This window comes from Mustelus asterias, unplaced genomic scaffold (genome assembly GCF_964213995.1).
Source record: "Mustelus asterias unplaced genomic scaffold, sMusAst1.hap1.1 HAP1_SCAFFOLD_35, whole genome shotgun sequence".
Lineage (NCBI taxonomy): Eukaryota > Metazoa > Chordata > Chondrichthyes > Carcharhiniformes > Triakidae > Mustelus > Mustelus asterias.
Genome location: NW_027590117.1, coordinates 115,557 through 187,243, shown reverse-complemented (window position 1 = coordinate 187,243; position 71,687 = coordinate 115,557). Strand labels below are relative to the sequence as shown.

Genomic DNA, 71,687 nt, shown 5'->3' with positions numbered 1-71,687 from the left:
GGACTACTACATTCTCCTTTCCTTTTCTATGATTGGTATAACTTGTCTGCATGGCATACAAGAAACAATATTTTTCACAAGATATTAATACAGGTAACAACAATAAATTAAACCAAAAATCAAATAAAATCAAACTTAAGGCTGGAAAGTGGGCACACTGTTTGGGGGGCACACTGTTGCCTCAGTGCGCCAGCGACCCGGGTTCAATTCCAGCCTCAGGTGACTGTCTGTGTGCAGTTTGCATGTTCTTGCTGTGTCCTCGTCGTTTTCCTTTGGGTGCTGCTGTTTCCCCCCAAACTCCAAATATGTGTGCCTTAGGTTGATTGGCCATGTTATAATTGTCCCTTCGTGTCAGGGGGACAAGCAAGGTAAATACATGGGGTTACGGGGATAGGAACTGGGTGGGTTGTTCTCTCTGCAGGCTTGTTGGGCGAAACGGCCTCCTTCTGCACTGCGGGGATTATATGATTCTTCTTTGAAATTGTTGCATTACTTTGAGATTGTAATCTCTGTCCCAATTTTGTACATTTCTTGGAATTTTACGCACATTTGTAGTTTCAGCACGAGTGCATTTATCTCAGCCTCATCCCAGCAACTCCTTTGTCATTTAATGTCTCCTGCCCTCAACGATGCTTTGAAGCCAGAAGAGAAATATTCATGCTAAATTCAGTAATAAGTATCGACCACGAATGAGTTAATATTCTGACACAGTATTTTTGAGGCAGCGCAAGATCACACAAATGCTATAATTTTTACCTTATGTAAGGTTGATATGGACAGAATGAGCGGTAAGTTGAACTTGTTAAATTGCCACAGGTGCCAACAGGCAAACACAAACAATCGGAGACACAGAAAGAAACATATGGAACAATATGTATCTAATACAATCGGAAAGGATGGAAACTTCACCTGATCAATTCATGGTGATTCTGGGAACGAAATTCCATGTTTTAAACCAGTGGTTAAGAAGCAATGTTGATTTTTGTCCAAATAATGATGAACTATGTCTTTAACGTGGTGCTGTTTCCATGTGCTGATACTCTCGTCCCTCTCGACGGTACATGTCACAGGGAGGACGCTGCTTTCCAAAAAAACATGGTGACTTATTGCAGGGTGTCCGGTAGATCAGACACACTGCAGCTAATATGGATAAACTATTTCTGTGAAATCATTGATCGTATCTGCTTCCACCACCATCATAGAGAACGAGATTGATCCATTACTCTTCTGGCTGAGTGATGTTGCCCTCTTTTTAGGTCAAACCAAATAAACAAACTCAAATTAAGTCAGGACAAAGTAAAAGGGGCAGCTCCCCAAAAAGGAGGGGGAACAGCCCGAACAGAAATCAAAGTACAAAGGAAACTTAAAAACATCAAATTAAAATGTGATTATTAGGGTCGATAATGCACCCCAACCCCTGCGGTGCCCAGCGGGCGCGGAAGGCGTCAACCCCGCCCGTGGACACCGCATGCTCTCTCTCCAGGGACACCTGGCCGCGAACGTAGCCGCGGTAGAGGGGCAGACAGTCAGGATGGACGGCCCCCTCGATCGCCCGCTGCCTGGACCGGTAAATGGCGCGTTTCGCCAGGCCCAGGAGCAGGTTCACGAGGAGGTCGCCATCCCGACCCTCCCCTCTCCGCACCGGGTGTCCATAGATCAGGAGCGTGGGACTGAAGTGCAAACAAAACATCAATAAAAGGTTCTTTCGGAAAACATAAAGGGAGTGCAGCCTAAGACACACAACATAGACATGGTCCACGGACTCCACAAGGCCGCAGAAAGGGCAGTCTTCAGAGCCCGTGAACCAGTGAATCCAACGGTTGTGCGGAACTGCTGCATGCATCACCCTCCACTCAGGTCCCCGACGGAATTGGGGGGAAAATTGGCGACTTTGTACGTGCCTGAAAGAAACATTTCCAACCATAATCGCTGCGAGCAGGGTTCGAACCTGCGCGGGGAAACCCCACTGGATTTCGAATCCAACGCCTTAACCACTCGGCCACCGCAGCTGCTTATTTGCTGCATTAATGTAACCACCTCAGTAACGTGCATATATTAACTTCATCAGTACCAGGATTGGACAGAGCACAGTGTGTGAGCTGAAATTTGTTCCTGAACTTTTACTTTGTATCTTTGTCTCTGAATTCAGTTATGAGGCCAGTGATTTATTTATTTTTTCTATTTAACTAATTTTTCAGTGAAAACTAATTACCTCCGAAGAGAAAATGAAAACAAAAGTATCTCTATTACTGGCGAATGTTGCGTTCGCCCTGTTTTGTTCACTCGTTTTAAAATACAAGAGGCCGCTGATAAGGTTCTAAATAAATTATCAATGCGATAGCCGGGCATCGAACCCATATCACCTGCGTGGAAAGCAGCTAACCCCACCACTATACCACCATCGCTCGCGCTGCGTCAGCAACCGTTATTCGCGTTAGTTATAATTACGGAACTACCTTCGTTGCTGATTTCATCAGGCACCAGGTGTGCCCGTCGGAAACTGAAATTGGCTTGTCTCGTTTTCGCCACCTTTTTACTATTGTTTCATACTGGGAATTCATTGATCAATTTTGAGGCCTGTTCTTTCATTGAACAAAGTGTCCACTCAAAGTTAATTGAAGCTGAATTTTCCATTAGAAAGATCGTGATGGTGAGGATTTTTAGTGAATTTCATTTTAAGAGTGCTCAGCTACTGTTATGACTTGCGATAACTAATTAAAGACATCAGAACCGTGATGGCCAGGAACTGACCCTAGATCAAATGCTCGCACAGTCACCACTCCACCACCATCGCTCACCTGGTTCTGCCACCCACTCTGTAAGAAAGTTCAGCTCTGACAGTGAATCTGGTTTCCTCCAGGTCCAATCGGAGGATGGTCAGAAACTGTCTGTCACTGTCAGAAACTGCATTATCAGCGAGTGCGGGATGATCATTTAACTGGCTGTTACTGGTTGTTGTGGTTGTGATTTACTGTTACCTGTCAGTGCAAGAACAACACATAAAACTATACAAACACTTAGTTGAAGAAAGGACTTCTCTTGTGGCACTGGGAGCATTTGCATAATGGATGTCTGGTTCTGTTCAGTTTGACGGCAGTCACTTTGATTCTTGTATTTATTTTCCCACGATACCCTTTCCCTTTCGCGACGTGTCGTGTTTATTTGCTCGTTTGCCTAAATGTTGAACTGAAACCAATTGGAATTGGCCTATTATTTCAGCAAGATGCACTTTCTACTCTGAGCGCTCTTTGTTGCAGTAGGAGCGCTGCAGCTGCGGATCTGTGGCGCAAAGAGTGGCATGTAGGACTTCTCATCATTGTTTTATTTAATTTGATTTGATTTATTATTGTCACATGTATTAATATACAGTGAAAAAGTATTTTTTCTTGTGCGCTGTAGAAACAAAGCATACCGTTCATAGAGAAGGAAATATGAGACTGCAGAATGTAGTGTTACAATCATAGCTAGGGTGTCGAGAAAGATCAACGTAATGCAAGGGAGGTCCATTCAGAGGCAGCAGGGCAGAAGCTGTTCTTCAGTCGGTTGGTAGGTGACCCCAGGCTGTTGTATCTTTTTCCCGATGGAAGAAGGTGGAAGAGAGAATGTTGTCTGGTGAGATATTCAGATGCTGTGGGTCAGAATCTCATCGAAGTCGGCTTTTTAGGTAAAGTTTGAAGAAATTAGGAACGGTTGTGTCAATGCTCTCAGAGAAGTGAAACTGCCGCCTCGAACTTCATGAGAATCCCTGCAGGGCAGAAGGAGAACATTCGGTCCATCGGGCCTGCACCGACAACAATCCCACCCAGCCTGTATCCTCGTAACCCTACATATTTACCGTGCTAATCCCTCTGACACTAAGGGACTATTTCGCATGGCCAATCCTGCGAATACGGTGCTAATTTTCATGGCTGAGCTGCCTATTCCAGAAAGACAAAATCTCCCAAATGAAGCTGGCGTCTGCTTTGGAGCGTCTGAAACCTCAGGTTTCCCTGGTGGCAAACTCCTCTCCAAAACTGGTGTCCTGATTTTAATCGAGTTTCTCATCTGATTAGAAATATGGGAATGTGGAATTGTTCTGGACTATTCACCCCTCAAGCCTGTGTATCCAAACTTCATCTTGGTTCTGTGAAGCTCAAAACACTGAACGAATCATTAGTTCACCGGCAATAAGGATACAGAACAAATGCACCACCGACGAGGATGGGATTCGAACCCACGCGTGCAGAGCACAATGGATTAGCAGCCTTAACCACTCGGCCATAAAATGGTCACTCCGCAATCCATTTTTAGTGTTTTAACTTCCGGAAGAAAGAACATATTTCTCCCGCAGGAAAATGTTGCCTTTCTGCTTTCTCGTTAATCTTGATTCGCTGTTACTTTTCCATTTGATGTAAATTCAGAGAAAGTAAAGAGAGGGGCAGTTTACCTCTCTGGTCCCTGTTTGGTTTTGAATTCATCGAACATGACCCTAATGTAAAAAGTAGCAGCTGCTGCGAGTTTGTGGCGCAATGGGAGAGCGTCTAACTTCAGAGTAAAGAGCTGCGTGTTCGAATCACGGAGCTTTTCTGCGTTGGTCTTTGGATTTTGGTTGTTTCCAATTGTTCCTGAAATGATACAACTGTGATAGAATTGAAATTTGAGGGATGCTTCCGTTTCGCATGCTCAGTTTACTTTTTTGCACACTTTCATATTTGAACAATGTGTCAGAGATATGATTCGTCCATTGTTTGTAAAATTAAAGCAAGGTCCACAGTCCCAGTTGTATCTGGGAGGCAGCAATGGGGAGAGCTGACCGGTGGTGATTTAACCAGAGGAGTCACATCTCAGGCGAGGAGCAAGGCTGAGAAGGTGGGGCCTTAATGAACAATCTCAACCGATACTGGAATTGATCCCGCGCTGCTGGCTGAATAAACTGTTTCGCCAACTGAGACAAATACGCTGTGCGACTCGTTAATGAAAATCAAGAAGGTGAAGCAAATGAACTGCAAAGAAAACCCTGATTTGCTTTTGGGCAGCAGCAGAATACTTCTTTTTGATGGAGTGATTACATGATAGCAGAGGATGCTTTTGATCCATCGACCTCTGGGTTATGGGCCCAGCACGCTTCCGCTGCGCCACTCTGCTTCCTTGAACTGAGCAGCTTGATAGGTGACCTCAGAGGGCAGCTTAGAGTCAACCACATTGCTGTTGGTCGGGGGCCACATGTCGGTCCAGACCAGGTAAAAAAAAAAGCATTTCTTAAAGGACATTAGTGAACCAGCTGTGTTATTTTATGAAAATCGATTCGTGGTCATTGGACTTTTAATTCCAGATGTTTTTATTGATGTCAAATTTCACCAACTGCCATGGCGGTGTGAGTGTGTGTGTGTGTGAGAGAGAGAGAGAGAAAGAGAGAGAGATTCTCACATAGTCAGCCTGTTTGTGAGTATGGATTAATCCTTTATATTCCCTCATAAACACTGTGATCCCTTGGTCTTTGTGAATTCCTCAGATACACTTGTACCACTGAGACTCTGGTGTGCAGGTGGAGGGTGGGTTGAGGTTTGAAGGCAATGCTGCAGGGTGCTCAGTGTGAAAACAGCCGATTTTAAAGTACGTGCGTCGGAAAGTGAAGGGTGAACTTGTCTGTGTGAACATCACAGAAAAGCTCTGTCTGGTGCTGCGTCCAAGAGACAACTTTTGGGTTGTCAGTAAATTAACTCCTGTAATGAAGGCACAAAATCTGAAACAGGAAATGCTGGAAATATTCAGCAGCTCCGAAAGCAGCTGTGGAGAAATATTCCTGTCGCCAGTATGAAAGCCTCCAATAGCATAGTTCACGTTACTCAGACCTCTCAATCTTAGCACCTTCTTGCAAGGAACCCGTAGGGCGGGAATTAGGTCTTTGTTGACTTGAGCAAATAGAACAATGCACAAGCCTAGTAAACAGGAGATCTCAGTTTCAAATCCCAGCGAGAGCCTTGAGTCCTTTCAAGTGATCAGTGCAATTGTGCAAGTCGCAATGTCCCATCCTTGCTCGTCGATATTGTCTTTACCTTTACAGTGGATGATCTACAAAGATGAAACAAAAACATATTTCGAGACTGCCCACAAATATAGTCTACTATTTATTTACTCGATCAGGTATTTTCATCATCTTGCAGAAAAAAATAATCTGCAATAAAGCCAATGCTGTAAATTCTACAAATACAACTTTTCATTTTTTTTTCTCAGGGAATTTTTAACACAGTCGAATGGCCTTACAATCATACAATCCCAACAGTGCTGAAGGAGACCATTCTGCCCATCGAGTCTGTACCAACTCTCCAACAGAGAATTGCACACAGACCTATCCCCGCGTCGCCACGCATCCACCCCGCTAATCTACCTATACAAACACCTTCGGGATCAAGGGGCAATCTAGCATGGCCAATCCACCCAACTTGCTCATCTTTGGACTGTGGGAGTAAACAGGAGCACTTGGTTTCCTGAGATACCTTGCCTGGGTGAATGCAGCTTGAACAGCACTACAGAAGTTGAGCACCATCCAGGACAAATCATCCCACTTCATTCGCTTCCCACGCATAAAAATTCACTCCCTCCACTACAGCAGTGCGCACCATCGACACGATGCACTGCAGCAGCTCAGCAAGGCTCCTTTGCCAGCAGCTTCCAAACCAATAGGGCGGCGCGGTAGCACAGTGGTTAGCACTGCTGCTCCAGGGTCCTGGGTTCGATTCCCGGCTTGGGTCACTGTCTGTGTGGAGTTTGCACATTCTCCTCGTGTCTGCGTGGGTTTCCTCCGGGTGCTCCGGTTTCCTCCCACAGTCCAAAGATGTGCGGGTTAGGTTGATTGGCCGTGCTAAAATTGCCCCTTAGTGTCCTGGGATGTGTGGATTAGCGGGAAAGATATGGGGGTAGGGCCTGGGTGGGATTGTGGTCGGTGCAGACTCGATGGGCCGAATGGCCTCTTTCTGTACTGTAGGGCTTCTATGATTCAATGAGTACGACAGCCTGGAAGGACAAGCGCAGCAGACACACCAGAATAACACCACCAGGTTGCAGGGCACTGATATTCATTTATTGATTGTTGTTCTTGTGTGTGTTCTTTAATCCTCTTTATCTTCCAAAAGAAGTGAAATATCTAATTGCAAAAGATGCTACTATTTCTAACCCAACCAGCGAACGCTGTATCAAACTTAAAGAAAGCCCCTGGGGTTTGTGATTTATTCTCGAGTTAGCGGTTTCCCTGGGAGCCGAGGCAACAGAAACAGCGTGGAGAGTTGGCAGAGCAGGAAATGTCGGTGCCGAAGCTGAATCACATCATTGAAGCACCTAACTGTTTGCCACTAATCTGACCCAAAACCCGACGCTGGTGGGTCTCGAAACCACAACCTTCGAATGGCCAACTTGCTATCATGTAGAAGTCCAACGTGCCACAGAGCTGCGTGACGAAACTTTACTTTATTTGTCCATATATGGATTTTTGACAACGTAGAAACGATTCGTATTTTCACCAATCTCGTAATTAAAACGCCAAGAACTGTTCAGAGGATCTTCATTGATTGCAACTCGTGTTGGAACATCTTATGTCTGTTGAGACAGTTGTGGAAATACACACCTTTATACAGGAAATGTGTCCATCACAGAATGATCCTCCCTCTCTCTCTTCCTCATTCTCCTGTACAGCTTGGAGTCAAATCTCGCAGGCTTGATAGTCGGGAGACACGTTCTACTCTACCTGTCACAGGGCTGATCAGAACCTGTTCCCTATTCCAGTAAAACATCTGCACAGAACACAACGCAAAGCTGGAAGTTGGAAATCTGAAACAAAAACAGAAAATGCCGGAAGTGCTCAGCGGATGAGGCAAAATATTTGATTAATGGAGATTTCTGGAAAACAAACTCCTGAAGCACAGCACAGCTGCACAGTTTAAAGTTTCCTTTCATCCACAATGGATGGGCCGTTCTATGATTTGAATAATCCAAATTGACAATGCGCATCGTTATTCTAGTGGCCACAGCCTGAAAACCACTCCAGGCATTGATGTCGACCTTGGATTTTAAATTTGTAAATCCATTCTCTATCTTTTAAAGCTGCAATTGAAACTGTATCTATAACCCATTCAGTTCTTTGTGATTGAGAAGGAGAATTGAAGATACATTTGGATAATTTTCCTTTTGACTGAATTTGTACAGAAGCATAAAGGCGGGCATCACACACAGCACTTCATGAAACTCACCCGCTAAAAGCTGACAGTGTTTAATCAAGGGATGGTTCTATTTATTCATTTATTATTAATGGAGAATAGAAAAGTTGGAACTGTATGCAATCTGGGCAATATAACTGAGCAAAGTAAAACACAATGGGGACTGGGCACGATAAGCCTCCCATGGGCAAAAGACAAAGTGGAGGTGCGACGTTGACTGCCTTGTGAGACGGAGCAGGGAAATGTTGTCGGATGAAGATACATAGGAAAGTGGGAGTGCTAAATGTTTAATGATCATTGTAGGCTGGAGGCTGGATATTCAATTCTTACTATCTTAAGCAACAGTGATTCAAAATGCCACTTCGTTCAAAATATAATGCCAACCGGCACTAATACATTCCGTAAAAAGCATAGCCTTACTGATTTATACAATTTAAATGATTTAATTTCATTACAGAAGAAAGCAGCGTACTGGTAGATTTCAAAAAGATACGGCCAACAGATTTAGTATTTCTAAATTCCTCCGTCCCGGGTTCAATATAATGTGAACAATTCTTGTCTGTTGTGTCCCTCTCTGATGTCTGAACTTCAGTCTACCAGAGTGTGCTGACATCCACTGTCCGCAATACAGAACTGTAGTAGCGCGGAAAAAAATGCACATTAACTGTCGCTGTTGACCGACATGTAGTTGGTCAAAGAAGACAGAGGGGAGCAGTGGAAAGTGGCGTTCCTCAGGGATCAGTGTTGTGACCTTTGCTGTTTGTAATATATATAAATGATTTGGAGGAAAATGTAACTGGTTTGATTAGTAAGTTTGCGGACGACACAAAGGTTGGTGGATTTGCGGAGAGCGATGAGGACAATCAGAGGATACAGCAGGATATAGATCAGTTGGAGACGTGGGCGGAGAGATGGCAGATGGAGTTTAATCCGGACAAATGTGAGGTAATGCATTTTGGAATGTCTAATACAGATAGGAAATATACAGTAAATGTCAGAACCCTTATGAGTATTGATAGACAAAAGGATCAGGTACATAGGTCACTGAAAGTAGCAATGCAGGTGGAGAAGGTAGTCAAGAAGGCATACAGCATGCTTACCTTCATCAGCCGGGGCATTGAGTTTAAAAATTGGCAAGTCATGTTGCAGCTTTATGGAACCTTAGTTAGGCCGCACTTGTTCAATTCTGGTCACCATACTACCAGAAGGATGTGGAGGCTTTGGAGAGGATACAGAAAAGATTTACCAGGATGTTACCTTGTATGGAGGGCATTAGCTATGAGGAGAGGTTGGAGAAACTTGGTTTGTTCTCACTAGAACGACGGAGGTTGAGGGATGACCTGATAGAAGTCTACAAGATTATGAGAGGCATGGATAGATTGGATAGTCAGAAGCTTTTTCTCAGGGTGGGACAGTCAATTACTACGGGGCACATGTTTAAGATGCGAGGGGCAAGGTTTAAAGGAGATGCACGAGGCAGATTTTTTACACAGAGAGTAGTGGGTGCCGGGAACTCATTGCCGAGGGAGGTAGTGGAACCGGATATGGTAGTGACTTTTAAGGGGCGTCTTGACAAATACATGAATAGGATGGGCATAGAGGGATATGGTCCGCGGAAGGGTAGGGGGTTTTGGTTCAGTCGGGCAGCATGGTCGGTGCAGGCTTGGAGGGCTGAAGGGCCTCTTCCTGTGCTGTAATTTTCTTTGTTCTTTGTTCTATAACTTCGAATTTGGTATTACCTGAAGCATTTGAATCGACTAGCACAGATGTACTAAAGGGCAATCGAGGTAATGAGACGTTGGAGAATGAATTTCAGAGGTAAGCAGATGATGTTCCGTTGAAGATTTTGAATAGAGGACCGTGTGGAATCATATACTAATTAGAACAAAAGGCCCAGTTTCAATGAGGTATCTTCCGGGTAGAAAATGTACAGATTTGCAAAGTTTCTCAGATAGAGAGAGAGCGATACAGAATGAGTCCAACCTCATCCATATAGAATCTTAGAATGGATACAACAGAGAGAGGGAGAGCATTCGGCCCTTTGCCTGCATGCTGGGCTGTACAAGAACATCTCAGCTCATCCCTTTCCAAGTCCTTGCCGCAAAACCCTGGAAATCCTTTCACTTCAGGTGCTGATCCCATTCTCCCTTGACAACCCGGATTTGATGCTGCCTCGACCAACCCCCCAGGCAGTGCATTCCAGGTTCTAAACACTCAGCACATTAAAAACCATCCTTCTCTCCTCTGGCAATGGGAACAATATTTCTTCATCTCTTCTTAGACTGCACCCACCAACCCACCACCTCCACCATCTCGAAGGACAGCAGCAGTAAATACATGGGAACACCAGCACTGCAAACTCCCCCTCAAGGCACTCACCGTCCTGACTTGGAAATACATTGCGGCTCCTTCACTGTCGCAGTGGCAAAATCCTGAAAGACTGTTTGGCTAACAGCACTGTGGCTGTACCGACACCTCAGGGACTGCAGCAGTTTAATAAAGCAGCAAACCACCACCTTCTTAAGGTCAGTTAGAGATTGGCAATGAATGCTGGCCTCTTCAGTGATGCCCTCTCGAAATGAATAAAACAAAAAAAAAACTCGCAACTACAACTGGAGACAGACAGATACAGAACAAATCTCACTCACGCGCCTGTGTTGGATACAATATGAATCCGCAAATCACATTCACTAACAGAGGGTAAAATGCAGTCGAAATTGGGCGATCGTTATCCAGTTGCAGTTTAACCAGTATTTTATACAAGAACAGAAAACATCTTCACACAACATGCGACATTTTAACCCAATATGGAACATCATGAGACCAGATAATTAACTTTCTGCCGAACAGAAAACATCTTCACGGAGAATATTTTCACACAACAGAGAACACGTTTACAGAGCAGGGCATATATTAACAAAGCATTTTTTTAAAAATTACACAAGATGGACCGTATTTATACAATCAGAAAGACATTGACAGCATCAGGGAAGCATTTTGCACAACAGCAGAAAACACCTCTCAACAACAGAGAGCACAGTTACACAGGAGGAAATATATTTGCAAACATGTATTTGCAACAGAAAAATCCTTGAAATATAGTGATAGATTCCGTGTCATGCGGTTTCCCATCACCTTTGTCTGTCATTATATGTCCAGACAATTTAGCTTCCTGCTATTGTGTGTTTTTCTCTGTTGTATTCTGGGTGTGATGCAGGGGCTGAGCCGACTGACACTGGAACTAGTATTAAACGATAAAGGGGCGAAAATCTGCCTGACTACATTGATAGACAGACAGCCTTTGGCGTAGCAGAGTGGCGCAGCGGAAGCGTGCTGGGCCCATAACCCAGAAGTCGATGGATCGAAACCATCCTCTGCTATTCCTATTATCACTGATAATGCAACGACTCGACAACAACGTTGGTGACTTTTCGGTGCAGGATGCAGACAGGTCTTTACATCGGCTTCTCTTTTCCCCAAAAAACCTCGATCTGCAGTGAATCACTTTTATATGCAAGAGTTTTACACTAAACAGCGAAAATCTTAACACAACATACAAAAATTTACTGACAGAAACATCTTCACGGAGAATCTTCTTACACAATAGAGAACACGTTTGCAGAGCAGGGGACATATTAAAAGAACAGAAAAAAAACATTTACACAGCCGGAAACACATTTACAACAACAGGGGAGCATTTTGCGCAACAGCAAAAATCATCTCTCAACAACAATTGAGACAGTTACATGGGTAAGATGGGTCTGTAGGGATATGGGGCAAACATGAGCAATGGGAATAGCTCGGTGGTAAAAAAACTCGACGGCATGGACAAGTTGGGCCGATGGGGCTGTTTCCATGCTGTAAACCTCTCAGTCATAGAGCACAGCAGGAAAAAGAGTGAAATACTTTGCACAACAACAGTGAACATCTTTGAACAACAGAGAGCACAGTTACATAGCAGGAATTATATTTACAAACATATTTACACGAGAAAACGCATTTAAAACATCAGTGATCAATTCCGTGACCGTCCATACAGGTAGAACATAGAACATAGAACATTACAGCGCAGAACAGGCCCTTCGGCCCACGATGTTGCACCGACCAGTTAAAAAAAAAACTGTGACCCTCCAACCTAAACCAATTTCTTTTCGTCCAGGTGTACAAACAAACTCTTTTGCTGTTTTTGTGCGTGTATTTCTCTGTCCCTTCAGTCTTGGTGCTATGCAGTGGAAGTTTGTGTCCAGACTGAGCCTCCTGACACTGGTGCTGGTGTTAAACTACAACGTGGAAGTTAATATCTGACTGGCTACATTGAAACGCAGCGGAGATGGGGAGGAGAGGGAGGGGGAGAGGGAGGGGGAGGTGGAGAGGGGGGAGGGAGGAGGGGGAAGGGGGACGGGGAGGGGGGAAGGGGAAGAGGAAGGGGGAGAGGGAGGGGGAGGGGAAGAGGGAGAGGGAGAGGGAGAGGGAGGGGGAGGGGGAGAGGGAGAGGGAGTGGGTGGGGGAGGGGGATGGGGAGAGGGAGGGGGAGGGGGAGGAGGACAGGGAGGGGGAGGGGAGGGGGACAGGGAGGGGAGGGGAGGGGGAGGGAAGGAGGGAGGGAGGGAGGGAGGGGGAGGAGGGGGAGGAGGGAGGGGGAGGAGGGAGGGGGAGGAGGGAGGGGGAGGAGTGAGGGGGAGCAGGGGGAGGGGCGGGGGCGGGGGGGTGGGGGTAGGTGAAGCTGGACTTGACGTAGCAGAAGTGGGGCAGTTGAAGCGTGCTGGGCCCATAGCTCAGAGGTCGATGGATCAAAACCATTCTCTGCTACTTCCTATTAGCAATGATAACAAAACCACTTGACTACAATTCTGCAACATTTACGTGGAATATGCAGACAGGTATCTGCAATGGCTCCTCTTTTCTTTTATAAGCCCCAAACCAGTTTGGTATGCACACAAGGTGTAGACACTGTGAACATGCACCAGGATCTATTAGTGACAGAGGTAATGGTGCACAGGGCACAATTTCAGAACTTGTGGATAATGTGAAACTTGGAAGCATTGTGAACTGTGAGAAGGATAGTGTGAAACTTCAAAAAGGACATGGACAAGTTGACGGAATGAGTGGACAATTTATAGATGAAATTCAACGCTGAGAATTGTGAAGTGATTCATTCTGGTTAGAAAATTACAGAGAGACAATGAAAAGTAAAAGGAAAACAGTTCCAAAGTATCTAATCAATTTCATTAGTGAGTTTCTCAGTCCTACAACTCTAAATGAGGTGCAACAGTACAACTCTAAAATAATAGCAAATTACTGCGGATGCTGTCATCTGAAACAAAAGAGAAAATACTGGAAAACCTCTGCCGGTCTGGCAGCATTTGTAAGGAGTGAAATGAGCTAATGTTTCGAGTCCAGATGACCCTTTTTTGTTCAAGGTTATCTGGATTGGTTTACTGCCAACTGTTAACTTCCTTAAAGTCAATAATAATCCATTCAAAATATCAGCATGTGTGCTTTACAATCATAATTACTCGGTTGAATCAATTACTGCATCTCACATTGCTTCTTGTTAGCTCATAAATGTATTTAAAAGTCATTTAACTGAACGCTGCTAGTTTTATCAATGCCTTAATGTCGACTGGTTTAAAAATCTTACCACCCCATCAGGGGTTCCACTTACAGGTATTAAAAGTTATGAGACGTCTGGACAGAGTGGATAGGGACAAACTGTTCCCATCCGTAGATTGATCGTGGCACGGTAGCACAGTGGTTAGCACTGCTGCTTCACAGCTCCAGGATCCCGGGTTCGATTCCCGGCTCGGGTCACTGTCTGTGTAGAGTTTGCACATTCTCCTCGTGTCTGCGTGGGTTTCCTCCGGGTGCTCCGGTTTCCTCCCACAGTCCAAAGATGTGCGAGTTAGGTTAATTGGCCAGGTTAAAAAAATTGTCCCTTCGAGTCCTGGGATGCGTAGGTTAGAGGGATTAGTGGGTAAAATATGTGGGGGTAGGGCCTGGGTGGGATTGTGGTCGGTGCAGACTCGATGGGCCGAATGGCCTCCTTCTGCACTGTAGAGTTTCTATGATCTATGATGAAGAATGAGAGGGAACAGATTGAATGAACATCATGAGCAAAGGAAGGAATAGGAACACGAGGAAAACATTTTTCACACAGTGAGTGTTTAAAGTGTGGAATGCACTGCTGGAGAATGTGGTGGATACAGATTCAATTGAAACGTCCTCAGGGAATTAGACTGTTGTCCGAAAAGGAAGAATGTGCAGGATTACAGGGAGAAGTCGGAGATGTTGATTTTCTGTCACAACTCCTCACATCATTTCTCATTCATCTCTCATCACTGAATCGAGTGCGAACTGTTCTCTTGTCTTTGCTAAACAAGGAGAAGTGCAGCAATGATTAAATGACAAGACAGTTGGTGGCCTAAGTCGAATGGGAGAGTTAAAAAATTACAAATATGTTTCTACAAGGAGGTGAGGATGGCAGAGAGACGGAATTTGAAATAAAACAGAAAATGCTAGAAACCTCAGCAGGTCTGGCAGCATCCATCGGGAGAGAAACAGAGTTAATGCTTCCAGTGCCTATGACTCTTCTTCAGAGCTGAGGAGGGGTTGAAATGTGACGGATTTAATATGTTGAGGAGAATTCGGAGCACAATCTGGATTATTCATTAAAGCAATCACAAAAGCAAATGGCATGTTTGTTTTTATTGCAAGTTAATTGGAGTAGATGAAGAAAAGTGTCTTGCTACAATTGTACAGGAGTTTATGGAGACCACATTTGCAATGCTGTGAACAGCTATGGTATCCACATTTGAGAAAATATAAGCTTGCATTAGAGGCGGTACAGAGAAGGTTCACTGGATTGCCCCCCGGAATGAAGAGGTTGTTCCATGTTGAAAGGCTGAGTGAATTAGGCTGAGAGATCCTAGAGCTCAGAACAATGTGTAGATGCTGAGTGAACGCTTCCATTGCTGTCCTCTGGGCAGACGAGTGGCAGATAAAGTAAAAGTACAGAAAAGTAAAGTTAAAGGAAAGTTTATTAGTCACAAGTAAGGCTTACATTAACATTGCAATGAAGTTACTGTGAAATTCCCCAATTTGCCACAGTCGGGCACCTGTGCGGGTCAATCACCTAACTAGATGAAGTTCAATGCTGAGAAGTGTGAGTTGATTCATTTTCAGATTGTGGAGAAATAAATGGAGAAACTCTTAAGGAAATGCAGGAAAAAAGGGATCTCGGTTTCTAAGTACAAAAGTCATTAAAGGTGGCTGAGCATGTTGGGAGAGCAGTTAAGAAAGCAAATGGCATCCTACATGTTATTGGAGGATCAAATCGACGAATAAGAAGATCATGTTGAGCTTTTAAATACACTAGACAGGTCTCACCTGGAGCACTGAGTCCAGTGCTGGGCACCACACTTGTCGAAGTTTGGAGGGAGTGCAAAGGATATTCACATGAATGATTCCATTGATAAAGGTTTGTAGCAATGAAGATCGATTGAGAAGTTGGGTATTTTTCCTGACGGGAAGAAGCCTGTGAGGACCTGTAGAGGGACAGGTAGCATTGAGGAAGCAGGTGTGCTGCAGAAGGATTTGTATAGGCTGGGAGAGTGGGCAGAGAAGTGGCAGATGGAATACAATGTGGAAAAGTGTGAGGTTATGCAGTTTGGAAGGAGGAATGGAGGCGTAGATTATTTTCTAAATTGTGAAATGCTCAGGAACTCAGAAGCACAAACGGACTTGGGAGTCCATGTTCAAGATTCTCTTAAGGCAAACGTGCAGGTTCAGTCGGCAGTTAGGAAGGGAAATGCAATGTCGAGAGGGTCAGAATACAAGAGCACGGATGTACTTCTAAGGCTGGCAAAGGCTCTGGTCAGACCCCATTTGGAGTAATGTGAGCAGTTTGGGCCCCTTATCTAAGGAAGGATGTGCTGGCCTTGGAAAAGGTCCAGAGGAGGTTCACAAGAATGATCCATGGAATGAAGAGCTTGTTGTATGAAGAATGGTTGAGGACTCTGGGTCTGTACTCGTTGGAATTCACAAGGATGAGTGGGATCTTATTGAAGCTTAGAGGACATTGCGAGGCCTGGATAGAGTGGACACAGAGAGGATTTTTCCACTGGTAGGAAAAACTAGAACCAGAGGGCACAACCCCAGACTAAAGGGACGATCCTTTAAAACAGAGGAGGAGGAATTTCTTCAGCGAGAGAGTGGCGAATCTGTGGAAATCTTTGCCGCAAAAGGCTGTGGAGGCCAGGTCACTGAGTGTTTCTAAGACACAGATGGATAGATTCGTGATGAATAAGGGGATTAGGGGTTATGGGGAAAAGACAAGAGAATGGGAATGAGAAAAATGGTAGAGCAGTCTCGATGGGCTGAGTGGCCTCATTCTGTTCCTATGTCTTATGGTCTTTTGGAAGAGAAAGAAGGGTGGCTTTCGCACTGCTGCTGCAGAATGACAGGGAGTCGGGTTCAATTCAGGCCTTGAGTGACTTACGTATTTTCCACATTTTCTCTGTGTCCACGTGGCTTTCCTCCGGGTGCTCTGGTTTCCCCCCACACTCCATTGATAGGGTAAGTGGATTTACCATGCTAAATTTACCCTTATGTCTCCCAGTATGTTTAGATTAGGAGGGTTAACAGGGTAAATATGTGAGGTTATGTGGACAGGTCAGAGAATCAGTGCAGACTCAATGGGCCGAATGGCCATCTTTTGCAATGTAGGGATTCACTGATAGAGATTTTCATGTTCCAGTCATGAGTTCATCAAGAACGAGGAGAAAATTTCAAAGTAAGTGTAAAAACTGCAACGATTCAGAGCCTAATTTACACATCTTTGGAAATTAAAGGAACGTTTAACATGGCCAATACACCTAACCTGCACATCTTTGAACCATGGAAGTGAACCAGAGCACCCAGACGAAACTCATGGGGGAGAATGTGCAAAATCTGCACCGTCAGCAAAGGCCAGGACTAAACCCGGGTCTCTGGGGCTATGAGGCGGGAGAGTGGGATTGGACAGCGTGCAATTTTCAATACGGGAGTGTAGACTTGATATGCCAAATGGGCTGTTACTGCTTTGTAAAGATTCTGTGGTTTGGGAATCTAAAACATAATCCTATTGCATGGAGCAGCAGGCTTGAGGGGCCATGTAGTCCACTTCTGATGCGATTTATTGTGCTGCTGTGTCCAGAAAGCTGCAAATTGAGTTCTCATCATTAAATCTGAATTTACTCCAAATACCGTTGGTGTATCAACTCAGTGCGCAGTGACAAACACTGACCCGTGGTTCAACGATGTCTCAATTTTAATATTCTTATCCGTGTTTCCAAACCCCTCCATGTCCTCAGCTCTTCCTCCCTTTCATCACCTCCAGCCTAACAATCCTCTGAGATATCTGAGCTCCTCTGATTCTGCCCTCGTGAGCATCCCTGATTTGGTTCACTCTGTAAGAAGTCTCACAACACCAGGTTAAAGTCCAACAGGTTTATTTGGTAGCAAATACCATAAGCTTCGTCAGATCTGACGAAGGAGCAGTGCTCCGAAAGCTTATGGTATTTGCTACCAAATAAACCTGTTGGACTTTAACCTGGTGTTTTAAGACTGCTTACTGTGTTCACCCCAGTCCAACGCCGGCATCTCCACATCTTGGTTCACTCCACCAGTGATGATCGCACTTTCAGCTCTCTGGATCGCAGCTCTGGAATTCCCTCTCTAAACGCCGCTGCTTCTTGCTTGCCTTCCTCCCAGTTCTTTTTTGTCACCTGTTCCCTTCATTTATTTCCTCCTTCCTTTCCCGCGGGGTTCAGCTTTTGCATCCTCTGACTTTACGCAGTCCTTTTGCCGCTTTAACTGCCATCAAAGAATTATAATTGAACAACCATAATTCTGTGAGCGGTTCCACTTCAAGGATTATTTCGGCCACAAATTCTTTGATTTCTCATTGGTTTCAGCTCCGGATCGAATTGAATGACGCAATGTCGCTGGGCTGGGAGTGACGCTGCACGAGTCGCGCACGAGCGGCACATTCCGATTGGACAGTGCGTTACGATTGGCTCGAGAAGATGTCCATCACATTGGGGGGGTGCGTTGTTAGCAACGCGGTCTCCGATTGGGTACAATTAGAGCGTCATTTTCAATGACTCGAACTCCTGACTATGGAGATCACGGATTGGATAAAGCAGCTGTCACTCAGTGGGCGCAGAGCGGCCATTGGAGAACCGCGATGCGGCAATTTCCGATTGGTTTTCCCAGCTGCCGGTCACAGGCCGTTGGCGGGGATTTACCCCGGGCCCATCAGACACCGCGCGGAGCGGCAGCAAATGTCCCGTCAGTGGCTTCAGTCCCCGGGCCCTGATCCTGAGCCCGCGGCGGAGCTCCGGATGGGGGCAGGGTTTCGGCAGCGGGAATCCCGTCCTGCCTGGCTGTGAATAGGGCGGCACCGTGGTTAGGGACCCTAGTTCGATTACGGTTTGGGTCACTGACTGTGCGGAGTCTGCACGTTCTCCCCGTGGGTTTCCTCCGGTTTCCTCCCACAGTTCAAAGATGTGTGGGTTCGGTGGATTGGCCGTGCTAAATTGCCCCTGAGTGTCCGGGAGACCAGCTAGGGTAAATGCATGGGGTTATGGAGATAGGACCTGGGTGGGATTGTGGTTGGTGCAGACTCGATGGGCGGAATGACCGCCTTCTACGCTGTAGGATTCCATAAATCCGCAGCTCAGGGTTTCCAATGGCAGCTTCCTGTGTAAACATGTCACGCTGCAGTTCCCCAGTCTCAGCAGTGGCGGCACTGCAAACTCCCTGGAGTCAGGCCAATCAGCACAGAGACTGGGATCTTCCTGTGCTCTATGTGTGGGGCTCAGTGCCATTCCGGGTTAGAGCAACTCACTTTGCAGAGGCCACGGTTAGATCCTGGAATCATCCTGTGCTCTGTTTTGGGGGTGGGGCTTGGTTCCTCTGACTGAATCTCCCTTCTTGTTTGGTTCTAATTATAGCCTCTCTCTCTCTTATCGTCAGTCTGGGTGTTCCTGACTGAGCAGAATGGCCTGATCTCACCACACACATTGAGATGGAGGAGCTGCCGCTTGAGGTGCAGATGATTGAGAACTCCAGCCTTCTCTACACTTGTTTACTGAGGCCCAGCCCTTCATTCATCATTAGTTTTCCCAGGATGTCAGGTACATTAACATCTTCATCTGCTGTGCACACTGACCCGACAGTGGGAAGGTATTGGAGCAGGATAGTGCAGTCAACCATGTCAAAGGTGTGGACAGGTTGAGAAGGATAAGGAGGGATAGTTTAGCTGGGTAAGACTGCATTTACCCTGTTCTGATCTTTTCTTTCTGGCTATATGCAAAATATCACCTGCAATGATTTCCTGCCACTGCCACCCTTAATCAATGTCAGGACTGGAATTTGAAACCAGGCCTCGAGAGGAGACTGTGTGACCTGAACGCAGCAGCTTCGACGACTCGGCCGTCCTGACACAGACTATTTATTTCACTCCTCTGCCACTTTATGGTTCCCCACTTTTAATTCCCAGTCTCGATCTCTCAGGAGCTTATGTTCACTTTAGCCTCTCTCTTGTTATATATTTAAAGCAACTCTTTCTGATTCTTTTTATATTACTTGTTCGTTTACGTTTGTCGTTCATCTTCTCCCACGTTAGTATTTTTTTGGTCATCATTTGTTGGTTTTAGAAACTTTCCCAATGCTCAGTCTTATCACGAATATATGAAACATCCTATGTTCTTCTTTCAGTTTAATGCAATCTTAACTTCCTCGGTTAACCATGGTTGATTTATTCCCTTTCAGAATCCTTGTTCATCACTGGTATATATCTTTGTTGTGAGTCACTATCTGTGTGGAGTCTGCACGTTCCCTCCGTGTCTGTGTCTGTTTCCTCTGGGTACTCCAGTTCCTCCCGCAGTCTGAAAGACGCGCTGGTTCGGTGCATTGGTCATGCTAAATTCTCCCTCAGTTATTTTCACAATAACTTCATTGCAGTGTTAATGTAAACCTACTTGTGACACTAATAAACAAACTTTAACCTTTACCAATTAAAAACATTATGAGCGACCCTGTCGAAAGTATTCTGAAATTCTAAATAAACAACATTCACCGGTTCTTCCTGGTCAACTCTACGAGTTACATCCTCAAAGAACTTCAGTAGTTTTATCAAGCATGATTTCCCTTTTGTAAATCCATGCTGACTTTATCTGATCATAACACTGCTTTCCAAACGCTTGGTAATGGGCTCGAGCAGCTGCGCTACGACTGACGTTCGGCTGACTGGTCATTGGTTCCCTCTTTCCTCTCTACCTCTGTTTTTGAATACAGGGTTTAGATTAGTTACCTCTCTATCCCTTGAAGGTAGTGACTCTGGCTGGGTTCAGTTCGACACTCACTGGTTCCTCTCTCTCTCTCCTGAAGGTGCTGTCTCTGGCTGGGATCTGTTCAGACACTGGAAATCTGCAATAAAAGCAGAAAAGAAAGCTCAGCAGATTGGGCAGCATCTGTTTACAGAGAGAAACAGAGTCAGTTTTTCAGGTTTGTGACCTTTCATCGGAACTTGAAAACATAGAAACTCGGAACAGGAGTCGGCCATTCAACCCTTCGTGTCTGTTCCATCATTCAATGTGATCATGGCTGATCCTCTATCTCAATTCCATATTCTGTTTTTCCCAATACCCCTTGATGCCATTAAAATCTTTAAAAAATCTCTCTCTCCTTCTTGAAGCTATGCAGTGACTTGGTCTTCACAGCTTCTTTGGTCGAGAATTCCATAGGTTCACCTCCTCTGAGTGAAGAAATTTCCCCTCATCTCATTCCTAAATGGTGTACCCCGTATCCTAAGACTGAGCCCCATTGTTTTACATTCAAAGAACAAGGAACATTACAGCACAGTAACAGGCCCTTCAGCCCTCCAAGCCTGCACCGACCATGCTGCCTGACTGAACTAAAACCCTCTACCCTTCCGGGGACCATATCCCTCTATTCCCATCCTATTCATGTATTTGTCAAGACGCCCCTTAAAACTCACTGCCGTATCCACTTCCACTACCTCCCCTGGCAACGAGTTCCAGGCACCCACTACTCTCTGTGTAAAACATCTGCCTCATACATCTTCTTTAAACCTTGCCCCTGGCACCTTCAACCTGTGCCCCCTAGTAATTGACTCTTCCACCCTGGGAAAAAGCTTCTGACTATCCACTCTGTCCATGCCTCTCATAATCTTGTAGATGTCTATCAGGTCGCCCCTCATCCTCCGTCGTTCCAGTGAGAACAAACCAAGTTTCTCCAACCTCTCTTCATAGTTAATGCCCTCCATACCAGGCAACATCCTGGTAAATCTTTTCTGTACCCTCTCCAAAGCCTCTACATCCTTCTGGTAGTGTGGCGACCAGAATTGAACACTATGTTCCAAGTGCGTCCTAACTAAGGTTCGATAAAGCTGCAACATGACTTGCCAACTTTTAAACTCAATGCCCCGGCCGATGAAGGCAAGCATGCCGTATGCCTTCTTGACTACCTTCTCCGCCTGCATTGCCACTTTCAGTGACCTGTATACCTGGACACCCAGATCTTTTTGCCTATCAATACTCTTAAGTGTTCTGCCATTTACTGTATATTTCCTATCTGTATTAGACCTTCCAAAATGCATTACCTCACATTTGTCCGGATTAAACTCCATGTGCCATCTCTCTGCCCAAGTCTCCAACTGATCTACATCCTGCTGTATCCTCTGATGGTCCTCACCGCTATCTGCAAATCCATCAACCTTTGTGTCGTCTGCAAACTTACTAATCAAGCCAGTTACATTTTCCTCCAAATCATTTATATATATTACTAACAGCAAAGATTCCAGCACTGATCCCTGAGGAACGCCACTTGTCACAGCCCTCCATTCAGAAACACACCGTTCCACTGCTACCCTCTGTTTTCTGTGACCAAGCCAGTTTTGTATCCACGTAGCCAGCTCACATCTGATCCCATGCAACTTCACCTTCTGCACGTGTCTGCCATGAGGGACCTTGTCAAAGGCCTTACTGAAGTCCAAGTATACAACATCCACTGCCCTACCCTGATCAATCATCTTTGTTACTTCCTCGAAAAACTCGATCAAGTTCGTGAGACACATCCTCCCTGCTTGCTATCCTTCTTAAATAAAGGAACAACATTGGCTATTCTCCAATCCTCTGGGACCTCCCCTGTAAGAGTTTTAACAACACCAGGTTAAAGTCCAACAGGTTTATTTGGTAGAAAATGCCATTTGCTACCAGATAAACCTGTTGGACTTTAACCTGGTGTTGTTAAAACTCTGACTGTGTTTACCTCAGTCCAACACCGGCATCTCCACATCATGACGTCCCCTGTTGCCAGTGAGGATACAAAGATTTCCCTCATGTCCCCAGCAATTTCCTCCCTTGCCTCTCTCAGTATTTTGGGGTATACCCCATCAGGCCCTAGGGACTTGTCTACCTTAATGTTTCTCAAGAACCTCAATACCTGCTCCTTTTTGATATCAACATGGCTCAAACTATCTACACATCCTTTCCCAGACTCATCACCCACCAAGTCCTTATCTTTGGTGAATACTGATGCAAAGTACTCATTTAATATCTCACCCATTTGCTCTGGTTCCACGCATAGATTCCCTCCCTTGTCCTTGAGTGGGCCCACCCTCTCCCTGGCTACCCTCTTGCTCTTGACATATGTGTAAAAAGCCTTGGGATTTTCCTTAATCCTGCTGGCCAATGCTTTTTCGTGACCCCTTTTAGCCCTCCTTACTCCTTGCTTAAGTTTCTTTCTACTTTCCTTGTATTCTACACTTGCTTCGTGTGTTCCCGGCCTCCTAGCTTTGACAAATGCTTCCTTTTTATCTTTGACTCGGCTCACAATATCTCTCGTTATCCAAGGTTCCCAAAACTTGCCATACTTATCCTTCATCCTTACAGGAATGTGCTGGTCCTGAATCCCTATCAACTTACATTTGAAAGCCTCCCACATGCCAGATGATTCTGTGAGGGGCATTGACACGCTAGGAAAATTTAAGACTTATCTAGATAGCCACATGAACATGGATATTCTCCTCATACTAACCTGATGAACAAAGAACAATACAGCACAGCAACAGACCCTTCGGCCCTCCAAGCCTGCCCCGATCATGTGTTCCTAACTAGACCATAGAAATATGAACAGACTGGGAATAGAGGGATACAAATGGATGGTCTAGTTAGGAACACATGATCGGGGCAGGCTTGGAGGGCCGAAGGGTCTGTTGCTGTGCTGTATTGTTCTTTGTTCATCAGGTGAGTATGAGGAGAATATCGCAGCTGTACTCCGGGAGGACACATCAGAGGGCTCATACAGCGAGGCAATATGGGTAGAGCTCAGGAATAGGAAAGGTGTAGTCATAATGTTGGGTGTTTACTGTTGGCCACCCAACGTGATGATTTACCAGATGTGTCTCACGAACTTGATCGAGTTTTTCGAGGAAGTAACAAAGATGATTGATCAGGGTAGGTGAATACTGATGCAAAGTACTCATTTAATATCTCACCCATTTGCTCTGGTTCCACGCATAGATTCTATGATTCTATGATTCAGATGTTGATTTGCCCTCAAACATCTTCCCCCAATCTACATTCTTCTGTTCCTGCCTAATATTGTTGTAACTAGTCTTCCCCCAATTTAGCACCTTAACTTGAGGATGACACTTATCTTTATCCACCAGTACCTTAAAGCTTACTGGATTGTGGTCACTGTTCCCGAACTGCTCCCCGACTGAAACATCAACCACCTGGCTTGGCTCATTCCTCAATACCAGGTCCAGTATGGCCCCTTCCCTAGTTGGACTATCTACATATTGTTTCAAGAAGCCCTCCTGGATGCCCCTCACAAACTCTGCCCCATCCACGCCCCTAGCATTAAGTGAGTCCCAATCAATATAGGGGAAGTTAAAATCTCCCACCACAACAACCCTGTTACTTTTATACCTTGCCAAAATCTGCCGACATATCTGTTCCTCTATCTCCCGCTGGCGTTGGGTGGCCAACAGTAAACACCCAACATTATGACTACACCTTTCCTATTCCTGAGCTCTACCCATATTGCCTCGCTGTATGAGCCCTCTGATGTGTCCTCCCGGAGTACAGCTGCGATATTCTCCTCATACTCACCTGATGAACAAAGAACAATACAGCACAGCAACAGACCCTTCGGCCCTCCAAGCCTGCCCCGATCATGTGTTCCTAACTAGACCATCCATTTGTATCCCTCTATTCCCAGTCTGTTCATATTTCTATGGTCTAGTTAGGAACACATGATCGGGGCAGGCTTGGAGGGCCGAAGGGTCTGTTGCTGTGCTGTATTGTTCTTTGTTCATCAGGTGAGTATGAGGAGAATATCCATGTTCATGTGGCTATCTAGATAAGTCTTAAATTATCCTAGCGTGTCTGCCTCAACCACCTTGCTTGGCAGTGCATTCCAGGCCCCCACCACCCTCTGTGTAAAATACGTCCCCCGCATATCTGTATTGAACCTTGCCCCCCTTGAAACTTGTGACCCCTTGTGTTTGTCATTTCTAACCTGGGAAAAAGCTTCCAACTGTTCACCCTATCTATGCCCTTCATAATTTTATAAACCTCTATTAGGTCGCCCCTCAACCTCCGTCTTTCCAGGGAGAACAACCCTAGTTTACTCAATCTCACCTCATATCTAATAATCTCCATACCAGGCAACGTCCTGGTAAACCTTTTCTGCACTCTCTCCAAAGCCTCCACGTCCTTCTGGTAGTGTGGCGACCAGAACTGGACGCAGTATTCCAAATGTGGCCTAACCAACGTTCTTTATAACTGCAACATCATATGCCAACTTTTATACTCTATGCCCCGTCCAATAAAGGCAAGCATGCCATATGCCTTCTTCACCACCTTTTCCACCTGTGCTGCCACCTTTAAGGATCTGTGGACTTGCACACCCAGATCCCTCTGCTCCTGATGGGTCTGCCATTTATTGTATAGCTCCCCACTGCATTAGATCTACCAAAATGCATCACTTCTCATTTATCTGGATTAAAGTCCATCTGCCATTTCTCCGTCCAATTTTCCAGCAGGACCCCGAGGGTGGTAGTCTCAGGATTGCTGCCTGAGCCACATGCCAGTGAAGGCAGGAGTGGGATGCTTGGGCGGATGAACACGTGGCTCAGGAACTGGTGCAGGGGGCAGGGTTTCCAGTTCTTGGATCATTGGGACCTCTTCTGGGGCAGGTGGGACCTGTACAAGAGAGACGGGTTACACCTAAACTACAAGGGGACCAATATACTTGCAGGGAGATTTGCTAGTGTTATTGGGGAGCGTTTAAACTAGATTTGCTGGGGGGTGGGAACCAGAGTGCCAGAGCAGATAGTGGAGCAGGGGTAAAAAGACAGGTTAGTTCAAGCAAAATCACAAATGGAAGGGTAGAGTGTGGTGGAAATAATTTTTTGAGGGAGGTGTGTCTATTTCAATGCCAGGAGTATTGTAGGGAAGGCAGATGAGCTGAAGGCATGGATAGACACGTGGAAATATGACATTATAGCTATTAGTGAAACTTGGCTACAGGAGGGGCAGGACTGGCAGCTCAATGTTCCAGGGTTCCAATGTTTCAGGCGGGATAGAGGCAGAGGGATAAAAGGTGGGGGGGTGGCATTGTTGGTCAGGGAAAATGTTACAGCGGTACTCAGGCAGGATAGATTAGGGAGCTTGTCTACAGAGGCCCTATGGCTGGAGCTGAGAAACAGGAAAGGTATGACCACATTAATGGGCTTGTATTATAGACCACCCAATAGTCAGCGAGAATTGGAGGAGCAAATCAGCGGAGAGATAGCTGACAACTGCAAGAAACACAAAGTTGTGATAGTAGGGGATTTTAATTTTCCACATATAGATTGGGGCTCGCATACTGTTAAAGGTTTAGACGGGGTAGAGTTTGTAAAATGTGTTCAGGAGAATTTTCTACATCAGTATATAGAGGTGCCAACTAGAGAGGATGCGATATTGGATCTCCTATTGGGAAATGAGTTAGGGCAGGTGATGGATGTGAGTGTGAGGGAACACTTTGGATCCAGTGATCATAATGCCATTAGTTTCAACCTGATCGTGGATAAGGATAGATCTGGTCCTCGAGTTGAAGTTCTGAACTGGAAAAAGGCCAAATTTGATGAAATGAGAAGGGATCTGGGAAGTGTGGATTGGCACAGGCTGTTCTCTGGTAAGGATGTAAATGGAACGTGGGAGGACTTCAAAGGAGAAATTTTGAGAGTGCAGAGTTTGTATGTTCCTGTCAGGATTAAAGGCAAAGTAAATAGGAATAAGGAACCTTGGTTCTCGAGGGAGATTGTCACACTGATTAAGAGGAAGAGAGAGTTGTATGAAATGTACAGGCAGCAAGGAACACATCAGATGCTCGAGGAGTATAAAAAGTGCAAGAAGCTACTTAAGAGGGAAATCAGGAGGGCTGAAAGAAGACATGAGGTTGCTTTGGCAGACAGAGTGAAGGAAAATCCAAAGAGCTTCTATAGGTATGTTAGGAGCAAAAGGATAGTGAGGGATAAAATTGGTCCTCTTGAAGACCAGAGTGGTAGACTGTGTATGGAACCAAAAGAGATGGGGGAGATACTAAATGGTTTTTTTGCATCCGTATTTACTGAGGAAACGGGCATGGAGTCTACGGAAATAGGGCAAACTGGTAGGGAGGCCATGGAACCTTTACAGATTAAAGGAGAGGAGGTGCTCGCTGTCTTGAGGCAAATCAGAGTGGATAAATCCCCAGGACCGGACAGGGTATTCCCACGGACCTTGAGGGAAGCTAGTGTTGAACTTGCAGGGGCCCTGGCAGACATATTTAAAATGTCAGTATTCACCGGGGAGGTGCCGGATAATTGGAGGGTGGCTCATGTTGTTCCGTTGTTTAAAAAAGGTTCCAAAAGAAATCCGGGAAATTATCGGCCAGTAAGTTTGACGTCGGTGGTGGACAAGTTATTGGAAGGTGTGATAAGGGATAGGATCTACAAATATTTGGATAGACAGGGACTTATTAGGGAGAGTCAACATGGCTTTGTGCGTGGTAGGTCATGTTTGACCAATCTATTCGAGTTTTTCGAGGAGGTTACCAGGAAAGTGGATGAAGGGAAGGCGGTGGATGTTGTCGACCTGGATTTCAGCAAGGCCTTTGACATGGTCCCTCATAGGAGGTTAGTTCGGAAGGTTCAGTCGCTGGGTATACATGGGGAGGTAGTAAATTGGATAAGACACTGGCTCAATGGAAGAAGCCAGAGAGTGGTTGTGGAGGATTGCTTCTCTGAGTGGAGGCCTGTGACGAGTGGTGTGCCGCAGGGATCGGTGTTGGGTCCATTGTTGTTTGTCATCTATATCAATGATCTGGATGATAATGTGGTAAATTGGATCAGCAAGTTTGCTGATGATACAAAGATTGGAGGTGTAGTGGACAGTGAGGAAGGTTTTCAAAGCTTGCAGAGGGATTTGGACCAACTAGAAAAATGGGCTGAGAAATGGCAAATGGAATTTAACGCAGACAAGTGTGAGATATTGCACTTTGGAAGGACAAACCAAAGAAGAACGTACAGGGTAAATGGTAGACTCTGAAGAGTGCAGTTGAACAGAGGGATCTGGGAATACAGGTACAGAATTCCCTAAAAGTGACGTCACAGGTGGATAGGGTCGTAAAGAGTGCCTTTGGTACATTGGCCTTTATAAATCGGAGTATCGAGTCTAATAGTTGGAGTGTTATGGTAAGGTTACATAAGGCATTGGTGAGGCCGAATTTGGAGTATTGTGTACAGTTTTGGTCACCTAGTTACAGGAAGGATGTAAATAAGATTGAAAGAGTGCAGAGAAGGTTCACAAGGATGTTGCCGGGACTTGAGAAGCTGAGTTACAGAGAGAGATTGAATAGGTTGGGACTTTATTCCCTGGAGCGTAGAAGATTGAGGGGAGATTTGATAGAGGTGTATAAGATTTTGATGGGTATAGAGAGAGTGAATGCAAGCAGGCTTTTTCCGCTGAGGCTGGGGGAGAAAAAAACCAGAGGGCATGGGTTAAGGGTGAAAGGAGAAAAGTTTAAAGGGAATATTAGGGGGGGCTTCTTCACGCAGAGAGTGGTGGGAGTGTGGAATGAGCTGCCGGATAAAGTGGTAAATGCGGCGTCACTTTTAACATTTAAGAAAAACTTGGACGGGTTCATGGATGAGAGGGGTGTGGAGGGATATGGTCCAAGTGCAGGTCAGTGGGACTAGGCATAAAATGGTTCGGCACAGACAAGAAGGGCCAAAAGGCCTGTTTCTGAGCTGTAATTTTTCTATGGTTCTATCTATATCCTGCTGTATTCTCTGACAATGTTCATCACTATCCGCAACTCCAGCAGTCTTTGTGTCGTCCGCAAACTTACTTATCAGACCAGCTACATCTTCCAAATCATTTATATATATCACAAACAGCAGAGGTCCCAGTACAGAGCCCTGCGCAACACCACTAGGCACAAACCTCCAATCAGAAAAAGACCCCTCCACTGCTACCCTCTGTCTTCTATGGCCAAGTCAGTTCTGTACCCATCTCGCTAGTTCACCTTTGATCCCGTGAGATTTAATCTTTTGCACCAGTCTGCCATGAGGGACCTTGTCAAATGCTTTACTAAAATCCATGTCGACGACATCCACGGCCCTTCCCTTGTCTATCATTTTTGTCACCTCCTCAAAAAACTCAACCAAATTTGTGAGGCATGACCTCCCTCATACAAAACCATGTTGTCTATCGCTAATGTGTATAGATTCTATCTCTAAGAATCTTCTCCAACAATTTCCCTACCACGGATGTCAAGCTCACTGGCCTATAATTACCCCGGTTATCCTTGCTACCCTTCTTAAATAACAGGACCATATTTGCTATCCTCCAATCCTCTGGGACCTCACCTGTGTCCAATGAAGAAACAAAGATTTCTGTTAGAGGCCCAGCAATTTCATCTCTTGTCTCTCTCACTAATCTAGGACAGATGCCATCTGGCCCTGGGGATTTGTCTACCTTTATGCTTCCTAAAACACCTCACACTTCCTCCCTTGTAATTGCGATTTGTTCTAACGGGTCTACAGATCCCTCTGAGACACTACCAATCAACGTGTCCGTCTTCTTTGTGAATACTGATGCAAAGTATTCATTTAGGATCTCACCTACTTCCTTGGGTTCGAAGCATAATTCCCTTCCTTTGTTCTTGAGAGGTCCGACTCTTTCTCTGACAACCCTCTTGTTCCTCACATATGTATAAAATGCCTTGGGATTCTCCTTAATGAAGGTGCAGCGCTCCGAACCTAGTGGCTTGTGCTAACAAATAAACCTGTTTGACTTTAACCTGGTGTTGTGAGACTTCTTACTGTGTTTATCCCAGTCCAACGCCGGCATCTCCACATCATATTCTCCTTAACCAGTAGTGCAACTCCCCCACCCCTTTTACATCCCCCTCTATCCCGCCTGAAACATCTGTATCCTGGAATGTTAAGCTGCCAATCCTGTCCTTCCCTTAACCAAGTCTCTGTAATGGCAACAACATCGTATTTCCTAGTACTAATCCAAGCTCTAAGTTCTTCTGCCTTACCTGTAACACTTCTCGCATTGAAACAGATGCACTTCAGTCCACCAGATCCTCTTTGATTATAAATCCCACCCTGCCTGCTGTTTCTCTGGGTCTTACTGGTCCTACTCTCTGGTTCTCCTTCAGCTAATACACCTTTGCTTTGGTTCCCACCCCCCTGCTAAACTAGTTTAAATCCTTCCATGTGACATTGGCAAACCTCCCGGCCAGAATATTTGTGCCCTCCCAGTTTAGATGCAACCCGTCCTTCTTGTACAGGTCCCATCTGCCCCGAAAGAGACTCCAATCGTCCAGATATCTGAAACCCTCCCTCCCTGTTTAGCCACATGTTGAGCTGCACTATCTTTCTATTCCTAGCCTCACTGGCATGTGGCACAGGGAGTAATCCTGTGATTACAACCCTAGAGATCCTGCTTTTTAACTTTCTACCTAACTCCCTAAACTGCTGCTGCAGGACCTCATCACTCCTCTTACCTCTGTCGTTAGTACCAATATGTACCACGACCTCTGGCTGTTCACCCTCTCCCTTCAGAATGCTTTCTGTCTGTTCAGTGACATCCTGGACCCTGGCACCAGGGAGGCAACATACCATCCTGGAGTCTCTTTCACGTCCACAGAAACGCCTATTTACACCCCTAACTATAGAATCCCCTATAGCTATTGTTCTAGTGCTCTTTGTCCCTCCCTGCTTAACAACAGCCATGGTGCCACTGCTTTGGCTGCTGCTGCTGTGATTCCGTGATAGCCCATCTCCCCCAACAGTATCCACAACAGTATACTTGTTAGCGAGGGGGATGACCACAGGGGATTCCTGCACTGACTGCCTGCCCCTTCTGGCGGTCACCCATCCATCTGCCTGCACCTTGGGTGTGACCACGTCTCTAAAGCTCCTATCTATGATGCTTTCCGCCTCCTTCCTGCTCCTAAGAGCATCCAACTGCTGCTCCAACCTATCCATGCGGTCTGAAAGGAGCTGCAATTGGGTGCACTTCCTGCAGACATAGTTGGCCGAGATGCTGGAAGCCCTGGATCTCCCACATCCCACAAGTGCAACACTTAACCCCACCAACCGACATTTCGAGCACCAATTAAATTATTTGAGAAAATTTATAAAACTCTTACCTTCACTTTTACCTTCCCACGGTGGCCTTTTTTTTGATTAGAGGAGGGAGCAAGGGAAACACTAATGTAGTGTTTCGGGTTTACCGTTCCTTGACACCAGATCTTCAGCTTCCCACTTGTTGGTAAATGTTGCTCGTCCGACTTCTCCCAGAATGCACCAGTGAAGTCCCTCAGCCGCCTCGACCGGATGCTCTAACTCCTGTTTATCACTGGAGGTGATCTTCCGCTTTCCACTTCTTGGTAAATATTGTGGGTTCCCCAACCACGGAAAACATCCTTTTTGCATGTAGTCTGTCCAGCCCTGTTAGAATTTTATATGTTTTAATCAGATCTCATCTGATCCTTTCCTTTCTGTTTTTCACACCAAAGTGTATAACTTCATATTTAGCCACGTTGTGCTGCATCTGCCGGGTGGTGGTGGATGGAAAATTTTCGGATTGGAGGCAGGTTGCTAGCGGAGTGCCGCAGGGATCAGTGCTTGGTCCTCTGCTCTTTGTGATTTTTATTAATGACTTAGAGGAGGGGGCTGAAGGGTGGATCAGCGAATTTGCTGATGACACCAAGATTGGTGGAGTAGTGGATGAGGTGGAGGGCTGTTGTAGGCTGCAAGGAGACATAGATAGGATGCAAAGCTGGGCTGAAAAATGGCAAATGGAGTTTAACCCTGATAAATGTGAGGTGATTCATTTTGGTAGGACTAATTTAAATGTGGATTACAGGGTCAAAGGTAGGGTTCTGAAGACTGTGGAGGAACAGAGAGATCTTGGGGTTCATATCCACAGATCTCTAAAGGTTGCCACTCAAGTGGATAGAGCTGTGAAGAAGGCCTATAGTGTGTTAGCTTTTATTAACAGGGGGTTGGAGTTTAAGAGCAGTGGGGTTATGCTGCAACTGTACAGGACCTTGGTGAGACCACATTTGGAATATTGTGTGCAGTTCTGGTCACCTCACTATAGGAAGGATGTGGAAGTGCTGGAAAGAGTGCAGAGGAGATTTACCAGGATGCTGCCTGGTTTGGAGGGTAGGTCTTATGAGGAAAGGTTGAGGGAGCTCGGGCTGTTCTCTCTGGAGCGGAGGAGGCTGAGGGGAGACTTAATAGAGGTTTATAAAATGATGAAGGGGATAGATAGAGTGAACGTTCAAAGACTGTTTCCTCGGGTGGATGGAGCTATTACAAGGGGGCATAACTATAGGGTTCGTGGTGGGAGATACAGGAAGGATATCAGAGGTAGGTTCTTTACGCAGAGAGTGGTTGGGGTGTGGAATGGACTGCCTGCAGTGATAGTGGAGTCAGATACTTTAGGAACATTTAAGCGGTTATTGGATAGGCACATGGAGCACACCAGGATGATAGGGAGTGGGATAGCTTGATCTTGGTTTCAGATAAAGCTCGGCACAACATCGTGGGCCGAAGGGCCTGTTCTGTGCTGTACTGTTCTATGTTCTATGCCATGTGTTTGCGCACTCACTCAAGTTGTCCAAATCACCTTGAAGCCTCCTTGCATCCTCCTCACAACTCTCAATTCCGCCCAGTTTTGTGTTGTCAGCAAACGTGGAAATGTTATGTTTGGTTCCCTCATCCAGGTCGTACACGTGAATATGCGCTGAAAAATGGGATTAGAATAGATAGATGCTGATGGCCAGTACATACACGAGCGGCTGAATGGCCTATTTCTGTGCTGTAAAATTCGATGACTCTCTGACCTCTTAAAGAAGTCATTCATTTGAGAACTCCTGAGATAATGATTGGTTCGATAGAAATAAAGATCTCTTGTCTTTTCTCTGGTGTCTTACTCTTTGCTCCTTGCTTCCTGACAGGAATCTCCAAACTGGGGGAATTGTGGATCCTGGTGACATCACCCTGTTGGGGATGAAGCTATTGTCACAGAGTCCTGTGTTGTCAATGTACCGACCCGTTACCATAGTTACCCAGTTTCACTGGATGTTGGCAGAATGTTTACCATCGGTTTGGTGGTCGACCTGTCAGCTGTTCATATGGAATACAGATGCTGTGAGTGAGCATTGTCCACCTCCCACTTACAGCAATGACAGTGACAACCTGCATCATTTCCTATTGGGACTAGAGTCATCGTCATAGAGTGACAGAGATTTACAGCTGGAAACAGGCCCTTCGGCCCAACTCGTCCATGCTGCCCAGATTTTGCCATTAAACTAGTCCAGGTGCCTGTGTTTGCCCCATATCCCTCGATACCAATCTTACCCATGTAACTATCTAAATGCTTTTTAAAAGGCAAAATTGTAACCACCTCTACTACTACCTCTGGCAGCTCGTTCCAGACACTCCCCACCGTCTGTGCAAAAATTGCCCCTCTGGACCCTTTCGTGTTTCTCTCCTCTCAACTTAAACCTATGCCCTCCACTTTTAAACTTCCCGATCTTTGAGAAAAGATATTGACTATCGAGCTGATCTATAGCCCTCATTATTTTATAGACCTCTATAAGATCACCCCTAAGCCTCCTGCACTCCAGAGATAAAGTCCCAGCCTCTCCTTATAACTCAAACCATTAAGTCCCGGTAGCATCCGAGTAAATCTTTTTTGCACTCTTTCAAATTTAATAATATTCTTTCTCTAATAGGGTGACCAGAACTGCACACGGTATTCCGAGTGTGGCCTTACCAATGTCTTGTGCAACTTCAACATGACGTACAAAATCCGATATGAGGATAAATGGGCCAATACATTGCATTGCCATTCCTTCAGTTGTTAATGAAGTGAAAAAGCCGGTGTTTAATGAAAAGCCCCAGGTGGAAATCTGCTCGAATATAACAACACTGCAAAATCCTCAATTATTGTTGTTTCTGCTCAACCAGCCCTGGAAGCCCCGATTGGTCTGAAGTTGGAGGTGAAGAGGAGCCAAATCTCAACAACTTGCTGACAGACATCAAAATTCAGCTGCTTTGGAGCAAGGCGATCCTCGAACAGACCCTGGAACATCACCGCTGCTGGAGAACAGAGATTGAGTGAACAAGGCCGGATTCTCGAGTGGTCAAAATGGGACCTCAATCATTGATGGAGTCTCCTACTCCAGTTCTCACTCCATCTGACATTGTTGGACGGTTTGAAGTGGAGGAAATTAGTCAGGATGGAAGTGGTGACGAGATTCACAGTCACTCCGTTAGCTTAGAGACCATTTTTAAGGCAATCTGTGCAGCGACTCCACTCTGGAGTGGATATCAGATCAGCCCACCAGATGGAAGGAGACCTAGAGCACAGACGAGGCCATTGAGCCCCAATACTTTCTTAAATGCTCCGTTGTGCAGTTCAAAAACTAGAAGTCTGGGATTCGAGCCACGTTACGCAGGTGACTGGGAAAAGCACCATCGGATTAATCAGACCACTTGCCCATACCGGAAAGACTAAAAGCCCAGCACAGGGACGTCAACATGTATTTTCACTTTTAATGTTTCTTCTTTACTCTAAATAACTTACTGTGTTTGTATAATTATCATAAATGTTTCACATTAAAACAAATACTCAGAATATTTAGCATTGCTGGAGAAGTGTAACTGGGAACAATGCCCTGTTCATTCAGTTTGGGGAACACTTCCTGACAGAGGAAGACTGGGACATGACAACTTCTCCTTATCAGCTCCTTCCAATTCCCTCCACAATTCTGAACATCTCTATCAAATCTCGTCTCAATCTTCTCTTCACTAAAGACCCAAATTCTCCAATCTACCGATGTAACTGAACTTCCTCATCCCTGGACTCACGCCCAGAGATTTATTACACCCTTGCTAATGCATTCACACCCTTTCTAAACTCTGCTGTCCAGATCAGAGTGCAATACTCCAATTGAGGCCAAACCAGGGTTTCATACAGGTTTCCCACAACTTGCTTCCTCTTGTTCGCTATGCCCCGATGTATAAAGCTCACAATCCCAAATGCCTTAGTAACCACACTCTCAACCTGCCACCTAAACAGCAATTATTAGTGTCACATTTGACCACAGGTCCCTTGTTCCTGCATGCATTTACAATTGTATCATTTATTTTCTCTTGTCTCTCCCTTTTCTTCCCACTGAAATAAATCATTTCACACTTCTCTGCTTTAAATTGGTCTTGTTTGGCCAATCCACAAGCTGTCTAAGAAACTGAGAGCTTCAACACTACCTCCTCACTGTTCACAATGCTGCCATGTATTATGTAATTACCACAGTTTGAATGTGTGCTCTGTACAGCATTGCCGATGTCTCTAATATATGTATGAGGAAGAGCAGAATTCCTAACACCAACTCTCCTGGAATCCCACTTTAACCGACCTCCAATCCAAACAAAAACATTTCCCACTGCTGTGTTTCCTGTCACTCAATCAGTTTCCTATCCATTTTGCTGCTGTCCCTTTTATTCTATCAGCTCCAAATGTTACCACAAGTTTGCTGTGTGCCCCTTTATTTATAAAATGCTTTTTGCCAGTCCATGTTCACATTAACCACATTAGCCTCATCAACCTTTTCTGTTACCCTCATGAAAATCTCGAGCAAGTTAAATATGATTCCCCTTTAATAATTATGTGTGTGTTTTCCTTAATTCATGCACATTAGCACAAGTGAGTGTTAGTTTTATCTGCAGTTATTATTTGGAGAATATTCCACGTTGCTGAGGTTAAACTGATTGGATTTAGTTGGCTTATCCTCACAGCCTTTTCTGAAGATGTGTGTTTACCATTTGCAATTCTCCAGTCCTCTGGCACCACACATATAACTAGCAAGGATAGGAAACTTTTGGCCAATGCCTCTGCAATTTCCACCCTTATTTCCCTCTATCCATGGATCCGTCTCTTCCAGTCACAAGAACACAGGAAATAAGAGCAGACATTGGCCACATGGCTCATCAATAATGTTCCTCCATTCAAGGGCAGCATGATGGCACAGTGGATAGCACTGCTGCCTCACAGCATCAGGGAACTGGGTTCAATTGCAGTCCCAGTTCACTGTGTGAGGTTTGCATATTCTCCCCTTGTCTGCGGGGGTTAGGTTGATTGGCCATGCTAAATTGACTCTTAGTGTCAGGGGATTAGCTGGGTAAATATGTGCGGTTACGGGAATAGGGCTTGATGGGTTGAATGGCCTCATTCTGCACTGTAGGGATTGTATGATTCAATACAATGATGATTTATGTATCTTTATTGCCATACAGTGCGAAGCACAGAGGCACAGCATTAAAACAAGAACAGCAACAGCATCAGACAATACAAAGATAGAAATCATACATATTTCTGACAAGTTTTCCAAAAGTCACTACATTTTCAGCATTCACCATCAAAATCAGGTAAAGCATTTGAAATATCAACACTTCTATGTGGGGAAAACAAATTGTGAATATCGTCGCATGAACCAAATTTCTGTACTTTATACTGATGCCCACCCAAAATACAGTAGATGCGAATAAAGATCTTTTGAAGCTTAGGTAATAAGGCCATGTATCAATTTATAATATTGAACTAAACCATAAATCAGCCTTCTCTAAAGATTGCAATTCAAGAATCCTTAATCCTTCATCAGGTATTCCCCTCATGCCTTCCATTTTCCTGGTTACATATCTTTGCTGAATATCTCTTTGAATGTGTGGGTTCCAAAGTATGGGTGCAGTCTCCAGATGTGGGCATACCAGCTTCTTATAGAGTTTCAGATCTTGGGTTCAACTCCAGTTTACTCCTCACTCCATTGATTCCCGAAGAAACCAAAATTTGTCTAAGCCTTAACTGCAATAGAATCCCTCCAGTGCAGATAGAGGCCATTTGGCCCATTGAGTCTGCACCGACTCTCTGAGACACCATCCCACCCAGAACCTGGCTCAGTAACCCCACATATTTATCCTGCTAATCCCCTTAACTGATACATTTGGGAAACAAAGGGTACCTTAACAAGGTACCGCAAGATAGGTTGTTGCATGAGGTTAAATCTCATGGGATCCAGGGTGAGGTATCTGAATGAATACAAACTTGGCTTCTTGACAGAAGCCAGAGGGTGGTTGTAGAGGATTGTTTTTCAAACTGGAGTCCCGTAACCAGCGGTGTGCCTCAGGGATCAGTGCTGGGTCCACTGTTATTTGTCATTTATATTAATGATTTGGATGAGAATATAGGAGGCATGGTTAGTAAGTGCGTAGATGACACCAAGATTTGTGGCACAGTGGACAGTGAGGAAAGTTATCTCCAATTGTAAAGGGACCTTGATCAATTGGGCCAGTGGGCTGACGAATGGCAGGCGGAGTTTAATTCAAACAAATGCACGGTGATGCATTTTGGTCGATTGAATCAGGGCAGACTTACCAAGTTAATGGCAGAACATTGGGGAGAGATGCAGAACAAAGAGATCCAGGGGTACATGTTCATAGCTCCTTGAAAGTGGAGTCACAGGTGGACAGAGTGGTGAAGAAGGCATTTGGCATGCTTGGTTTCATCGGTCAGAACATTGAATACAGGAGTTGGGACGTCCTGTTGAAGTCATACAAGACATTGGTAAGGCCACATTTGGAATACTGTCTACAGTTCTGGTCACTATTATAGAAAGGATATCATTAAACTCGAAAGCATGCAGAAAAGATTTACTCGGATGCTACCGGGACTTGATGGTTTGAGTTTTAAGGCGAGGCTGGATAGACTGGAAATTTTTTCTCTGGACGTAGGAGGCTGAGGGGTGATCTTATAGAGATCTATAAAATAATGAGGGGCACAGATCAGCTAGAATAGTCAATATCTTTTCCCAAAGGTTGGGGAGTCGAAAGCTGGAGGGCACAGGTTTAAGGTGAGAGGGGAGAGATACAAAAGTGTCCAGAGGGACATTTTTTTTACACAGAGGGTGGTGAGTGTCTGGAACAAGCTGCCAGAGGTAGTAGTAGAGGTGGGTACAATTTTGTCTTTCAGAATGCATTTCGACAGTTACATGGGTAAGATAGGCATAGAGGGATATGGGCCAAACGCAGGGATATGGGCCAAATGCAGGCAAATGGGATTAGTTTAGTGGTTTAAAAAAAAAAGACGGCATGGACAAGTTGGGCCGAAGGGCCTATATGCTGTAAACCTCTCTGACTCGGAACCCATTCGGCCGATCTTGTCCATGCCAGCCCGAGGCCCCCCTTTCCAAGCTCACTTTCCTGCACCCGGCCCGGAGCCATGCAGCTGAAAGCATGATGGCGATCGAAAGACTTCATACCAAAAAATCAGCAGGTTTTTTTGGGTTGTCTGAAATAGCGGAAGTAAACACTTCACAACCATAACCGCTGCGAGCGGGGCTCGAACCTGCGCGGGGAAACACCATTGGATTTCAAGTCCAACGCCTTAACCACTCGGCCATCACAGCTGCGGATTTCTCTAAATAATGTCACCTCAGTAATGTTCATATTAACTTCTATCAAGTACCGGGATTGTGCAGAGCAAAGTGTATGAGCTAAAATGTGTTCCTCTACCGTTACTTTGTATCTTTGTCTCTAACGGAGAACTCATTTGATGTCAGAGACTTGTTTTCCTATTTCAATATTTTTTCATGAGAAACGAATTACGTCCGAATAGGAAAAAATAAAAACTGATACGTCTATTTTAATTCACTATTGTCAAATGTTGCGTTCGCCCTGTTTTTGTCCACTCGGTTTAAAACGATATTCGCGGATAAGGTTCTAAAACAAATTATAAATGCGATGGCTGGGAATCGAACGCTGGTCAACTGCTTGGAAGGTAACTATGCTCACCACTATACCACCATCGCTCACTCCGCTCAAGGAATCGTTATTTTAATCAGTTGTAATTACGGAACTACCTGAGTTGCTGATTTCATCACGCACCAGGTGTGTCCATAGCACAGTTTGTAAACTGAACTTGGCTTGTCTCTCCCAGTCACCACTCCACCACCATCGTTCACCTGACTGTGCCACTCCCTCAGTAAGAAAGTCCAGCTCTGACAATGAATCTGGTTCCCTCCAGGCCCAATCGGAGGATTGTCAGAAACTGTGTGTCGCTGTTAGAAACTCCATTATCAGCGAATGGGGGATTATTATTTAACTCGCTGTCACTGGTTGTTGAGGTTGTGATTTATTGTTACCTGTCAGTGCAGGAGAAACAAATAAAACAGGAAATCTAAAGACTCCAAGAGCAGATAATTTGTATTTTCATGGTGAACAAACACAGTGATCTCTGCAATCACTGTAATAACTGGGGGGAAAAAACATATATGATTGGCTCTGGCCACGGAATCTGGTTAACAGATGTGGTCCTACACCACATGGACTGCAACGGTTCCAGAAGGCAGCTCATCACCACCTTCCCAAGGGCAATTAGGGATGGGCAATAAATGCTGACCCAGACAGCGACACTCACATTCCATGAATGAATTCAAAGACAATCTGTGGAGAGCCGGCTTCAGAGTGTTTAACAGTTACTGAGGTGAAAAACTAACTCACCCCCTGGAACCCGGAGCAAAGGCCGGAAGGAGGGGAAATTCCGTCCTAGGACCTTACAGTTGGTGAAAGTTTTGTCCTGTGAATGTGCAGATGTGAATATTGTGGAAGAGAGAGTGTATGAAAGGTGCGGGCGGGTCAGACGAATCCAACTGTGTTTGTGTGTCTGTTCTGATCATGAGATCTCCGAGTCTCTCTTGTGTAAAATAAAACAATTTTTCAATCAAAGATTCCCGCTAAACCCGCTGCTGAGCCCCAAAGTTAGATTTCAAAGCAATTGTTTCGCTAAATTGAAGATTTCAGTGGAAAAGTAGAGAACATGTCAGCTATCGCGTGTGAGAGCCCCATCAGTGCAGCAGTAAAACGGGTTTCAGTGGAAAATGGAGTCCACAGTTCGAGTGAAACCTTTTCAACAGCAAACATTCGTGTGTCAGAGACATGAAGGGTGTGAGCTGGATCTCTGGAGAGGCGGAATTTCATTGCAATGGGAGAGTTTGTGAGGAGAGAGAAACACAGAGAGGCTGGAGGAGCCGGGAGCTGACAGCAGCTTGTCTCTGCTCCGTCCGCTCTCTGCCTTTATGTTGCTCTGTGCCGCCACCACTGGGTTCATTTCGGATCCAGTTCTGACTCTCACACAGATTTTCCACACACTCTCGGATATGACTGAAACTGCAGCCGCCGAAACGGCTCCTCCAGCCGCTCCCGCTCAAGTGAAGTCTCCCAGGAAGAAGAAGGCGGCTCCCCGACCTGCGGCAGCCGGTCCCAAGTTAGGCGAGCAGATCCTCAATGTTGTGGCGGGTTGCAGCGATCGCAATGGGATGTCCCTGGCCGCGATAAAGAAAGCTTTGGCTGGCAGCGGAGTGGATGTGGGGAAGCGCGTCTCCCAGATCAGGTTAACGATCAAGAGGAAGGTGGAGACAGGGTCTCTGATGCAGATAAAGGGACAGGGCGCCTCCGGCTCCTTCAAACTCGCTAAGAAGGAAAGCCCGGGGAAAATGGGAAAGAAGGCGAAGAAACCAGCAGCCAACAAACCTTTAGTAAAGAAAACAGCGGCCAAGAAGGTGACAACAAAGAAAGCAGCAGCTAAGAAACCCGCAGCCAAGAAACTCGCAGCAAAGAAAACTCCAGTGAAGAAATCAACAGTGAAGAAAACAAGCAGCAAGAAGGCGGCAACTCCAAAAAAGGCGGTGAAGAAAGCAGCCCTGAAGAAAAAGTCTCCTGTGAAGAAGGTGACGGGCGGAAAGTCTGTCAAAAAAGCGACTAAATCGAAGGCCAAACCCAAAGTGAAAGCAGCAAAAGCGAAGAAAGCGTCAGGAAAGAAGTGAAACAACCCGAGCAAATTGTAAACCTCTGAACCCAAAGGCTCTTCTCAGAGCCATCCACATCTCTCAGGAAAGAGCTGATCCCGCAAGAAAATGATTCCTGTCCCGCGGCCCGGCTCGTTCTCAATAGAGATCATTTCAAATTCAGACTAAAGCAAAACACAGCAGAGGCTGAATTTCATTTGAATTTGACATTTGTTCAATCGCCACTTTCTCTCATAATAAAGATGTCTGGTAGATTCAGTGTGAGACAGTAACACTGGCGGCAAAATACCGCATTGCAGCCTAATTTTTAATCGAATCCCTGCAGTGCAGAAGGAGGCCAATCGTCCCATCGAGTCTGAACCGACCTCAATCCCACCCAGTCCGGATCCCCATTACCCTATTTATTGACCGGACACTCCGGTGCAATTTAGCATAGCCAATCAACCTGACAGGCACTTTGGTGTGCGGGAGGAAACCGGAGCACCCGGAGGAAGCCCGGGGAGAATGTGCAAACTCCACACAGACAATGACCTCAGCCGGGAATCGAACCCAGGTGCCTGGCGCTCTGAGACGGCAATTCTTAGCCAAAAATCAATGTCAGGAGTGGGATTTGAACCCACGTCTCCAGAGGAGACTGCGACCTGAACGCAGCGCCTTAGACCGCTCGGCCATCCTGACTCCCTGAATTTTAACACAGGAGATTGCCCCAAACAGCTTCAATAAAGTGTTTGCAAACAGCGAGAAGCAGATGTGTGTGAGGATGTTCCGGAGGAAGATTCTTGCTCTCGAATCGACTGTGTTTTGGTCGGAATATTACTGACTGGGAATTATTACGGGACCAGGTTTAAAAACACAAAAGAACAAAGTCACGACCCGAAACGTTAACTCTGTCTCTCTCTCTCTTCACAAAAGTTGCCGAAGCTGCTAATTAGTTGCAGCATTTTCTGTTTTGATTCCATATTTCAAAGCTCCGGGTTTGTAGAAACTCTTGTGTGTGAAGGGCGGCTCTGGAAGGGTTTGTGTGGGGAGCTGTGTTTCGCTTCCATTGTTAATAAACGGGTTGAAATTGGCGGTTGCAGAAACTAGAGGTGGAGCTGAAAGATCAGGGGCCGTTCTGTGTGTGTGTGTGTCAGTCCGGCTCTCTCCTCCCTCCCGCTCTGTGTTTAATCTTCACTCTGTCTCCTCCCCTCTCTGCTCTCACTCCGCCTTCCTCAGTCAGGTCGGGGCGGGCTGTATAAAAGGAGCCTGAAAGATTTCCTCTCATATTGTGCAGAGATCTGAGTGAAGAATCATCATGTCTGGCAGAGGGAAAGGGGGCAAAGGACTGGGTAAAGGCGGCGCAAAGCGGCACCGCAAATTGCTTCGTGATAATATCCAGGGCATCACCAAGCCAGCAATCCGCCGCCTGGCTCGCCGTGGCGGTGTCAAGCGGATCTCGGGTTTGATCTATGAGGAGACTCGCGGGGTGCTGAAGGTTTTCCTGGAGAATGTGATCAGGGATGAGGTCACCTACACTGAACACGCCAAGCGCAAGACGGTCACTGCCATGGATGTGGTGTACGCTCTGAAACGCCAGGGCCGCACTCTCTATGGATTCGGCGGCTGAACAACTGGAACCTTCCTACCGAACACACAACAAAGGCTCTTTTCAGAGCCACTCACCGCTTCACAGAGAGAGCATTGACCAGGGGACGGGGGCTGGGATAGGCTGTTCAGTGTTTGAGATGCATGTTTGTTTTGTTTAGGTTACAGTGCGGGAATCACCGAATTTAACATTTCATTTGGAGCAGTCATGCGGATTGTTTTTGAAATTTTTAAGTGGATTGTCGAAGCAGCCCCCAGTCGACATGTGCCCTCAGTGAAACGCCACATCACTCCTGTTTAATCACCCAGTGTTTGGATAGAGTTTATCAAAGCTTTCTCTGGAATAGCGGAGTTTAGTAGCAGCAGCCGGTGAATCATTCACTGGAACCAGTCCCAGTTGTGATGCTATTTGCCCCCAGACGGTTGTTTCCTGCACTGAAACGGACAGGCTTTGTGAAACTGATCAGTTTCCGCTCAGTCATTCACAAACCCGCAATTCCCGCAGTTTGAGCCGCTCCAACCACAGCCTGCTTCTGATTGCCCGTCCTCTTCGTATTCGCAGCTCTGAACCAATCGCAGAGCATCGAATGTGAACATTGAGCCAATCATTGGCTTCAACTGTCAACCAGCAGAAATTTTGAATTGGGGGAAATGCCGCCAATTTCAGCGCGGGAAAGGGAATTGAGACAAATTCTTAACTTATTAAAAATAGATTCTCAATTAATCTTCTGCTGTAAGATTATTTTACAAAGAGGTTTCATTTGTGAACATTTGTCCGCCGCGGGCAGCAAACGGCTCTATTCAGTAATGTCAAACGGGACAAATATGAAGTCACTCTCTGTAACAAACAACAGACTCAACCCCTTTCACACCGGCTTCAGGGAGACACAGAGAAGCGACTGATTTCTGATCCTTTCCCCCGAAAACGGCAGCGAATGTTACAAGCGACAGGGGAGGGGAAATCTGAATGGGCTGGAGAGGAAAGGGACAGGGATCGAGTGGAACAGCGGGAGATTCTGGGAATGAACAGCCCAGAGAGCGGGAAAAGGGTCTGAAGCACTAAGTGGGGGGAGATAGACTTCAAATCTTCAATGTTTCTGGGAATTATCTTATTCAGGACGGAATGAAGACTTATTTTATACAAACGGTTATTTCCTGCACAGAAAATGGCCCAATTTCTGAAAGGGGCGGTTAACAAAACAACTGAACCAATCAGAACCTGAGTTATAGACATTAATTCGCTGGTCACAGTTTGATTGAAACTTCCTGGGCCAATTCCCGCTGGGGGCGGTCCCTCACAGAGTTTTAAAAGGCGGATGCAGCGCAGACTCTGTATTAAGAGTCTTTGTGTCTCAGATTGTGCTGCATCCGTTCAGAAAATGGCTCGGACCAAGCAGACAGCGCGCAAATCGACCGGAGGGAAAGCTCCTCGCAAACAGCTGGCTACCAAAGCTGCCCGGAAGAGCGCTCCAGCCACGGGCGGAGTGAAGAAGCCTCATCGCTACAGACCCGGCACTGTGGCTCTGAGGGAGATCCGCCGCTACCAGAAATCCACCGAGCTGCTGATCCGCAAACTGCTCTTCCAGCGCCTGGCGCGAGAGATCGCTCAGGACTTCAAGACAGACCTGCGCTTCCAGAGCTCGGCCGTCATGGCCCTGCAGGAGGCCAGCGAGGCTTACCTGGTGGGGCTCTTTGAGGACACCAACCTGTGCGCCATCCACGCCAAGCGAGTCACCATCATGCCCAAAGATATCCAGCTGGCCCGCCGCATCCGCGGGGAACGCGCCTCAAACCCGACTTCAGCACCAAGTACAACAACGGCTCTTTTAAGAGCCACCAAATCGGCAAATGAAAGAGCTGCGATCTCCTGTTAACGATTCTAGTGTTTGAATTCCCAGGACAGAATATTCCCAGGACTCCAGTACCGAAACCTCTCAATGTTACAATTAACCCTCCGTTGCATTGGGGTCATTCATATCTCCAATCCTTTGATGGTTAGAGTAAAAACGATGCCGTTAACAATTCTACCACAATTTAATTTTAAAGTAGTTTTATTAAACCTGCGATCATTTCAGTTTCCGAGCCATAATTCCGCAAATGCACTTTCTCCGCACGTGTTTCGAGTTGCAGCGAGAGTGTTGAAAATGATGTCAATTAAGTTCAGAATATGAAGCATATCTCCAACAGTCACCCACTCACACCGATATAGCCATTGCAGGAACGCTTGCACATTCGCATAGACAATAATTAACACTTTTCCAGATCCAGTGACTGACTTTGAAAACCGATGGGCTGCAGATGAATATCCTCGCAGATTATCACATTTTAAAGCAATTATATTTGAAATAGGATCATTTCAGTTCACTGGGATGGTTTCCCCGATAAACAACAGCAACTTGCATTAAAATACTGTATGTGTCAATCGTACGGATTGATAGAACAAAGCGGGAAACAGCTGTGTTGTGAATAGCAGTGCAGAAACTGACCGATGGACACCAGGTCGCCCTTTTTCAGATAAAGTGAGTGGCTCTGAAAAGAGCCTTTGGGTTATCAGATTAAAGAATGGGCGCTTCACTTGCTCTTCGCGGACCCAGCGCTGCTTTTCTTGTGCAGCAGCACGGCCTGGATATTAGGCAGCAATCCGCCCTGAGCGATGGTCACCCCTCCCAGCAGCTTGTTGAGCTCCTCGTCGTTGCGGACGGCCAGCTGCAGGTGTCTGGGGATGATGCGGGTCTTCTTGTTATCCCGGGCCGCGTTCCCGGCCAGCTCCAGGATTTCAGCGGTCAGATACTCGAGCACAGCAGCCAGATAGACCGGGGCTCCGGCACCCACACGCTCAGCATAGTTGCCCTTTCTCAGGAGCCTGTGAACACGTCCCACCGGGAACTGCAGTCCAGCCCGGGAGGAGCGAGACTTGGCCTTGGCCCGAGCTTTCCCGCCGCTTTTTCCTCTTCCAGACATTTTTTTTTAACTTTTCCAATTCAATCAAATTCAATTCAGAGTCTCAACAAGTTGAGACATTTCCGATCCAGGCTGACAAGACAGGGCAAGCGACCAAATTACCCTGTCCTGGGCCCGATCTACATGAGCCAAGCTGAATGGTGGAGGGGGAGGTTCCTCCTCCAAGGCTTGAGCTCATTTGCATCTTAGCCAAAAGGCCGAGATGCCGCTTTTAAAAATTGCTTCATATGAAACATATGAAGCTTCAATGTAACCTAATGACCTCAACCAAGTGCAGCATCCAATCCATACTACACTTGATCTTAGCCAAAAGGCCGAGAAGCGATTGAAAAGATGTGCGGGTTAGGTGGATTGGCCGTGCTCAATTGCCCCTTAGTGTCCCGGGATGCATAGTTTAGATCGATTTGCGGGATAACTATGTGGGGTTACGGGGATAGTTACGGGGTTACGGTGGATCGTCAGAGATTCTGTAGATAGTTGAACAAGAAAAGAGATAGCAGTGTGAGCATTGGTTCTATAGAAAGTGCAACTGGGGGATTGATAATGGAAAACAGGGTATTGGCAAATGTATTTTAATTGGTGTTCACTATAGAGGATACAAGTAACATCCCAGAAATAGCTGTAAACCAGCAAATGGAAGGGAGGAACACAGGAAAATTCCAATCAACAGGGAAAGTGGTATTGAGCAAATTGTTGGGTCGACAGGCTGACAAATTCCTGGGTCCGGATGGACTTCTCGTGAAGGACATGAAAGAAGTGGCGAATGAGATAGTTGATGCATTTGTTTTAATTTTGCAAAATTCCCTGGCTTTGGAGAATGTTCCATTAGGTTGAAATATAACAAATGTAATACCTTGATTCAAAAAGGGATGGAGACAGAAAGCAGGAAACGACAGGCTGTTAGCCTAACAGCTGTCATCGGGAAAATGTTAGAAGCCATTCTGAAAGATATTACAGATATTACAACTTGGAAAAAATACAAGGCAATCAGGCAGAGTCAATATGGTTTTCTGAAAGGGAAATCATGTTTAACTAAATTATTGGAGTTTTTTGAAAGAGGCCCATGTGCTGTGAATGGGGAACCGGTGGATGTCCTGTACTTACATTTCCAGAAGACATTTGCCAAAGTGCCAGATTAAAGGTTATTGTGTAAAATAAACATTCATGGTTTTGGGCGTAACATTTTGGCATGGATTGATGGTTGGCGAGCTAACAGGTCAAAAAGAGTTCGCACAAATGGTTATTTTTCTGGGTGGCAGGATCTGATGAGTGGTGTATTCATGCTGGGGCTACAAATTGTTACAATTTATAAAAATTGCTTGGGTGAAGGGACTGAAGGTACCGTTGCTAAATTTGCTGACAGCATAAAGATAGATAAGAAATTAATTGTGAAGTATACGTGAGGAGGCTTCAAAAGGAAACAGAGAGATTAAATGAGGGCAAAATGTGGCAAATGAGGCAAATTGCGAGGATAAAACAGTGGTTGACAAATGGGAGACTTTCAAACTTGAGTTGAATGGGATGCCAGCCAGGTACATAGCCACCAGACACACATATGCGGTGTCCAAAGCTGGGGTATCCTGGATGTCTGAGGTTATTGACGAGAAAATAAGGAAGAAAAAAGAGGCATATGATGCATGCTGGAATAATAATAGCAATAGAAATCATGAAAAACAGCTCAAAATGCAGGAGAGGGGCTAAGGCTGGAATAATGAAGAGGAAGCATGAGGAAATGTTAGCAGGCTGCGCTAATACAAATCATAACATCTTCTTCAAACATATTAATTGTAAAGGATTAGTGAAGGATAGAGTGGGGTTCATAAGGGCCAAGCAGGGTAAACTGCTCACTGCAGCAGAGGGTATGGCAGAGATAGGAAATAAGTACTGTACTTCTGGCTTTACCAAATTAGACAATGTGACAATGGCCCAGTTGAAAATGTATGTGTTGATTAACTGAGCTTCATAGTGAGAGTGTGGAATTAACTCTCTCTCAATCGATCATTGTGTGTGGGTGCGGAATTAACCCTGTCTCAATCTATTCGTGTGTGTCAGTGTTGAATTAACTCTCTCTCAATCTATTACTGTGAGAGTGTGTGGAATTAATTCTCAATCGATCATTGTGTGAGAGTGTGGAAGTAACTCTCAATCTTTTATTGTGTGAGAGTGTGGAATTAACGGTCCCTCAATCTATTACTTGTATGAATGTGGAATTAACTGTCTCTCAATCTATTACTCAATGTCACTGTGGAATTAACTCTCAATCTGTTACATTGTGTGAATGTGGAATTAACTCTCCCTCAGTCTTTTACTGTGTGCCAGTATTGAATTAACTCTCTCTGAATCTATTACTGTGTTTGAATGTGGAATTAACTCCCTCTCAATCTATCATTGCGTGTGAGTGTAGAATTAACCTTCTCTCAATTACTGTGCGTGAGTGTGGAATTATCTCTCTTTCAATCAATTACTGTGTGTGTGTGGAATTAACTCAATCTATTACTGTCTGACTGTGGAATTAACTCTCACTCAATCTCACTCACTGTGTGAGAGTGCGGAAATAACTCTCTCTCAATCTGTTAAAGTGTCAGCGTGGAATGAACTCTCTCTGTCTATCTGTTACTGTGTCCATGTGCAATTAACTCTCAATCTATTTTTGTGTTCGAGTGTGGAATTAACTCCCTCTCAATCTATTACTGTGTGAAAGTGTGGAATTAACTCTCTCAATTTATTACTGTGTGAAAGTGTGGAATTAACTCTCTCTCAATCTATTACTGCGTGTGAGCGTTGAATTAACTCACTCTCAATCTATTCCTGTGTCAGTGTGGAATTAACTCTCTCACAATCTGTCACTGTGTGTACGTGTGGAATTAACTCTCTCTCAATCTGTTGCTGTGAGAGAGCATGGAATTAACTCTCAATCTATTCCTGTGTGTGAATGTGGAATTGACTCTCTCTCAATATATTACAGTGAGAGAGTGTGGAATTAGCTCTCTCTCAATCTATTACTGTGTGTGAGCGTGGAATTAACTCGCAATCTATTGCTGTGTGTCAGTGTGGAATTAATTCTCTCTCAATCTATTACTGAGAGAGAGCTTGGAATTAACTCCCAATCTATTACTGTGCATGAATGTGGAATTAACTCTCTCTCAATCTATTACTGTATGTCAGTGTGGAATTAACTCTCGCTCCATCTATCGCTGTGTGTCAGTGTGGAATTAACTCTCTCTCAATCTATTGCTGTGTGTCAGTGTGGAATAAACTCTCTCTCAATCTATTACTGTGTGTCTGTGTGGAATTACCTCTCTCTCAATCTATAGCTGTGTCAGTGTGGAATTAACTCTCTCTCAATCTATTGCTGTGTGTCAGTATGGAATTAACTCTCTCTCAATCTATTGCAGTGTGTCAGTGTGGAATTAACTCTCTCTCAATCTATTGCTGTGTGTCAGTGTGGAATAAACTCTCTCTCAATCTATTACTGTGTGTCTGTGTGGAATTAACTCTCTCTCAATCTATTGCTGTGTCAGTGTGGAATTAACTCTCTCTCAATCTATTGCTGTGTGTCAGTGTGGAATTAACTCTCTCTCAATCTATTACTGTGCATGAATGTGGAATAAACTCTCTCTCAATCTATTTCTGTGTGTCTGTGTGGAATTAACTCTCTCTCAATCTATTGCTGTGTCAGTATGGAATTAACTCTCTCTCAATCTATTGCTGTGTGTCAGTGTGGAATTATCTCTCTCTCAATCTATTGCTGTGTCAGTGTGGAATTAACTCTCTCTCAATCTATTGCTGTGTGTCTGTGTGGAATTAAGAACAAAGAACAAAGAAAATTACAGCACAGGAACATGCCCTTCGGCCCTGCACCGACCTTGCTGCCCAACTGAACTAAAACCCCCGACCCTTCCAGGGACCATATCCCGCTATTCCCATCCTATTCATGTATTTGTCCAGACGCCCCTTAAAACTCACTATTGTATCTGCTTCAACCACCTTCCCCGGCAGTGAGTTCCAGGCACCCACCACCCTCTGTGTAAAAGACTTGCCTCATACATCTCCTTTAAACCTTGCCCCTCGCACCTTAAACCGATGCCCCCCAGTAATTGACTCTTCCACCATTGGAAAAAGCTTCTGACTATCCACTCTGTCCATGCCCCTCATAATCTTGTAGCCTTCCATCAGGTCGCCGCTCAACGTCTGTCGTTCCAGAGAGAACAAACCAATTTTCTCCAACCTCTCCTCACAGCTAATATCCTCCATACCAGCCAACATCCTGGTAAGTCTTTGCTGTACCCTCCCCAAAGTCTCCACATCCTTCTGGTAGTGTGGCGACCAGAATTGAATACTACATTCCAAATGCAGCCGAACTAAGATTCTATCAAGCTGCAACATGACTTGCCAATTTTTAAACTCAAACCCCCGCCGACGAAGGCAAGCATGCCGTATGCCTTCTTGACTACCTTCTCCACCTGCATTGTCACTTTCAGTGACCTGTGTACCTGTTCACCCAGATCCCTTTGCCTATCAATATTCCTAAGGGTTCTGCCATTGACTGTATATTTCCTATCTGTATTAGACCATCCAAAATGCATTAATTCACATTTGACCAGATTAAACTCCATCTGCCATCTCTCCGTCCAAGCCCCCAACCTATCTATAATCCTGCTGTATCCTCTGATGGTGCTCATCGCTATCTGCAAATCCACCAACCTTTGTGTTGTTCGCAAACTAACAAATCAAACCAGTTGCATTTTCCTCCAATTCAGTTATATATATTACGAACAGCAAAGGTCCCAGCACTGATCCCTGAGGAACGCCAAATGTCACAGTCCTCCATTCAGAATCGCACCCTTCCACTGCTACCCTCTGTCTTCTAAGACCAAGCCAGTTCTGTATCCACCTTGCCAGCTCACCTCTGATCCCATGCGACTTCACCTTCTGCACCATTCTGCCATGAGGGACCTTGTCAAAGGCCTTACTGAAGTCCATGTAGACAACATCCACTGCCCTACCCTCATCAACCATCTTCGTCACTTCCTCGAAAAACTCGATCAAGTTAGTGAGACATGACCAGCCCTTCACAAAACCATATTGCCTCTCGCAAATACATCCACTAATTTCCAAGTGGCAGTAAATCCTGCAGCCAGTGAGGATACAAAAAATTCTCTCAAGGCCCCAGCAATTTCCTCCCTTGCCTCTCCCAGTATTTTGGGGTATATCCCATCAGGCCCTGGGGACTTGTCTACCTTAATATTCCTCAAGAACCCCAACACTTGATCTCAACATGACTCAAACTACCAACACACCCTTTCCCAGATTCATTATCCACCAAGTCCTTCTCTTTGGTGAATACTGACACAATGAACTTATTGAATACCTCACCCATTTCCTCTGGCTCCATGCATAGATTTCCTCCTTTGTCCTTGAGTGGGCCAACCCTCTCCCTGGCTATCCTCTTGCTCTTTATATATGTATAAAAAGCCTTGGTATTTTCCTTAATCCTGCTGGGCAATGATTTATGTGACCCCTTTTAGCCCTATATTAACTCTCTCTCCGATCTATTACTGTGTGCCAGTGTGGAATTAACTCTCAATCTATTACTATGTGTGTGGAATTAAGTCTCCCTCAATCTATTACAGTGTCAGCGTGGAATTAACTCTCTCTGTCTATCTATTACTGTGTCCGTGTGCAATTAACTCTCTCAATCTATTTTTGTGTTCGAGTGTGGAATTAACTCTCAATTTATTACTGTGTGAAAGTGTGGAATTAACTCTCTCTCAATCTATTACTGTATGTGACCGTTGAACTAACTCACTCTCAATCTATTCCTGTGTCAGTGTGGAATTAACTCTCTCACAATCTTTTACTGTGTGTACGTGTGGAATTAACTCCCTCTCAAGCTGTTGCTGTGTGAGAGCATGGAATTAACTCTCAATCTATTCCTGTGTGTGAATGTGGAATTGACTCTCTCTCAATCTATTACAGTGAGAGAGTGTGGAATTAGCTCTCTCTCAATCTATTTCAGTGAGAGAGTGTGGAATTAGCTCTCTCTCAATCTATTTCAGTGTCAGTGTGGAATTAACTCTTTCTGAATCTATTACTGTCTGGGAACATGGAATAACTCTCTCTCAATCTAATGCTGTGTGTGGGTGTGGAATTAACTCTCAATCGATTAGTGTGTCTGAATGTGGGATTAACTCTCTCTCAATCTATTACTGTGCATGAGTGTGGAATTAACATTTTCTCAATCTATTACTGTGAGAGAGTGTGGAATTAACTCTCTCAATCTATTACTGTGTGTGTGTGGAATTAACGCTGTCAGCCATTCTCTGTTCATGTGTTTCAGTATGGAATTACATCAGTTCATCTAATTAGTGAATGCGAGGATGGAATTAAATCTGTATTTGTTATTCACTATTACAGAATGTGAGTGGGACATTAACTCTCTGTTCATCGCTGTTATAGCATGTGAGAGTGGAATTAACTGTCAGTCTTGGTTATTGTGTATGAATGTAGCATTAACTCTTGCTCAGTAGAATTGAATGTGTAATTAACTCTGGCTGTGTTACTGTTTTTAATGTGAAATTGATTCTCTATCCTTTAATCACCATCACTGTATTTTTGTTTGGAATTACCATTGTGTCAATCTCTGTTACTGCATCTGAATGTGTAATTCACTCCCTATCTATCAATAATAATGTGTGAAATTATCTCACTGTCTGTCAGTCTCTGTTACTGCATGGAAGTGGGTCACTGTCAGCTTAGCAAACTGCTGCTTGCAGAGAGCCACATGGATCAGTGCTGGGTTCTCAGCTATTTACAATCTATATTAATGGCCCAGATGAAGGGACAGACCATCACCAAATTTTCAGACAATACATAAATAGGTGGGGAAGTAGGTTGTGAGGAGGACACAAAGAGTCTGTAAGGAGATATAGCGAGGTTAAGTGAATGGACACACATTTGTCAGGTAGGATACAATGTAGGAAAATGTGAGGCTTTCCACTTCAGTGGGAAGGATGGGAAGGCAGAACATTATTTAAATAGAGAGGGAGATACAGCAAATTGATCCAGAAAAGGAGGAAATAACTCGAATTATAAGTACTTATGTGGAGTATGAAAGTAGGGAAATGTTGCTACAAATACATGATATTGCTGAGTTTAAAGGTTTTCTCTGATTTAAAGACGGAAATACTTGTATTGGAGGCAGTGAAGATTCACTCGGCTGATTGCTGAGATGAAGGAGTTATCTGATGAGGAAAGTTCAATCAAGTTGAGCCGATCTCATAGAAGTTGAGAAGAATGAGAGATGATCAGATTGAAACATTGAAGGATCTGAGGGAATTGGACAGGGTAGATATCGAGAGGAATGTTTTCATTTGTGGGCAAAATTAAAACTAGAGGACACAGTTAAAAATAAAGTATGCCCCACTTTAGATGGAGATGAGAAGAAATTTATCCTCTCAAAATGTCCTTAATTTGTGGAATTTAACAGATTGCATCCTAAGTTAGAAAGAGTTTTGATCTACAGGAGAGACAAGGGTTATGGGGCAGGCAATTAAATGGAGTTGAGGCCATAATCACATTAACCATGATCTTACCGAATGGTGGGGGAACCCTAAAGAACAAACTGCCTTCTGCTGCTCCTGCTTCTTATGTTCTGATTTGATGTCAATGTGGGACTAACTCTCTGTTAGGCTCTGTTCCAGTATTTCAGTGTGAAATTAACTCAAGCTTGATACTGCATATGAGTGCAGAACTGATTTGCTGTCGATTATTTATTCTATATGAGAGTGCAATGTCTCTGCCAGTCTCTGTTCCTGTACAGGAAACTTTGATGAGAAATGTTTGGGCTCGACTGGTCTCAAATGTACTCAGGTTTAAACCCATCAGCTTTTCCTCCATCAACACTCCAGTTCAAAGCCAGCCAACAAGAACGTACCTTCACAGAACATCCACCCTCATTCCAAAGGGGTCTTCATTTGTCTATTTCAGGCCTCAGTTTTCTGAACAGCTGCAATATTTCACCGGTAAAATCATGTGGATACTGAACATCTGAAACAAAGTGAAAATTCTGGAATGACTCAACAGGTCAGGCAGGTCAGAGAGAAACAGAGTTCATGTTTCAGCTCTCTGACAATTGGCTTGCATTAAAACACGTACTGATGTCTGTGAATGGCAGCAGCCATTAATTCCCACATGAGGAATTAATGGTGTAGTGGTATTGTCACTGGACCATGATCCAGAGTAATGCAATGGGACCTGAATATCACCACAACAGAGTGACATTTGAGCTCAATAAACAACTGGAAATAAAGGTCTAATGATGGCCATGTCGTAAAAACTCACTGGATTCACTGATGTCCCTTTAGGCAAGCAAATCTGCCCACATGACCTCTTCTGGCCTACATGTGACTCCAACCACACAGTTAAGAGTGTTTGACTCTTAAATGCCCTCTGAAATGGCCTAACAAGCCACTCAGTTCAAAGGTAATTAGTGCAATGAATGCTGGCCAAGTCAGTGACGCACACATTACATGAATGAATAAAAATAATTATCTGCACCCAGAAAGCGCTCTATCCAACACACTGACTTGCCCAGGCACTGAGAGTGGGCACGCTCCCCAGGGGCAGCTGCAGGACAATCGGTGCTGGAACTTTCCTCACTGCCACTTGTCTCCCATTCCACCAAGCTGCCTGTGTCCTTTTGAAGTTTCCCACTTTCCTCCTCACAGTTGCCAATGCCTCCAAGTTTGGTGGCGTGTGGAAATGTTGAGCTTGTGTCCTGTACACCAAGGTGTGTGTCATTAATATATATCAGGGAGAGCAGGGCTCCTAACACCGAGCCCTGGGGAACTCCACTGGAAACCTTCCTCCAGTCTGAGAAACAACCATTAACCACTGCTCTCTCTTTCCTCTCACTCACACTGTTCCATATGGGGCGGTGAGGATGGCCTCGCTGCAACGTCTGCTTCATGGTGCCGCTCCCCCGGCTCCCTCGCTGCACGTCCGCCGAGCCCGGCGGCTCTGATTCGGGCTCTGAGAGCCGCAGAGACTCGCCGTTGTTGCGCGTGCACAGTTCCGCTCAGCTTCCGCTCCGGGGCGGAGCCTCCTGACGCCTGCGCAGTGCGGATCATTCTGAATGCGATAGACCGTATTCACGCTCGCGGTGCATTGTGGGTTACACTGCCCACCATTTCATGGAATAATACAGCATATCATAGAAATCATAGAAACCCTACAGTGCAGAAAGAGGCCATTCGGCCCATCGAGTCTGCACCGACCACAATCCCACCCAGGCTCTATCCCCACATATTTACCCGCTAATCCCTCTAACCTACGCATCTTAGGACTCTAAGGGGCAATTTTTAACCTGGCCAATCAGCCCAACCCGCACATCTTTGATTGTGGGAGGAAACCGGAGCACCCGGAGGAAACCCACGCAGACACGAGGAGAATGTGCAAACTCCACACATCATATGGGGTTATATTTAAACCCATCGGAATTCTGCCAGAGATTTCGTAGCGAATCCGCCCCATTTCCTCTTTATGCCCTAAAATTCGCCCTTTAAAACGGTTTTTCTCCAACTGCTCTTTGAAAAATTTTTGCATCAGATTCCCCAGTTTTTTAGACAGCGTATTCAGGATTTACAGAAACTAGCTCCCTATGGAAGTAAACATGTGTTTGCTCACAATATCTTTACTTTTTTAACAAATCATAATGAATCAATGTCCTCATGCAACAGGAACAGTTTATGCCAATTTACTCTATTAAAGCTGTCCATGATTTTGAACACCTCCATGAAAACTCCTGTTAACGTGCCTGCAGACATCAAAAACTATGAATGCTGGAAGTACAAACTTAATTTTGAAAATCTGGATGTACACAACAAGTATGCACCTGCGGGGGTAAATAGTGATCAGGTTTAAACTTTCAGATCAACATCCTTTCATCAGCACTGGTGAAAGTTACAAATGTGATCGAAGATTTTAAGAAAATGCTACAGAGAACGGCAGATGGCAAAAAAAACCAAAAGGGATGTTTGTGATTGTGTGCAACACACGCGCATAAAATGGCAAACAGTCTAAAGGAAATAGTAAGAGTACAAGTAAAGATAGTGAGCACTGTGTCGTCAAGAGGGGTGCATGAGTTCCATTGGAGCACTAGAGAAGACCAAGGACAGAATGATCAGTGTGAGCAAAGCACAGAATTAAAATGATAGGAATTATCACAAATAGTGTGCTACTTGTGGACTGAATGGAAATGTTCCACAATCTGTACATCTGTCATCAGAATGTAGAGCAGAGTACATTGTGAGCAGCAAATACAGCACACTACATTTAAATGATTAGTCCAGTAGGATTCATTGAGGGGGTTTCTGATGAGGAGAAAAGAGGTAAAAGGCCTGTTGTTGCACTTTGACAGGTGCCATGGAAAGTCAAAACGACAAATAGAAGCTGTTAGGAAAGGACTAACTTTTGGGTCGTGGGGGCCTGGAATGTGTTGCCGGGCAAGGTGGTGGAGGCGGACACACTGGGAACGTTTAAGACTTATCTAGACAGCTATATGAACGGAGTGGGAATGGAGGGATACAAAAGAGTGGTCTAGTTTGGACCAGGGAGCGGCGCGGTCTAATTGTTCCTTGTTTCTCGTTTCAAGGCTTCATTCTATGATCATCTTGCTGGTGCCAGTACAGAGAGAGACTGCGGATAGTTGGGAACCTGTCTCGGGGGCAGGGAATTCATATGGTGTTCGTGGAAGTGGAAATGACTAGGGTTGGGAAGCATTTTCCGATCAGGGCCAGTGTGATCTCCTGGACTCGTTTCGATCGCCTCAGGGGGTCGGAGAGGAATTTCCCCGATTTTCTTTCCCCATATTGGCCCTGGGGTTTTCACTCTGGGTTTTCGCCTCTCCCTGGAGATCACATGGTCTGGAATGGGGGGGTGGGGGTGAGTTAATAGGTTGTGATGAACAAAGCATCGTAGCTGTGAGGGACAGCTCGGTGGATAGGATATTGGTATGTAGATAGGCTGGAAAATTGGGCGGGGATCCTGGATTCAGGATTCAATCCTGGACCGGGGAGCGGCGCGAGCTTGGAGGGCCGAAGGGCCTGTTCCTGTGCTGTATTGTTCTTTGTTCTTTGTTCTTTTGACTGCAGTATTCGGAGGGGAAGGAATGTTTGGTGACAGCATCACACAAGCTCGAGGTGGTAAAAATGCTGAGAGCTAATCCATTGAAAAAGTTGGTAATTTAAAGGAGGAAGCATTATCATAATACAGAGAATATAGAGACGGGGTGAGAGCAGAGGTGTGGGACAAGAGCGGACACAGATGAGTATGCTGTCAGCCACAGAGTGGGGAGATCAGTGGCTGAGGAAAAAGGAAGAAATATCAGAATTTCTCAAATGGAAAGCTCCATTATCAGTACGCATTGTTCAAGACCTTAATTATACGGCCAGGAGAAATATTGATGTATCTGAACGTTTTATGTTTCAATTTTGTAGAACACATTCAATGCTCACAATGTGGTTTGCTCTGGGTTGGATAGATTGAGTGTCTGCTTTGTGAAACACCTGTCTTCAGTCAGAACAAAGATTCAAATCCAAGCTTAAACTGAAGTCCCAGCTCTAAACAAAGGAAACTCAGAATGTATTACAGGTGAGTTGGCTAAAATAGATTGGGAAACTCGATGAAGGGGCACGAAGGTGGATAGGCAGTGTCTGATATTTAAGGAAGAAATGCTTGCATTGTAACAGTTGTACATTTCCTTCAGTCGCAAAAACATAACAGGAAAAATGACCCAATCATGGCTAATAAAATTAGGTATTATTAGATCTGATGATGATTTTTATAAAGTTGAAAGAAAAAGTTGAAACCCGAAGGATTGGGAACAGTTTTTATTTCAGGAAAGGAGGACAAAGAGATTGATTAGAGGGATAAAATGCTGTACGAGAGTGAACTTGCAAGTCGCTGACAATTGGACTATTAAAGCTTATGTTAGTATGTGAAAAAATATAACAAAGATAAATTTAGGTGCTTTGCATTCGGATATGGACAAATTTATATTGGAGAACAAGGAAATGGCAGCGCAATTAAATAAGTGTTTTCATGCTGTCTTCATGGAGGAACACACAAATAACTTCCCAGCAATGCTCGGGAACCATGGTCTAGAAATTGGGGGGATTTGATATTACTAAAATATATAGTGCTGGAGAAATAATGGGACTGAGGGCTGCAAAATCTCCAAAGCCCAATAATCTACATCACAGGGTTCTAAACGAAGTGGCAATGGGAAGAATGGATCCAACATTCTCTACATTCTTTAACAGTCTAAGCAGTTTGGAGAGTGGGAAATGTAACCCCTGAGCACAGTTTCACAGCAGAGAGCACAATTCCACAGCAGAGATCACAGTTCCACAGCAGAGAGTATTTTTCCACAACAGGGAAATGAGTTCCACAGCGGAGATCACAGTTCCACAGCAGAGAGCACAGTTCCACAGCAGGGATCACAGTACCACAGCAGATATCACAGTTCCACAGCAGAGAGCACAGTTCCACAGCAGGGAGCGCAGTTCCACAGCAGCAAGCGCAGTTCCACAGCAGGGAGCGCAGTTCCACAGCAGAGAACACAGTTCCACAGCAGAGAGCACAGGTCCACAGCAGAGAGCACAGTTCCTCAGCAGAGATCACAGTTCCGCAGCAGAGGTCACAGATCCAGAGCAGAGATCACAGATCCAAAACAGAGATCACAGATCCACAGCAGAGATCACAGTTCCACAGCGGAGAGCACAGTTCCACAGCAGCGAGCACAGTTCCACAGCACTGAGAACTTTTCCACAACAGGGAAAAGAGTTCCACAGCAGAGATCACAGTTCCACAGCAGAAAGTACAGTTCCACAGCAGGATCACAGTTCCACAGCAGGGATCACAGTTCCGCAGCAGGGATCACAGTTCCGCAGCAGAGATCACAGTTCCACAGCAGAGATCGCAGTTCCACAGCAGAGGATCTATTTAGAAACGAGGAAGCAGAATTAAACAAGAAGAAGAAGGTTAGAAACAGGAGACATCTTGGGATTTACATTAATGACCACTCAGTCCATTCTCCTTTGCCTGTGTGTGAATTTGTGTATCCTGACTATCTGTCGCTTCGTCTGTGTGTCTTTCTGTGTTTTCCATTCTTGGTGACAGTGGAATTGTGGCGCCAGGGGGAGCAGCCGAGCGCATGCACTCCAATAATGAACACGGAAGTGAAAACCTGTGACACATTCACAATAGTTCGCAGGCGATTTTAATTGTGGAGCAGAGTGGCGCAGCGGAAGCGTGCTGGGCCCATAACCCAGAGGTCGATGGATCGAAACCATTCTCTGCTATTACGTTTTGAGCAACAGCAAAAATAATTCCTCAGCGGCTCCTTCAAAATGATTTGACATTTCCGCCCAGGGTGCTGTAATTTTCTTCCGCTTCTCGCTACTAGTTAACATTTGAATGAGCAACAGATCGCTGAAATGCCATTTACTCACACACGGACACAAGCTGTAAATGTTGCAAAGATACACAAGCCAAGGTTTTTCCCTTTCAGCCCGTTTCTCCCAAACAGCTGACACAGGCGTGATGATCCGAATGATCTTGAATTATTCACCATCACTCTATGATTGTCCGAATAGAAAAAAAGCTATTTTCTTCAATGAAAGCAATCTAGTGAAGTTTAGACATATTAGCTGCACTATTTCTGATCTACAGGGCACCCTGCAGTAAGCCACCATGCTTATATGGGCAGCAGCGTCCTCCCTGTGACATGTACTATTGAGAAGGACAAGAATATCAGCACAGCGGACACAGCATCACGTTAAAAACAGAGTTAATCCTTATTTGGACAGAAATCACTATTTTGTTCTTAATGACTGGTTTAAAACATGAAATTCAGTTCCCAAAATCACCATAAACTGAGAAAGTGAAGTTTCCTTTCTTCAGGTTTGCACATTGCATACACATTGTATGAAATACTTTTTTCAGTCTCTGATTGTTCCCTTGATTCGCCTCTTCATAGCTGGACGGATTTTAACGTGTTCAGTTTACAACATATTTCACCCTTCTCGGCCTTACTTCAGGTCAAAACTGTGACCTGCGTGTGTCCTTTCTCCACGCACTGAATGTCTGCCTCTAACAGATTGTGGTCACTCAGTGTTTGATGTTTATTTACTGTCAGATTATTAATTAATCCTGCTCCTGCCTCATTACTGAAATTCGTGGAACCTTTTGTCTTGTGCTTTCCAAAGCAAGGTGGAGGGCAGGAGTGATTAAGTAATAAAAGAATTGGTGCTGCAAGGCTAAAGGGAGTGGGAAAGGAACAAGTAACAGCAAACAGAGATGTGTCTGAAGGAGGTGTGAATTAAAGAATGATAAACAACTGCCAGCTGAAAGCAAAATCAAGAGAAAATATAGATGAAAACCAAAAATCAAAATAAAATGGAATCAATTATGACGGTTACTATCAGATTAGAAATACGGGCCGGAGTCAGGCCATTCAGCCCCTCAGTCCTGCACCATTATTCAAGAAGGTGGTCTCGTGGTATCATCGCTAGACTATTAATCTGGAAACTCAGCTAATGTTCTGGGCAACCAGGTTCGAAACCCTCCACAGCAGATGGTAGAATTTGATTTCAATAAAAAGTAATTTGAAAATAAGAATATGGCGATGGAACCATTGTTGGAAAAATCCATCTGGTTCACTAATGTGCTTTAGGGCAGGAAATCTGGTGAAGTTACCTTGTGTGGCCTACATGTGACTTCAGAGCGACAGCAATGTGGTTGACTCGATGGGTAATAAATGCTGGCCAGTGATGCACACATCCTATGAATGGACCAAGGAAAAAGATCATAACTAAAATAATTGTGGCTGCAATTCGACTTTTCGAACTTTTGCAGCAACCATTCACTCCCTTGTATAATCTGTCTAATTCAGCCTGGAACATATTCAATGATCCAGTCTCAACTGTTGTCTGGGGAAGGGAATTCCACTGACTAACTATCCTCTGAGATGAGATGAGAGTGACTGCCCTTGACATCAAAACAGGATTTGACCGAGTTCAGCATCAAGGATCCTCAGCAAAAGCAAAGTCGATGGGAATCATGGAAACCTCTCCACTGGTTGAAACTTCATCCAGCATAAAGCCAGATGGTTGTGGTGGTCAGTCATTTCATCCTCAGGAGACCATTTCCCGAGTTTGTCAAGTTACTGTCCCAGACCCTTCCACCATAAGGTCAGAATTGGAGATGCTCGCTGATGACTGTGCAATGTTTAGCACCATTCAGGACTCTTCAGTTACCGAAGCAGCCCATTCCCAAATGCAGCAAGAACTGGACAGTATCCAAGCTTGGGCTGAGATGTGGCAAATACCAAGCACACCACACATGTACCAGACAAAGACCATTTCCAGCAAGAGAGAATCTAACCATTGTCCCTTGACATTAAATGAAATTATATCAATATCTTTGTGATTACCTTCAATTGGACTTGCAATGTAATACAAGGGCTACAAGGCAGGTCAGAGACACAGAATCCCATGGTGAGTAACAAAGATCCTGACTGCCAAACACTGTTCACCATCTACCAGGCACAAATCAGGAGTATGATGGATTAATCTCCACTTGCCTGGGTTAATGCAGCACCAGCAACACTCAAGAGGTTTGACACCATCCCGGACAAAGCATCCCTCATGATTGACATCCCATCTGTAAACACACATGCCCTTGACCACTGACACACAGTGGCAGCAGTACTGACTACCTCCAAGATGAGCTACTGGAACTCACAAATGTTCCTTCAGTCGCATCTTTCAAACCAAAGAGCACTACCGTCTAGAGAAGGACAAGAACAGTTGACTCATGGAAACACCATTAAATGGACCTTCCCCTCCAAGTCACTTACCATTCTCACTTGGGAATATATCGCTGTTCCTTCATTGTGGCTGGATTCATTCTGTATCTGTCATTCTCTGGTGCAATATATCTGTACCATATGCCATATGTATCTTGCATTTTTTGCTGCAGGATGTATGTTGCATCATTATTTGAACCTGTGTTTGGAACAGTAGTTGAGCAAGGGATTTTGTCTATCAGTTACTTTCTGATACTGCAAGTGAATTTGGGACTCATTCTGAATCTCTTAAGAATCGCATGTGTGAACATTCAAAATCTGAGCAAGAATAGACCACTCGAGTCTGCTCCTCCATTCTATAACATCATGGCTGATCTGATTTGAACATCGACTCCACACTCCTGCCTAACCTTAATACCTTTTACCTCTTTGCTTATCAACAATCTATCTACCTTTGGCTTAAAGACTCCATTTCAGTTAGTGTGTGTGTGTTTGTGTGTGTGACCATCAGTCAGTGCTATTGTATATGAATTTAAACACAATTCTGAATAGGAATCTTTCTGGTACCACACGAGTGCAGTATTCAGTATTCTCTGAAATTGTATGAGTTTGGCAGGCATTCTGATCTGTCACAAAGATGGAATATTAGGGTAGGATTTATGTTTCTCTCTCTGGTACCATACGTGATTTGGGGTTCATTCAGCATCTGAGTATATCTGCTGCTGTTTCTAAAGGGTGCAAATAACGTGTATTGGTCAGACTGTCATAATGTGTGTGAGTGTGGGATCATTCTGAATCTGTCACTGGTACTCAGTGTCTGGGATCCTGCTATGTAAGTGTGATAATCAGATGGAACTTTCAGTCCCTGGTGCTGTGTGTGCAGCATGAGATTCGTTCATCTAACACTGAGCACATGTTTGAGAATTATCGTGTGTATGTCAGAGTCTATGACACAATGTGAGCATGGGATTCATCATGTAATCTTCAATCTATTTATAAGTTTGGATTCATTCCATATAAATTTCCAGCAAAACAACAGGCCACTGATGTGGTAGGTTTGAAGCAAACAATGTATGTGAATTTCGGCCCAACATTAAATCTGTGTCACTCTGAACACAATTGTAAAAGATAATGTATCCTTCAATCTGATACTGGATTGCTATGCAAGCTTCACTCAGGTTGTTCACACTGATTTGATCTGTGACACTCAGCCTGATTCTGAGGAAGAATTTTGACATGAATGTAAAAGGAAACTCAGTCTGGAATTCATATAGTATCGTCCATCTGGCTCAGTGTGAGTGGGGAGTTAGGATTAGTTAATAAGCTATAGTTCAATTCAAAGTAATCAAATTGATATTGTAACTTTAAGTTTCATAATCTGGGTGAGTTTTCAACTGGAATCTGAATTTGTATCTCAGGTTATACGAGCTCTCAGAATATCTCAATCTGAGAATGTATTTGAGATTAGGCTTTGTATCGAATGTATTTGTGAGGATACAAACTATGGGCCACTTTTAAACCCCTGATGTGGGTGGTATTTAACTCGAATCTCAGTGTACATTATTAAGGTGCATTGTGTAACTTTTAACCGAAAACCATTTGTCAGTTTGATCAGATATTGAATTTGGAGCTGTGGCTGCTCTATTGTGGGATTGACACAGTGATGATCCAATATTAGGTGAGAATTTGGACTGGGATTTATGGATCCCCCTATCAATGGCACTGAGTTTGATTTGATGTATTGGTATACAGTGAAAGGTATTGCTTCTTGCGTAAAACGGACGATTCATACCGTTCATAGAGTAGAGGGGAGAAGGAAAGGAGAGGGTGCAGACTGTAGTGTGAAAAATTCATTTAGCAGGCGTGGGGTTTGAACCCACGCAGACATATGGCCATTGGATCTTAAGCCTTAACCACTCGGCCATTCTGGTACGAGAACTAGGTGTCAAATAGGCACATCATCTGTCTCTCCTGCTGTTTGGGTCTGTGGAATTGATCAGCTGTCTGTGTCTCTGAGCTGTCAGTGACAATGTACGGACTGTGTGTGAGAAGGAGTTGGCGACAATTTCCCCTGTAACTTGTGTGGAGGAAATATCACGTTTGTTTTGGATCTGTCAAATATTTGTCTGGGAAACAAAGTACATTCAATATCTCAAATACAGATTCCGTCAGTTTAATCTCTATTAATCATCATTGTGAGCGGTTTGTGAGACTGCAGCCAGACTCTAGCTCTGATTGGTCACTCACATTTCAATCGCATTCTTAACCAATCGGAGTGCCAGGTCGAAGAAATGGGAGGTTTTGATTGGTTCACATTTTCAAATTGGAAAAACCCGCCAATTTCAGTGCAGAAAAAATAAAAAATAACCGAATGCCTGAATGTTCAGGAAACTATTTCAATCTCACACTTTATAATCTGTTTATTGTATTTTCCCTCACAGAATCCTGGCGCTATTTTAGGAACAGTTTGAATTTCTCAATCTCTTCTCTATAACCCGCGGTTATCAGACCCCGTTCAACAATTTAAAACGGAGCAAATCTCAGCTCAGTGAAAAAAGCAGAACCAAAGAGATCACCAACCAACCCCTTCACACAGGCTTCACAGGGACAGAGAGAAACGGCTGATTTCTGATCCTATCCCCTGAAAGCGGCCGGGAATGTTACAATGGGAAGTGCGGAGAGAATCCCTGACTCGATCCCGCCGGTGGAACAGGCAGCTTTGTCAGCGGAGAAGGAGGGGGGCCTGGGGGAGACAGATCTGAAAAGCGCTGCAATGGACTCAGGTCCTGTGTGTGCAGAAATCTCAGTGATTCCGTCCTCTGGGAAAGCTGCGGAATAAACAGATCAGCCCGAGAATAACCTCTTCATTCCCGCCTTTACTCTGTTCCGGGAGCGGCTCCCAGATCACCCGAGAAAAAAATAATAATTTAATTCAGAGTCGTGAAACTCTGAATATAGTTATAATCAAATTTAAATAATTACCTCCTGATATTTTTTCTGCTCATTGTCCGTGACGATCCCCAGACTGGGATTTAAAATCTGCTCTCAGTTCAGTTTGATTGTCCCGTTAATGTGAAAGTGTGTGTGAGGGGCGGGTATGAAGTCCCATTCACAGCATTCTGCACCGGGACAAATCTCTATCCTCCAGAAAGACATTTCTCATTCACTCAATAAGGGAAAAGATGGCGCAGCTTTTTCACAGAGATTGTGGGTGGCTCTTAAAAGAGCCGTTGTGTTTGGGGTGTTTTCAGTCCATGGGGAGTTTTACTTGGAGCTGGTGTACTTGGTCACCGCCTTTGTCCCTTCCGACACGGCGTGCTTGGCCAGTTCTCCGGGCAGCAGCAGGCGCACGGCGGTCTGGATCTCCCGGGAGCTGATGGTGCTGCGCTTGTTGTAATGGGCCAGGCGGGAAGCCTCCCGCGCGATGCGCTCGAAAATATCGTTCACGAACGAGTTCATGATGCTCATGGCTTTGGAGGAGATGCCGGTGTCGGGGTGAACCTGCTTCATCACTTTGTAGATGTAGATGGAGTAACTCTCCTTCCTCGACTTTCGCCGCTTCTTGCCGCCCTTTGTTCCCGGTTTCTTAATCACTTTCTTCGCTCCCTTCTTGGGAGCTGGTTTCGATGTTGGTTTCTTCTCATCAGCCATCTTCAATTTCACACAGAAATAAAGCAAACCCCTTCCGAGCGCTGATTAAATAGACAGTCCCACAGAACTATGCTAATGAGGAATTGGGAAAACAATAATTGTGATTGGACATTTTGAAAGTTATTACAGTCACTTATCAGGGATTCATTTGAGTGGATATGAAAACAGACCAATCAGATTGAGGAGTTTCCGCCAATCACAAGCCTCCTTACTAAATCAGGAAATACATTTTACAAAGAATCTCCAGCGCCAGTTTCTCAGTGTGTTAACATCCACCGGGAAATGTCCCCTGACTGTCGGTGTGAGGGACCGTTCTCCACAGAGCGACTGTGCGGGAGTGTGGGATTCCTTCAGGAACTGTGAATCTCTGGTAAAGTGTGTGAGTGTGGGATTTACTCACTCTCTAACACAGTGTGTGTGTGTGGGATTTACTCACTCTCTGATACAGTGTGTGAGTGTGCGATTTACTCACTCTCTAACACTGTGTGTGTGTGGGATGTACTCACTCTCCGATACAGTGTGTGTGTGGGATTTCCTCACTCTCTGATACAGTGTGTGAGTGTGGGGTTTACTCACTCTCTGATACAGTGTGTGAGTGTGGGATTTACTCACTCTCTGATACAGTGTGACTGTGGGATTTACTCACTCTCTGATCCGGTGTGTGAGCGTGGCATTTACTCACCCTCTGATGCAGTGTGGGATTTACTCACTCTCTGATACAGTGTGTGAGTGTGGGATTTACTCACTCTCTGATACAGTGTGTGAATGTGGGATTTACTCACTCTCGGATGCAGTGTGTGAATGTGGGATTTACTCACTCTCGGATACAGCGTGAGTGTGGGATTTACTCACTCTCTGATACAGTGTGAGTGTGGGATTTACTCACTCTCTGATGCAGTGTGTGAATGTGGGATTTACTCACTCTCGGATACAGCGTGAGTGTGGGATTTACTCACTCTCTGATCCGGTGTGTGAGCGTGGCATTTACTCACCCTCTGATGCAGTGTGGGATTTACTCACTCTCTGATACAGTGTGTGTGGGGGGGGGGGATTTACTCACTCTCTGATACAGTGTGTGAGTGTGGGATTTACTCACTCTCTGATACAGTGTGTGAATGTGGGATTTACTCACTCTCGGATGCAGTGTGTGAATGTGGGATTTACTCACTCTCGGATACAGCCTGAGTGTGGGATTTACTCACTCTCTGATACAGTGTGAGTGTGGGATTTACTCACTCTCTGATGCAGTGTGTGAATGTGGGATTTACTCACTCTCGGATACAGCGTGAGTGTGGGATTTACTCACTCTCTGATACAGTGTGAGTGTGGGATTTACTCACTCTCTGATGCAGTGTGTGAATGTGGGATTTACTCACTCTCGGATACAGCGTGAGTGTGGGATTTACTCACTCTCTGATACAGTGTGAGGCGGGATCCTAATCGAGGTGTACAAAATTAGGAGGGACATTGAGAGGGTAGATAGAAATAAACTTTTCACCTTAGTAGAGGGGTCATTTGGCAGGGGGAATAGGATAAACGGAGGGGCCAGGAGATTTAGCGGGATTTGAGGAAAAACATTTTCACCCAGAGGGTGGTGGGAATCTGGAACTCACTGCCTGGAAGGGTGGCAGAGACATGAACGCTCACAACATTGAAATTAACATTTGCAATGCTGTAGAATATGAGAGTCTATGCCAAGTGCTGAAAAATGGGATTAGAATCATAGAGTACCTCCAGTGCAGAACGAGGCCATTCGGCCCATCGAGTCTGCACCGACCACAATCCAACCAGCCCCTGTTGCTATCACCTCACATATTTACCCTGCAAATCCCCGTGGCACGAGGAGTAATTTCGCAAAGCGAATCAACCCAACCCCCACATCTTTGGACTGTGGAAGAAAACCGGAGCATCCGGAGGAAACCCCTGAAGACACAGGGAGAATGTGCAAACTTCACACAAACAGTGACCCGAGACCGGAATTGAACCCGGGTCCTCGGCGCTGTGAGGCAGCAGTGCTAACCACTGTGCCACCATGCCGCCGAATGGACATAGGTAGGTGCTGATGGCCAATGCAGACACGATGGGCTGAATGGCCTTTTTCCGTGCTGTAAAATCCTGCGACTCTATGACTTCTTAAAGAGGCCCTTCATTGGCTGTCCTTTGGGAAATCCTGAGACAATGATTGGTTCGATAGAAATGAAATTCTCTTGTCTTTTCTCTGGTGTCTTACACTTTGCTCCTTGCTTCCTGACTGGAATTTCCAAACTGGGGGAATTGTGGATCCTGGTGACATCACCCTGTTGGGCAGGAAGCTATTGTCACAGAGTCCTGTGTTGTCAATGTACCGACCTGTTACCATAGTTACCCAGTTTCACTGGATGCTAACAGAATGTTTACCATTGATTTGGTGTTCTACCTGCCAGCTGTTCATGCAGAAAACAGATGCTGTGAGTGAGCATTGTCCCCCTCCCACTTACAGCAATGATAGTGACAATCTGCATTATTGGGACGAGAGTCATAGTCATAGAGTCATGGAGATTCACTGCTGGAAACAGGCCCTTTGGCCCAACTCGTCCATGCTGTCCTGTTTTTACCAATAAGCGAGTCCCAATTACCTGCATTTGGCCCATATCCCTCCATACCAACCTTACCCATGTAACTGTCTAAATGCTTTTTAAAGGACAGAATTGTCCCCGCATCTGCTACTACCTCTGGCAGCTCGTTCCAGACACTCACCATCCTCTGTGTGCAAAAACTGTCCGTCTGGACCCTTTTGTGTTTCTCCTCTCTCACCTATACCCTCCACTTTTAGACCCCCCCTACCTTTGGGAAAAGATGTTGACTATCTACCTCATCTATGCCCCTCATTATTTTATAGCCCTCTATAAGATCACCCCTCAGCCTCCTACGCTCCAGAGAAAAAGGTCCCAGTCTATCCAGTCTCTCCTTGTAACTCAAACCATCAAGTCCCGGTAGCATCCTAGTAAATCTTTTCTGCACTCTTTCCAGTTTAATCATATTCTTTCTATCATAGGGTGAACAGAACTGTACACAGTATTCCTAGTGTGGCCTTACCAATGTCTTGTACAACTTCAACAAGACATCCCAACTCCTTTGTGACGATAAATGGACCAATACATTGCATTGCCATTCTTACAGTTGTTAATGAAGTGTAAAAGCTGGTGCTTAATGAAATGCCTCTCGGGGAAATCTGCTCGAATGTAAAAATGCTGCAGAATGCTCAATTATTATTGTTTCTGCTCAACCAGCCCCAGAAGCTTGGAAGATGGAAGTTCCCGATTGGTCTGAAGTCAGAGACGAAGAGGAGCCAAGTTTCAACAACTTGCTGACAGACATCAAAGTCATAAGAACATAAGAACATAAGAAATAGGAGCAGGAGTAGGCCTTCTAGCCCCTCGAGCCTGCCCCGCCATTCAATAAGATCATGGCTGATCTGACGTGGATCAGTTCCACTTACCCGCCTGATCCCCATAACCCTTAATTCCCTTACCGATCAGGAATCCATCCATCCGCGCTTTAAACATATTCAGCGAGGTAGCCTCCACCACCTCAGTGGGCAGAGAATTCCAGAGATTCACCACCCTCTGGGAGAAGAAGTTCCTCCTCAACTCTGTCTTAAACCGACCCCCCTTTATTTTGAGGCTGTGTCCTCTAGTTTTAGCTTCCTTACTAAGTGGAAAGAATCTCTCCGCCTCCACCCTATCCAGCCCCCGCATTATTTTATAAGTCTCCATAAGATCCCCCCTCATCCTTCTAAACTCCAACGAGTACAAACCCAATCTCCTCAGCCTCTCCTCATAATCCAAACCCCTCATCTCCGGTATCAACCTGGTGAACCTTCTCTGCACTCCCTCCAATGCCAATATATCCTTCCTCATATAAGGGGACCAATACTGCACACAGTATTCCAGCTGCGGCCTCACCAATGCCCTGTACAGGTGCATCAAGACATCCCTGCTTTTATATTCTATCCCCCTCGCAATATAGGCCAACATCCCATTTGCCTTCTTGATCACCTGTTGTACCTGCAGACTGGGCTTTTGCGTCTCATGCACAAGGACCCCCAGGTCCCTTTGCACGGTAGCATGTTTTAATTTGTTTCCATTGAGATAATAATCCCATTTGTTATTATTTCCTCCAAAGTGTATAACCTCGCATTTCTCAACGTTATACTCCATTTGCCATATCCTCGCCCACTCACTCAGCCTGTCCAAATCTCTCTGCAGATCTTCTCCGTCCTCCACACGATTCACTTTTCCACTTATCTTTGTGTCGTCTGCAAACTTCGTTACCCTACACTCCGTCCCCTCCTCCAGATCATCTATATAAATGGTAAACAGTTGCGGCCCGAGTACCGATCCCTGCGGCACTCCACTAGTTACCTTCCTCCAAACGGAAAAACACCCATTTATTCCGACTCTTTGCTTCCTGTCGGATAGCCAGTCCCCAATCCACTTTAACACACTGCCCCCAACTCCGTGTGCCCTAATCTTCTTCAGCAGCCTTTTATGGGGCACCTTATCAAACGCCTTTTGGAAATCCAAAAACACCGCATCCACCGGTTCTCCTCCATCAACCGCCCTAGTCACATCTTCATAAAAATCCAACATGTTCGTCAAGCACGACTTTCCCCTCATGAATCCATGCTGCGTCTGATTGATCGAACCATTTCTATCCAGATGCCCTGCTATCTCCTCTTTAATAATGGATTCCAGCATTTTCCCTACTACAGACGTTAAGCTGACCGGCCTATAGTTACCCGCCTTTTGTCTCCTTCCTTTTTTAAGTCAGCAGCTTTGGAGCAAGGAGACCCTCGGACAGGGCATTCAGCGTAACCAAGCCCCTGGAACATCACCGCTGCTGGAGACCAGAGAAGGTGTGAGGGAAGGCAGGATGCTCGATTGATCGAAGGTGGGACCTCAATCATTGGTGAAGTCTCCTACTCCGGTTTGAAGTGGAGGAAATTAGTCAGGATGGAAGTGGTGACGAGATTCACAGTCACTCCCTCAGTTTAGAGTCCATTTTTAAGGCAATCTGTGCAGCGACTCCACTCTGGGATGGATGTCAGATCAGCTCACCAGACGGTAGGAGGACTGGAACACAAATGACGTCACAAAATACTTCCTCAAATGCTTCGCTGTGCAGTTCAAAACCTGGAAGGCCGGGATTCGAGTCACGTTACACAGGCGACTGGGAAAAGTACTGTCAGATTAATCAGACCACTGGCCAATATTGGAAAGACACAAAGCCCAGCAGAGGGAAGTCAACATGAATTTTCACTTTTAATATTTCTTTTTCACTCTGAATAACTTATTGTGTTTGTATAATTATCCTAAATGTTTCACATTAATACAAGTACTCAGAAAATTTAGCATTGCCAGCTAAGTGTAACCGGGAACAATGACCTGTCCGTTCAGTTTGGGGAACACTTCCTGACAGAGGAAGATTGGGACATGAAAACTTCTCCCTATCAGCTCCTTCCAGTTCCCTCCACAATTCTGAACACCTCTATCAAATCTCCTTTCAAACTTCTCTTTGTCAAAGAGAACAGACCCAAATTCTCCAATCTACTGATGTAACTGAACTTCCGCATCCCTGGACCCATACCCAGAGATTTATTGCGCCCTCGCTAATCCTTCACATCCTTTCTAAACTCTGCTGTCCAGATCAGAGTGCAATACTCCAACTGAGGCCAAACCAGGGTTTTATACAGGTTTCCCTAAACTTGCTTGCTCTTGTACTCTGTGCCCCTACTGATAAAGCTCACCAAACCAAATACTTTTGTAACCACACTCTCAACCTACCACCCAGACAGCAATTATTAGTGTCACATTTAACCGCAGGTCCCTCTGCTCCTGCTTGCCTTTACAATTGTACCATTTTTATACTGTGTCTCCCTTTCCTGCCAACTGAAATGAATCATTTCACACTTCTGTGCTTTAAATTGGTCTTGTCTGACTAATCCACAAGCTGCCTAAGAAACAACACTCACAGTTCACAATGCTGCCATGTACTGTGTAATTACCACAGTTTGAATGTGTGCTCTGTGCAGCATTGCCGATGTCTCAAAAATGTATCAGGAAGAGCAGGATTCCAAACACCAACCCTCTTGGGATCCCAGTTTAACCGATCCACTCCAACTAAAAACATTTCCCACTGCTGTGTTTCCTGTCACTCAGTCAGTTTCCTATCCATGTTGCTGCTGTCCCTTTTATTCTATCAGCTCCAAATGTTCCCACAAGTTTGCTGTGTGCCCCTTTATTTATAAAATGCTGATTCTTACAACCTTTTCTGAAGAGGTGTGTTTACCATTTGCAATTCTCCAATCCTCTGGCACCACTCATATAACTAGCTGGGTTAGAAAAAAATTACCCATTGCCTCTGCAATTTCCACCCCTATTTCCCTCAGTATCCATGGATCCGTCTCTTCCAGTAACAAGAACACAGCAATTAAGAACAGACATTGACCACATGGCACATTGACTCTGTTCCAACATTCAATTCGATCATGACTCATTTATTTATCTTTATTGCCGGACAGTGAAAACACAGTCACAGTATTAAAAACAAGAACAGTAGCAACAACATCTATATAGATAGAAATCACACTAGGTTTCTGACAAGTTTTCTAAAAGTCACTATATTTTCAGCATTCACAACAAAATCAGGCAAAGCATTTGAAATATCAACAGTTCTATGTGAGGAAAACAAACTGTAACTATGAAGACTTGAATCAAATTTCTGCAGCTTATACTCGCGCCCACCCAACATACAGTAACTGCGAATAAAGAACATTTCAGCCTTGGGTAGTAAGGCCATATTAAATTTCCATGTCAAATTAAAATGTATCAATTTACAAACTTGAACTAAACCAGAAATCAGCCTTCTCGAAAGAATGCAATCCAAGAATTCTTAATCCCAAT

At 45.0% G+C, this 71,687-nt stretch overlaps 3 protein-coding genes, 1 long non-coding RNA gene, 4 other non-coding genes and 1 pseudogene across 10 annotated transcripts; 5 read left to right on the top strand and 4 right to left on the bottom strand.

Annotated features, from left to right (window-relative positions):
• Positions 1–1,927: 1,927 nt before the first annotated feature.
• Positions 1,928–2,009, bottom strand: trnas-cga (transfer RNA serine (anticodon CGA)). Its single transcript has one exon. It is a non-coding gene; the product is annotated as a tRNA-Ser (tRNA).
• A 16,676-nt stretch (positions 2,010–18,685) lies between these two features.
• On the top strand, positions 18,686–34,118 carry LOC144482186 (uncharacterized). Of its 3 annotated transcripts, none has more exons than XR_013495893.1 (3): positions 18,686–18,797; positions 19,206–19,366; positions 33,787–34,118. It is a non-coding gene; the product is annotated as an uncharacterized LOC144482186 (long non-coding RNA). The 3 variants fall into 3 exon arrangements; XR_013495892.1 differs by having other exon boundaries at positions 18,714–19,092; XR_013495895.1 differs by having other exon boundaries at positions 18,714–19,092; positions 19,184–19,366.
• Positions 34,119–38,197: 4,079 nt separating this feature from the next.
• On the bottom strand, positions 38,198–38,279 carry trnas-uga (transfer RNA serine (anticodon UGA)). The gene has a single exon. It is a non-coding gene; the product is annotated as a tRNA-Ser (tRNA).
• Positions 38,280–40,028: 1,749 nt separating this feature from the next.
• LOC144482200 (histone H1-like) lies at positions 40,029–40,694 on the top strand. Its single transcript, XM_078201406.1, has one exon. The coding sequence runs from the start codon at positions 40,029–40,031 to the stop codon at positions 40,692–40,694; it is 666 nt and encodes a 221-aa protein (XP_078057532.1).
• A 577-nt stretch (positions 40,695–41,271) lies between these two features.
• On the bottom strand, positions 41,272–41,354 carry trnal-cag (transfer RNA leucine (anticodon CAG)). The gene has a single exon. It is a non-coding gene; the product is annotated as a tRNA-Leu (tRNA).
• Positions 41,355–41,970: 616 nt separating this feature from the next.
• On the top strand, positions 41,971–42,282 carry LOC144482345 (histone H4-like). Its single transcript, XM_078201509.1, has one exon. The coding sequence runs from the start codon at positions 41,971–41,973 to the stop codon at positions 42,280–42,282; it is 312 nt and encodes a 103-aa protein (XP_078057635.1).
• A 1,357-nt stretch (positions 42,283–43,639) lies between these two features.
• On the top strand, positions 43,640–44,134 carry LOC144482223 (histone H3-like). Its single transcript, XM_078201418.1, has one exon. The coding sequence runs from the start codon at positions 43,640–43,642 to the stop codon at positions 44,132–44,134; it is 495 nt and encodes a 164-aa protein (XP_078057544.1).
• Positions 44,135–45,337: 1,203 nt separating this feature from the next.
• On the bottom strand, positions 45,338–45,547 carry LOC144482354 (U2 spliceosomal RNA; annotated as a pseudogene).
• A 12,966-nt stretch (positions 45,548–58,513) lies between these two features.
• On the top strand, positions 58,514–58,585 carry trnam-cau (transfer RNA methionine (anticodon CAU)). Its single transcript has one exon. It is a non-coding gene; the product is annotated as a tRNA-Met (tRNA).
• Positions 58,586–71,687: the final 13,102 nt, after the last annotated feature.

Bases quoted from the DNA above. Each gene is read 5' to 3' on its own strand.
- LOC144482223 (XM_078201418.1), top strand. From the start codon at position 43,640: ATGGCTCGGACCAAGCAGACAGCGCGCAAATCGACCGGAGGGAAAGCT.
- LOC144482200 (XM_078201406.1), top strand. From the start codon at position 40,029: ATGACTGAAACTGCAGCCGCCGAAACGGCTCCTCCAGCCGCTCCCGCT.
- LOC144482345 (XM_078201509.1), top strand. From the start codon at position 41,971: ATGTCTGGCAGAGGGAAAGGGGGCAAAGGACTGGGTAAAGGCGGCGCA.